A 60,948-nucleotide genomic window follows, 5' to 3' on the forward strand; every position below is an offset into this window, starting at 1 on the left:
GCATATTCTGGCCCAAATAGAATACCTTCTTCTCCTAGAACATGCACCTTAATCAGCAAATGCCTCTGCACGTAAATGTTCATCACTGAGTGTTTGTACACATCCTTCAAATCTTTTTTTTTTTTTCTTTTGATCATGCCCATGGCATGTGAAAGTTCCCAGGCCAGGGATCGAACCCACACCACAGCAGCAACCCAAGCTGATGCAGTGAGAACACCAGATCCTTACCCCACTGTGCCACAAGGGAAGTCCAACATTCTTCAAAAAAAAAAAAAAGTTTTTGTTTTATTGAGATATAGTTAATTTACAAGGTTGTGGAAATGGTTGCTGTACAACAAAGTGACATATATGTATACACACACACACACACACACACACACACACACACATACACACACACATCCATTCCCTCTCAGATTCTTTTCCCAGATAGATTATCACAGATTATTGGGCAGGGTTCTCTGTGCTCTGCAGCAGGTCTTGGTTGGCCAGTTGTTCAACATACCTCAGTGTGCATATGCCAGTCCCAAATTAATTCATGTATCTCCTACTTTACAAGACCATTCTCCACTCCCCCAGGCAGAGACACATAGCCTACTTCCTTCATGTGCCCTGAGTCTATAGCCACCATTGCACTTGTTATAATAGTGTGCTTATTTTTCTCTTCTTTCAGAATGAGTTTCTCAAGCGCAGGGGTGGCTTGTTTAGTCTAGCTGAAGAAAATAATTTATTGGAGTTCGCATCGTGGCTCAGTGGTTAACAAATCCGACAAGGAACCATGAGGTTGTGGGTTCAATCCCTGGCCTTGCTCAGTGGGTTAAGGATCCGGCGTTGCTGTGAGCTGTGGTGTAGTTTGCAAACGCTGCTCGGATCTGGCATTGCTGTGGCTCTGGTGTAGGCCGGCGGCTACAGCTCTGATTAGACCCCTAGCCTGGGAACCTCCATATGCCGCAGAAGCGGCCCTAGAAATGCCAAAAAGACCAAAGAAAGAAAGAAAGAAAGAAAGAAAGAAAGAAAGAAAGAAAGAAAGAAAGAAAGAAAATAATTTATTAAATGAGCTAATCTGGGAGTTCCCGTCGTGGCTCAGCAGTAACGAACCCAACTAGTATCCGTGGGGATGCGGGTTCGATCCCACTGTTCTCGTTCAGTGGATTAAGGATCCAGCATTGCAGATGTGGCTTGGATGTTGCATTGCTATGGCTGTGGTGTAAGCTGGTAGCTATAGCTCTGATTCAACCCCTAGCCTGGGAACTTCTATATGCCACGGCTGCAGCCCTAAAAAGCTAAATACATACATCCATACATACATATATACATGCATACAGACATAAATAAGCCAATCTGTCTTCTGGATCTTTTCTCCCCTAATACCTCACACCAGTACCATATATGCATTTTATCAATCTTCAGACACAGAGCAGTATTTACACTTTAAAAGTTAAATAGTAAGGTGACCAGTGGAAGTCAGTAATAAAACCAACTAGTGATTTGAGAAACAATGACAACAAAAACCTGAGGATAAAAAGTAGTAGAGTGGACAAAAAGGAAGTGATCTGGAAATGTTCCCAAAATGGAGCAAGGATGGCTCTGGTAGCCAAACCCAAGGCAGGTTTGTAGGTCAGGAGCATCTGCCAGAGCCTAAGAGGAACAGAAAGGTTATTCATCCTTCCTATCAGAAAATGTGAACAGTGTATGCGAGAAATAAAGCCGCCTTTTTATTTCAGTTTCCATGTGTTAGCTTAAGCCTACTTGGTCTGTCTACAGGGTCCTTAGAAACAAATCTCTTCTTATAGCAGATGCAAGCCTATCTGAAAAGAAACATTTGGAGAATCAAAGTTTTTTTCTCTGCCCCAGTAAGGATGTGTTGATAGAGGAAACAAACTTTTGAGAAAGTAAAACCTAATTTTTTTTAAAGATAGTGTAAATCAGATAAGGTGATAATTAAAAATTACACTGCTTTAAACTTACTTTGTTTGTTCATTTTTGGTCACACCTGCCTCATATGGAAGTTCCCAGGCCAGGGATCTAACACGCACCACAGCAGTGAACTTGCACCATGGGATAAGAGAACTCCTATACTCACTTTTAATGCTCTTGAATTTAAGCATAAAATGTTATGTTTTGAACCCAGAATCAATATATTTAAATCAAGTAGAAAAGTACAAAAGTAATTTTTGCTTACTGCAATTAAATCAAATAAGCAAGCTTTAATTTTAAGACATTAAATGTAGAAAAACATTTCCAACAGACGCATTTTAGAGTAGCTCAAGATATCAATAGCCCTTGCATTCTAAATCTCCAGTTCTGTAGAGAGCTCTCTTCCTTGAATCTTGAATTCTTTGGATTAGGGTAACAGGTACTGGCCAGATTCTATAGTCCTACCTCCAATTTTTCCTTCCTTAATCTAGCCAGCCCCACTTCTACAAAGATATTTTTATACACATATGTGGTCAGCTTATCTTTTTCCATATTATTTATCTTAATCTTCCCACATACTTTCTTCATCCTAGCAGAAGGTTTCTGGGGAAAAAATTAAAAAGAAAGGATGAAAAGATACATGTGTAATTCTAGCTAACTTCTCTCTAGTTAAAAGGGTGAGTAGAAACTACTTATTTTTAGAGGGCTTATGATATGTAATTAGAAATGTGGGCTGTGAACATATCAGGTTTGAATTCCACCCCTATGACTTACTAGCTGGTGACATCTGATAAGTCAGGTAAGCAGATTTAGATTTATGCCTTTTCAGATTTATGGCTAATAGTAATACCCACCTCTTCAGACTACTTTGAGGATTTAAGAAGCTAAGGAATGTAACACTGTTCAGCTCTGAAGAAGAGCCGAATAAATGTTAATGGTTATTATTATTATTACTAGAAGTGATAGGTTGGTAACAAGAAAATAAGCTGTTCTTTGTTTTAATTCTCTTTACCTTAATCTATCACTCTTCTGTTCACAGTAATGGGGGCTCATGAAATGGTTTTGGTTAGATAATCATAACCAAATTGATAATTAAAGAGGTAGTTTTTGCTCAGTGAGACAAGGTTCAACAAGTCATGATTATTTAATATTGTTATGCTAAAATATCATGAAAAAACTAATTAGAGAGAACGTAACTTTTGTTGCTTAACAAATTCGGAATCTTGGAAAAGTGTTTTAAAACTTTTAATAAATGATGAACTAGCTGGCTCTATTCTTTTTAATTTTTAATTAAGTAATTAAGTAATTTTAATACAGTAATATATGAACCACAACATTTATCACTTTGAATGATTTTTACTTCATTCTGTTTTGTGTAAATAATGAAATTAATTTTTCTTCTAATAATTTAACCTATTTTTGTTGTTATTTCATGCTAGACTTTAAGCATGAGTAAAAACCAAAGATAAAATGATAGTGTTCCAGGGCTGCTCCAAGAGGACTGGATGAAACTGGAAAGTATTGTGGAACAAACTGGGAGGCGAATGGCTTTGCTCACACACGGAGCTTTCATTGTCAGCTCTCTGCAGAGTCAAACTCCAACTTTACATTCAACTTCACTCCCATTTATAATTAGTTGGAAGGGTAACATATACATTTTTTATGAAAGGTATATAGTCTGCTTCATTTTGGCAGGTCATTGGTTTCTAATACCTTGGAGAACAAGTGAGTAAGAGTTTATTTCAGGTAATGAGCAAGATCAATGCAAATGCTGAAGCAAAGGCTCATTATGAAGAATAAGAAGTGGTGTTTTTTATATTATAAGAAATAGAAAGGAACAAGGCTAAGCACCTGTGATTTCTGTTCAAAGAAGCAGTTCATGGTGATAATTGCAGGTCAGATCATTTTAATACTAGACCTAAATTAATAGCTTCAGTTTTTTTTTACATCTGTGGAAGCTGAAAGATAATGTGAATCTTAAATACTAAAAAAAGTTACCTTTGTTCATTTATGATTATAACACCATGGACCTCAGCCTTGGCCTGTGGATAGTAAGATGCATCTGTATTCAAAAAACATGTGTGCACATATTTCATGTTAGGGTGAGATCTGTCAGCCACTCCTCAGGCACCCTGGCCACTGAAATAATAAGACAGAAGGTAAACCTCTCAAACCATATTTAAAGTAAGCTTCCATAAAACTTTTTTTATACTATTTGTATAGCACCAATCACACTGAAATGTCCTCTTTGTTTAATTAACCCTCTCCTCTGGAAAACCTTAAGTGATTTGACAACATGGGCTACCCCTTACTAACTCTTTATCCTACATCTTGACTTTCTCAGCACCTGGTAAACGAAAGACTCTCAGGAAATACTTGTGGAAATGCAACACTCAGTAGTGTAGTCAATGTTGACACAGTCACAAATAAGCAGTTACCAGACTTAGGCAAAGACATTTGAAAATTGGAAAAAGCCTTGGGGATCACTTGAATAAGCTCCTTATTTTACAGATGAGGGACTGGAAGCTTAGAAAATGTAAGACTCATCCAGAACCTACAGAGGACAGAGGAAAGCCAGGCTCATTTCTGGATCCCAATTATGCCAGTCCATGAGGGATAAATGGCAGCAGGGGGGTTGTTGTTATAGTGAGTATCTTACATCTAATATGCAAAGGGAAAATCTGTGAGATACTCCTAAACTAAATCAGGCTGGCATCCAAAAGTCCAGTTTTGCAGAAAGCTGTGGGATGTGAAGATTTTACATGTAACTCACCTGCTGCTCCCAAATATCCACTCACCTCTAGTGCACAAAGTCATAAAAATTTTAAAAATTCTAGTGTGTATGTTTGTGTGTTTAAAAGAGAAAGAGAGTGAATGAGAGAGAACAAGATTTGGGTAAGAAAATATTCCCCCCAAATTTTATTAATTAATTATATGAAAATATAAAGATAAATATAATAGCATTTAGACATGAACATTAACTTTAAAAATAAAAATGAAAATAACAGCTTTACTAACCCAGACTATTTTTTATGACTAAAACCTATTACTATTCCAGCTAAAATTAACAGTTGTCACTCCCTTGGCCCAATGTACTTTCTCTGTTGATAAAGAGAAATGATCAGGAGTCTGGCCTTGGAACCAAACTGAATCTGTTGGCTAAACTGACTATACCTCAGTTTCCCATTTTTCAGAATGAGTATAATCAAATAATTAACCTTATAGGATTATTGTGATAATTTAAATAAACTGGACCATGTAAGCACCTTAAAGTAGTATGTGATTCATGGTGAGTGCTCAATACATGTTAAATACTTATTTTAAAATGTATTTTCAACTCCTTTTATTTAGTTAGTTAGTTATTTATTTGCTGTTTAGGGGTGCACCCATGATATATGAAATTTCCCAGGCTAGGGGTCATATCAGAGCTACAGCTGCCAGCCTATGCCACAGCCACAGCAACTCGGGATCCAAGCCTCAATTGCAACCTACACCAGAGCTCATGGCAACCCTGGATCCTTAACCCACTGATCGAGGCCAGGGATCAAACCCGAATCCTCATGGATCCTAGTTGGGCTGGTTAACCTCTGAACTGTGAAGGAAACTCCTATTTTCAATTTCTAAATATTGAATCATAAAGCCTTCAACACGTCTTCTAACCTAGAACCTGAAAGTAAGGGAAATTCAGAGTTTAAAGAACTTCCAAATCAGGAGTAAGTCATCCCCTCCTTCCTTTCTCAATTCGAGTTCATTATTAAAAACACAAACAGAAAACTAAGATTAAACATTTTTTTTTTGCTTGAGAAAACAATGAATTAAAAGGCAAAATAAAGGAAGTTCCTGTTGTGGCTCCGTGGGTTAAGAACCCAACTAGTATCCATGAGGATGTGGGTTCAATCCCTTGCCTCACTCAGTGGGTTAAGGATCTGGCATTGCTGAGGCTGTGGTGTAGGCTGGCAGCTGCTCCTCTGATTTGACCCCTAGCCCAGGAAGTTCCATATGCCACAGGTGCAGCCCTAAAAAGAAAAAAAAAAAAAAAAAAGGAGTTCCCACTATGGCACAGTGGGTTAAGAATCCGACTGCAGCAGCTCAGATTGCTTCAGAGATGAGGATCCAATCCCCGGAGGCGCTGACATTGCCACAGCCATGTAGGTCTCAGCTGTGGCTTGGATACATTCCCTGGCCCAGAATCTTCCATATGCTGCAGTGTAGCCATTAAATAAATAAATAATTAAATGGCAAAAAAGCACAAAACTCTAGAACCACTTTCCTGTGGTTTGAGTAAATCACTGCTATTTTTCTATATGGAGGTAATAATCAGAGAGATGAGTGAACTCTGCCAACAAATACTCCTGACTAGGACTTTTATTCATACATACACCTGTCTACTCTCATTTGGAATGAAAATATTTATAATTTTGAGAGCAAATATAATGTAGAAAGAGAACTAATTCTGAAGCAAAAGAGTAATGATTGTATCACAGATTACATGTATGTCTTATTCAACCAGTGTATTTGTTTAGATGTAAGTTGTAACAGATGTAAATTGACTATATGGTGAAGATGCACATTATCAATTGAAAATTTGTTTTTACTTGCCCAGTATGTCTGGCAACCACACTAGGGTATGCACTTTATGTTTTCAAACTTTAACATTGTAATAATTTTGTTCAATATATCACAGAACCACTCTTTATGTATTTAAATATGTTTTCATCTACTTTCTATTTTTGTTAATAGAATCACAAAGCTTAGAAATCACTAATTCTTTACTCTAACCTCCCTTTTTAAGTGACAGTCCTTTCTTCAACACCCCCAACAGATTCACTTTTTTGGAGGTACCTTTTAATGGGGGAGCTAACTGTTCTTTGAGAGAAATAATTCTCTTTTCAAAAGATCTAAAAAAAAATGTTAACCATCCTTTTGTTCCTGTTGAATTCAAATCTCTCTTCCTATTTTTTATGACCCAAGATAAGTATTAGGACCCTCTACAGGTTTTTTTTTTCTCTTTAGATTAAACATACCCATTCTTCAAAATGGTTGTTAGAGTAACTGTCTTCCAGATATCACCTTGAACTGGGTCCCCAGTTTGTCTGCATTTCTCTCAAAGTATGATGCAATCTGACAAGTGTACAGTAAAGTAGGACTATTACTTTCATCCTTTGGATATCATGTCTGTGTCAAAACCTTTTAGGTGAGAGTGAGGGAGATTTGACGGTAGAGACTAGAGCCATGTAAACAACTGAAGTAAAATGCTACCCTGCTGGCTTTGAAGATAGAGGAAGTGTCCAGGAACCAAGGAATGCAATGAATGTAGCTCTAGAAGCTGGAAATGGTGGTTGATATTGTCACATTATGGATCACTCTACCCACAGAGCCTTGAGGGGAAGAAAGAAATAAAGCACAGAGACCAGGATGCAAAAACCACTCAGGACACACACAGGACACTCAGCCACAAAAACAGAACCCACCACCCCACCTCATGCCCCCAGCAGAGAAGCCAGCAAAGGATATAAATCTATCTTGAGGTTTTGACAAAACAGCTAAGTAGGAAATCCATGTAGCCCCATTTTAAAAAAATAAGACTTTTTAGGCATCCATATCATAATTGATTCACACTGGGTGTTTTACTTAGAACAAAGCCTTATTTTATTCCCTTATTCTTAAAGAGAATTTAATAATCTTGTTGGTGGCATTTCCTACTTACTTGTGAGGTCCCACCTCACTTACCTTAGTTATCACAGTAATTAATTGAACAAAATTTATTTATTTTTTGATACCAGAGGCTATCCAAGTGTGAACTCATAGAGAGGAATTTAAGGAATGTATAATTCACAAAGACACGATTTCTCCACAATGATGTAAGTTGACGCCCTAATGGTTGCATCTCAGGAATGTCAGGTTTACCGACTGTCACATTGACTTCCCAGCATCATTGCTGTAGTACAGTGGAAAGTAGTGCTGGGGAAGTTTTAAAGGAAAGGGTTTGTAGTAATCATTCATGAACACAAATCCAAGCTCTCGCATTTATACCATACATATTCCACCCTTTGTTTCTCTATGATTTAATTATGGATAATTCCTACCTTGTAAAATGTTTCCAGGATTAGATGGAGAGACAATATATGTCAGAAATGTTTGATTTAAATCTTTGTTTTACCACTAACTATTTTATTGACTTTACCTAAGTTTTGTTTTCTTCTTTGGTAAAAGAAGGATAATAATTTCTTTTTTTTTTTAGGGCTGTACTCACAGCACGTGGAGGTTCCCAGGCTAGGGGTCGAATCAGAGCTGTAGCTGCTGGCCTACACCATAGCCTCAGCAATACGGGATCCAAGCCACATCTGTGACCCACACCACAGCTCATGGCAACGCTGGATCCATAACCCACTGAGCAAGGTCAGGGATGGAACCTGCATCCTCATGGATACTAGTCAGGTTTGTTAACTGCTGAGCCACAACGGGAACTCCAATTTCTCTGTCACTGTGTAGAAGTGATGATTTAACAATAATGCTGTCTGTCACATGGTAAATTCTCGATAAATTACATTGATTATTATTATTATGACTGTTTAAAAACCATACCACATCATCTGTCTCACAGAAATTCATTAAAAATGGTTATTCTTATTATATAGTGTCCACCCCTATAATTTACTATAACTTTAACAAACAAGTCCTAACACAACATGAGAGACAAACATACTTGAGTTTACAATTGTTAGAAAACATTCCAGAGTATCAGGTGATCCATTAGGAGGAGAAACCCTATAAAAATAATGCAAATGAGAGATAAATCAGGGATGACTTCCTCACAGGGAAGTACAGGGTTCATCCTGGAGTTATTTGCATTTCAGTTTTGCATTCCCTATTAGAAAATAGGTTCCTAAAACCTGGACCATGAAGTCCACAGACACAGCAGAATTCCTTGCACATCAAATGGGACAAAAATTACAATTCTTTAACATTTGATTTTTTTCACTTGTGTAGTGGTGTTAATAATAATTGCCCTATTTTCTAAGAGTACTTTTGTATCAAGAAAACAGTTACTATAATAGTGATATAAATTATAAACAGATTTGTAAATTTTGAAGGGTTATTTGTTAATATGTTGTTATTATTATATCAGAACATCATCATAGCAAGCAATTTTCTCCTGGAGGGGGGGCCTGGATCTGTGTGTATGTGTGTGCATGTGCATGTGTGTGTGTGTGTGCGCGCGTGCGTGCGTGTGTGCGTGCGTGTGTGTGTGTGGAGTGGTGGTGGTGTGTGTGTGTGTGTGTGTGTGTGTGTGTGAGAGTATATGATAAAATTGAGGAAACATATGGAAGTTTGTCTTCTACTGTGACTTTTGGTGTTCCCAGCATGTCGATATCTTTCAATTGATCAAATCAGTGACTTGAACTGTTAGAATATAGCAGAGAGAATCCTATATTTACTGTAATCAATAGGGGTGATCTTACTAAGGGAAGAGAGTAAAGGGTGCAGGTACCAAATGGCAAGGGCCTTCCATCAGGGTCAGAAAATGTTGTGGCTGTGAGAACAGTTCTTAGAATAAGGCCAAAGAACCTAGTTGAGGCATTGGCCCTATAAAATAAAGGTGAAAGCAATGAAGTTTGGCTCAAATGTGTTCTGCAAATTTCTAGCCTGTTTGTAAAAGCCCCTACCACTACAGCTACATAAGTGCAGTGTGCCCTAGACATGGAAAACATCAAAAATCAATGCAACGTAACATGAGTTCTATAGGCTTCAGAGGTAGAACAGTCTTCTGACATGGAAGTTCACTTCAAGATAAATACAAGGGAAAATATAAAGAGGCTTGTGAATGCAATTCTCACACCTCTGAATTCCATCATTAAAGGGATGTTGCTGTGGCTATGGCATAGGCCGGCAGGCAGCTGTAGCTACAATTTGACCCCTAGCCTGGGAACCTCTGTATGCCACGGGTGTGGCCCTACAAAACAAAACAAAACAAAAACTGCGCACACACACAAATACCAGAGGTTAGAGTAAGAATAGGAAACAGTAAATGAATCTGAAGTTGGTCAACAGGTAGAAAAGATTTTTTAAAAAATCAGCTCTTCCAAGAGGTGTGGGACAGCATCAAATGATCTAATACACATGTAGTTGGATAAACATAAGAAAAAAAAAAGAGAGAATGAGACAAATAGCATGTGAAGAGATAATGGCCATTTTTTTAACAAAATTAGTGAAAGAAAACAACCAAGAAACTCGGAAACCCTCAGGATAAATATAAGGAAAAATACAACTAAGCACATCATAGAAAAAGAGATGATAGCAGACTTCCCATCAGCTACCACACAGTGCAAACAAAAATGCTAAAAGAAGAAAAAGCTGAAGTGCTAAAAGAAGAAATGCTATCACCTCAGAATCTACCATGAGCAATAATAAAATTTTAAAATGAATCAAACAATTTCTTGGACAAAAAAAACACTATAAGAAATGTTAAGGAGTGTTCTTCAAGCAAAAAGAAAGTAGTACAACTTGGAAAAGTGAATCTAAATACACACAAATGCACAAAGAGCAGCATCAGCAATAGTAAGTATAGGTAAAATTGTAATTACTAAAAATTATTAACTGTAAGAAAAAACAGAAAAAAATGGATCTATAATGGGGAAAATTTAAATGTATGGCAATAATACTATAAAGAATGGGAAGGATAAAATGAAAATAAAGTATTGAAAGATAGTTACCCTATACATGAAGTGAAAAGATATGATTTGAAGAAAGGCTGTAGTGATATAATGATGCATACTGTAAACCTATAGCAAAAATAAAAGGGGTATAAATAATAATCCAAAGTAAAGCAGAATAAGAGGAACTAACCAACAGAGAATAGATAACATCAAAAAAAAAGTTTAAGATGGTAGCTTAAAAAATAAGTATATCAATAATTGTACTAAATATAAATGGTCAAAACACACTAATTGCAATTTAGAGATTGTCAGATTGGAAAAAATAGCAGACACTGATTCCATGCTCTCTTCTTTTACATGTAACGGCATAGATTGACTAAAAGGAAAAGGATGTGGGGAGAGATGTACTATGCCAGTAATTATCAAAATGAAGCTATGTGAACATATTAATATCAGACAAGGTAAACTTCTACAGAAGAATTTTATTAGGGATAAAAAGATAAATTATGTAGTGGTAAAGGAATATGTACCTAATAAAGAACTTAAGTTTTCACAAAGCAAAAGCTAATAGATCCAAAAACAGAAATACAGAAATTTAAAAATGTACTTGAAGGCATCAGGAAGTCTTCCTCAGGAATTGAAAGAACAAGTAGACAGAAATTTAAAATACAGCTTCAAACATTATCAGCCAACTTAGCTGAGATTTATAGAACACTCCATTCAATAATAATAAAATGCACATTCTTTTTAAAGTCCCCATGACAGTTCACAAAAATAGACAACTATATTGTCAGTCATAAAATAAATCTTGACAAATTTAAAAGAATTGAAATAGCACAAAGTATGTTTCCTGAATACAAAACAATTAAACTAGAAATCAATAACAGAAAAATATAATGGAAAATCATTAATATTTGGAAATTAAATGACAAATATCTAAATTAATAATAGTCACAATTTTAAAACATGAAAATAGAGCGCATTAAAATGTATAAAATATAGCTGGAGCAGTGCATAGAGGAAAATTTTATAGCACTAAATGCTTATACTAGAAGAAAAGAAACATCTATCATCAATAATCTAAACACCCATGTTATGAAAACTGAAACAGAAGAGGAAATTAACCCCAAATCAGGAAAAGAGTAGGAAGGAAACAATACATAACCAAAATCAGTGAAATAAAAGGGTGAAAATACCGGAGAGAATCAATGAAACCAAACTCAATTCTTTTAAAAGGTAAATAAAATGGTAAAATTTACAAAAACTGATTAAGAAAAATGACTGAAGAAAAAAAAATACAAGAATTAAGAATAAAGCAGAGGAAATCACCACAGATTGTACAAATACCAAAAGCAAAAACAGAATAATATATGTCACTTTAATAACTTAATGAAGTGAACATATGATTTGAAAGATGCAAGGTATAAGAGTATAGTCAGGGGAAAGAGAAAAAATTATTAGCCCTATACCTATTAAAAATTTGAAATTTTAGTCAAAAACCTTTGCACAAAGGCAGCTAATGCACAGATGACTTGGCAAATTCTATGAAACAGTTCAGGAGAAAATAACACAAATTCCAGATTGTACTCCTCCAGAAAATAGATGAGGATTGCTATGGGCTGAATGCTTGTCCTCCCCAAATTCATGTGTTGGTAGTCTAACCCCAATGTGAGATGTGGTAGTTTTAACAGATGAGGGTCTTTGAGAGGTAGAGCCCTCCTGAATGGAATTAGTACCCTCATATAGAGACCCCAGAGAGCGCTCTCACATGTCCGTGAACCAGCAAGTAGGCTCCCATAAGACACCAAATTTGCAGAGACCTTGATCTTGGACTTTCCAGCTTCCAGAACATGAGAAATAAATATTTGTTGTTGAGGTCTCCCAGTCCATGGTATTTTTGTTATAGCAGCCTGAACAGACTAAGACAAGGGTGTAATTCTCCCCATTGATTTTTTTATGAGATCATCATAACCCTGATACCAAAACCTGAAAAATATATTTTAAGGAAGTGAAAGGCCTATATCCCTCATGAATAAAGATCCTTTAAAAGTATTAGCACTCCAAATCCAGCAATGTAGAAAAGGGATAATATGTCACAATCAAGTGGAATTTATCTCAAAAAAGCAAGATTATAATTCACTTTAAGAAAACTAGTAACTGGAATTTATTCAACCTGGAACTTATTCAACCTGATAAAGGGTACTTATTCAACCCGATAAAGGGTAGCTATAAAAACCTACATTATCGTATTTAATGGTGAAAAGATGAATAACTTCCTCACCCCAAGATGAAGAACAAGGCAGTGATGCTCACTCTCTACTTCTATTCCGTATTGCAGTGGAGGAGCTGGCTGAGGCAATAGACAATAGACAATATAAAAGAGGTACAGATTGAAAGCGAATATACAAAATAGTTTTTCCTCCCAAACAGGAGAATTTTATATTCATAGAAAATCTTGTTTAATCTATAAAAGCCTACTAGAACTAATAAATAAGTTTACTGAGATCACAGAATAAAAGATCAAAATATAATAATCAATTGTATTTTTGTAAACTAAGAATGTCCACTTGGAAATTGAAATTTTAAAAACTACATTTATAGTAGCATAAAAACATCAAATAATTCATGATATATTTAACAAAATATATACAAGAGTGTATGCTTTTGAAATATAAAAACACTGTAAAGAAAAATCAAAGATCTAAATAAAAGAGAAACATACCATGTTCATACATCAGAATATTTTTAAGATGTGAGTTTTCCTTCAATTGATCTATAGAATCAATGAAATCCCAATAAAAATCCCAGGTAGCTCTTTGGTGTATATTGATAAGCTGATCTTAAAAAATCTACATGTAAGTGTAAAGGACCTAGAACTGCCAAAAAAGAGTTTTAAAAAATTCCAAAAGGAAACACAAGGAAAAATTATTCCAAACCTGAGTGAGGGAATGGTTTCTTAGAGCACATAAAGCACACTCTTTTTTTAAAAAATAGCTAATTGTACCTCATCAAAATTATAAATGTCTACTCTGTGAAATAAACTGCTATGAGAATGAAAAGACAAGCTGAAGAATGGAAAAAATGCAAAATAAATCATAAAAATTTTGTATCTAGAATATATAAAGAACTCTCACAGCTGAGTATTAACAAAAAGATTTGAACAGACAGGTCACCAAAGAAGACATACAAAAGGAAAGTCAGTATAGGAAAAGATTCTCAAAATCATTAGCCATTAGGGAAATACAAACTAAACACAGGGAGATATCAGTATACATTTATTAGAAGGACTGCATTTTTGAAAATGGCAATGAATGTCAAATGCTAGATAGGATGCTGAGTAACTGGAACTCTCATACATTTTGCTAAGAATGCCAAACTATAGAGCCACTTTGGGAATTAGTTTGGCTATTTCCTATTAAGTTAAACATATACTTTCCATGTGATCTAGGAATCCCATTTTGACATAATTGCCCAGGCGAAATGAAAACTTATATCCACTCAAATACCTTTACATTAATATTTATTGCAGCTTTATTCATGACCACCAAAAACTGGCAACAATTCAAATTTTCACCAACTGGTGAATGAATAAGCAAATGATGGCACAACTATCCAATAGAACACTCTCTTTATTAAAAAAAAAAAAACAAAAAAAACCAAAACAAAACAAAACAAAAAAAAAAAAAAACAAGTGCTGATACATTGAGCAACATGGGTACATCTCAGAAGCATTATTCTAAGAAGCGAGACACCAAAGACTACATAATGTATAATTTCCTACAGCCTTCTGGAAAAGGCAAAATTATAGGGACAGAAATCAGATTGGTGGTTACCAGGATCTGGAGTTGGAGAGGAGGATTGACTGCAAAGGGCAGGCAGGAGGGGAATTAGGGGGGTGTTGGTTACAGACATGGTCTTTATCTTGATTGTAGTGGAGGCTACATACTGTCTACATTTGTCAAAACTCATCAAACTTTGCACTTTAAAAGGGTGAATTTTGTGTATATAATTTATCCCTCAATAAACTTGACTTGCAAAAAAACATTAGAGAGAGTTCCCATTGTGGCTCAGCGGTAACGAACCTGACTAGTATCCATGAGGACTCAGGTTCGATCCCTGGCCCTGCTCAGTGGGTTAAGGATCCAGTGTTGCTGTGAGCTGTGGTGTAGGTTGCAGACTCAGCTCAGATCTGCTGTTGCGGTGGCCGTGGTGTTGGCCAGTGGCTATAGATTTGATTTGGCCCCTAACCTGGGAATTTTCATGTGCCATAGGTGCAGCCCTAAAAAAAAAAAAAAAAAAAAAAGACAAAAAAAAAGCATTGCTAAGTATGGCATAAGAGTGTGGATAAGGACAGCATCTGCAGCCATGTTGATCTTTACAAATGATCCTATTTGTATGTTTCTTAGCACAATTTTGAGATTAAACAATGTGCTGTGTCCTTTATTTCTTGGGTTTGACCAAAGGTAAACACAACAGGAGATCGTATCCAAGAAGCAGAGTGCAATCTCAGTGTTTACTTTCCAGGTTCCCTCTCCCCTATAGATTACTCCTGATGAAAGGTAAGACTTCTGCTGGGCAAATTTCTCTCCAAAGTTCCCTCTGTTCTGAGTCCTTGTAATCTCACTTTTAACCCTTCAAGCCTAGGAAGACTTGGCTATTACTGAGGGCTCAACACACTCACCATCTTTTCTACTTCTCCATACCCTGCCCACATTAAATTCTCAAATTACTCAGTTTATTTGAATGTGCCATCTCCTTCCTACCCAAATCTTGACTGATACAGAGAACAAGGTTCAACTCCTGGTCTCATCACTTTTAAGCCGTGAGCACTTGGGCTATCCTTTCACATATTTGGAACTTTAGTTTTCTCATCTATTACATATGAATAATAATACGTCCATAGCAACCACAACCACAAAAATATAAGTTTTTGCTAACATTTTCTCTCCCTTTCTCTTCCTAGTCTCTCAATCTGTCACTGAGTGCTTATTCTCTTTCTATTTCTTCATGTGCTTCTATTTCTACTCTCTCTTTTAGATAACAGAATTTCTCTATCATGTACAAATCCATCAGTTATTTACATAGAGGTATATAATGTGCAGAAGCCTATATAAATGGCTTAAATGTACCATGGTTATATTCCTGGAATAAGCTGTTGCTATTTCTACTCCTACAGAACAGAGTTAAGACAAACTGTTGAATTAGGTCAACGAAATCCACAAATAGGGTGGAATCTTTAAACTGTCTAAGCAGGGATAGATCTGGAATAAGTCAGCCACAGATATCACTTGTCAGCATGCTAGGGGAGGAATTTAAAATAAGGGTCAAAGGTGTGTCAAGAATACTGGTTTCTCATAGCATTGTGATGCATCCGTTAAATCTATATTGAGAGTTTTCCATCATGTGGATTCAAGTTAACGTAATGGTTTTACGGCAGTAATGTCTAAACAAGGATCCACAAATTAGGCTGTATTTTATCTTGACTTGCGAACTATCGCTGCCAACTACTCAAATTTCAAGCTTGTTAAGACATATGTTATCCCTGGAAACCCTTCATAAAAAAAAAAATAAAGCATTTTACTGCCCCACCAATTCAGTGTGCTCTGGTCAGTTCTCCATCTAGATCTAAATTAACCATGTAATAGTTACTACACTAGTGAGCAATATTTTAAACAGCTTTTAAAGCAAAACCCAAAGGAGCAAATTTATTTCTATTTGTGAAAACCATAATCCAGTTTGTATTCTCTTTGCCAGCTTTTTACATAGTGAGACAGAGTGAATTTGTGGGAAAAGAACTGCATATGGAATTAAGAAGATTTGTATTTGAAATCTGGCTCTGCTGCAACTTCTCAGCTGTGTGATCTCATAAAGTCACTTAATTTACGTAGCCTCAGTTTCTTTATCTGTCAAATGGGAATATACTTGTGAAATAAATGAGCTAATGATGATCTGACAATGTTACACGTTACCTTTGGGACTGAATAACTTACTTTTTATTATTCATGTATGTAAAGTTGCAAATGTAATTAGTAAGAAGTGGAAATGAAGGAAACTTTCAGAGACAGGAATATTTTGGTTAATAGGAAATTAAAATCCTGGAGAACAAGAGCAAGATTAAAATGATCACAAGGTCTGCATTTATACCCCACATGTCACAGTTCAGTATTTATAGATTTGTTAGTGACAGCCTCCCCAGTATAGCAATGTTAATTACCACGTAGCTGTCAGTTTCACTGACAGGGTTGTGCACCTGACTGAGGCCGAAACTACTCACTGTTTCTATACATGATCATTTAATTTAAGAGTGAAAACTATATACCAATAAATCATGTGGGTCTGATTTATTCTCCCTAAATCAGACTTTGAAACAACCTAGTGACATTCTTTTTACCAAACCTCAGTGTATTTTATTTCTCAAATGTGATTTGTGATGATCAGAGCTGGACTAAAACCTCAGGAAGAGGTGATGGGTCTAAGGCTGAACACAATGCTAAATGTACACTTAAATTTTCCAGAGCCCATGTTCCAGCTGCTATTTAAATTTCATGATCCAAGCAATAGAAAGCATAAATAGGGAAAAGAAGAACAGGAGAGGGAAAGAGAGAATGAGTATAGAGGCTGGGAGAGGGGAAAAAAAAGATATTGAAGAGAAGCTTGGGAAAATGTTCAGTGGAAAATCTGTAGAAATGATGTAAGAGAAAGCAAAGGCAGGGATTGGAGTAAGGGGTGTATAACTGAGACTATAAAAACTCAGAGAGAAAACTCACCATCAGAGCTGAGTTTGGGGGAAACTGCACAGACAGGACTTTAAAGTTAGAATCTCCTGATTTTTCACAAGGTAAGTTAAATAGAAAAGCCAAGAAAGAGTTAGGTTTTTTCCTTTTAACTTTAAAAAAAAAATCGCATACTTTTAAGATGTTTTGATTATATCTTGATTTTGTTAAAATTAGAAATTTTTTTTGGTAAATTTATTTTTTGGTAATAAAATTTACCAAAAATTTATTTTTTGGTAATTTTGGTAATAAAATTTACCAAAAATTTATTTTTTGGTAATATTTTCCTCTCTAAAAATGAGTAGAAAATCTAAGATATTTTTGTAATGCAAACTTAGGGTGGAGATAATGGTTTGCTCAGGCATTTTATATTAGATAATTTTGGCTTTTGTTGTTTTATATTAGATAATTTTGTTGTTTTATATTAGATAATTTTGGCTTTTGTTTTCCATTTTGAAACAAAGAGAAAGAAAACTCAAGATAATGATAATATGTATGTTAGATGTCTTAATTTTGCTTTCATCAGATATGTCCAGTGTTAGAAAAATTTTTAAATGTATAAAGTGGCCTAATTTTAAAAATTTAGATAGCAGAAAAAGTTTTTCTCATCTTTATTTCCATCAAAATCAGAATTTAAGAGCCCTCCCTAAGTTAATCAAATTCTAAATTTTATAGTCTTCAAACCCATACTCTTCAAACCCATACTATCCCTTATTTTTCTTCTTGTAAAATTCCCAAATAGGCAAATTTGATACTAATAACATGGTTTAGGGTAGATTTAGATCATGTCTATTCTGCAGTACTTGAAGTTCTCTTGCTTTATGTGGTTGAATTAAGGGTTAATCTGAAACATATATTTAAGTTCTGTTTAAGAGGAAATTTAAAATTTTGTTTTAGGTTTGGATCTGTGGAAATAGTGTGCACAATAAATTTAGTTCTGTCAATACAAAATATTGTTTCTTTGTATTATAGTTTTAATTTATAATATAGATGATATATAATTTATATACAATATATGGGTGTGCATTATATATTTTATATGTGTTATATATAATAATACATAATTTATAATTATATTTTCTGAGTTGTCTTTCTAGAAATTAGATAATTTTAACAATGATTTACAATGATTTTAATGCCCATATAAGCTATAGAATTGACTGCACTATATTTAATGCTCTTCCCACAAATACCACACGTGTCGTGTCTTCTCTTTTGTTCTATGCTTTAGCACTCTTATAGAACTTTTCTAAGGAGAACATCCTATAGCTATATATTCGAGCGTCCTCTCTATAAGTGAATTGCACTACAGCTTCATTCAATAAGTTATTTAAGGTTACCATTTGCTTTCTCCCTTTAATTTCTCAGAATTTTAAACTGATTCTTATACAATGAATCATGAGCAGGAAAGAAGCAGATATGTTTAGTAGACTAGGTTTGGGGACCTCAGGGCTATAATTTTCACTTCTTGTTCAAATACTTTCAATGATTTGAGCATTTGATTAATAAAATTAGGTTGACTGAGCTTTTCTCCAAGGAATAGAACTCAAAGTAAACAGGTCCAAAATACTACCTCAACTCTGTCACTGTGTAGTTGTGCAGCATCAGGCAAGCTTAAGCACAGAGTGGGGCTCAATAATATTTTGTTATTATGGAAAGAGATGCAAGAAACTAAAATCGCCAGTGATACTGAATGTAAGAATAACCTGGGGGTGCCTCCATTTCAATCCCTTTTCCCTGTATTAGAGAATCAGACTCAGTATCACAGAATCTTGGAGCCAATCCTTAGATATCATCTAATTTAACCTCTTTGTCCATATATCATCCACTGCGATCTCTACCCACCAGACAACGTTTGCTTAGATTCAATGGTGTCATCAGAGGAACACAAGCTTTGGAGTCAGGAAACCAAACTTCTAATCCCAGTCCTGACTTCAACAGCTTTTACCCAGCCTCCTAGGGGCTTCATTTTCCCCTCAGTAAAACTGGAGTCCATGTGGGTACAAAAGGTGAGTCACGAGTTCCCTCCTAACCCTGGACACTTCTCCACACAGGCCAACTCCCCTATGCCTAAAGAGCACTCTGATTAGAGATATTTTTATCGAAACTTTTATTTTCCTTTCTCCAGATAATTTTCAGGGTACCTCTCTGGAGTGGTTAGCATCACTGGCCAATAATTGCTGTTGCCTCAGTTGGCTTGAACTGGCTGTTGCTCAGTCTTGCCTCTTCCTTATTGATGCATCATCAGCTCCAGGCTCAGCACAGAGCATCTGCTCCTCCAGGAACAACTCCTCTGCCATGACTTCTCCTGCTCCTCCTCTTCTTCAGTCATTTCATATCTCCCCTTCATCTCCTCTCCCTCAGATGAATTAATCACCTCTGAGTCTGACTCCTTCCATCTGTTGAGGATGGTAAACTCCACAATTTTCTATTGAGCATCCCCTTCCTTTCTAAAATTCTACCTTCCTATGACACATAAGACTCTAAACATGTGGGGAGTTCCCTTCGTGGCTCAGCGGTTAACAAACCCAACTAGGATCCCTGAGGGCGGGGTTTTGGTCCCTGACCTCGCTCAGTGGGTTAAGGATCTGGCATTGCGGTGAGCTATGGTGTAGGTCACAGATGTGGCTCTGATGTAGTGTTGCTGTGGCTGTGGCGTAGGCCAACGGCTACAGCTCCAATTGGAACTGAAGCCTGGGAACTTTCATATGCCACAGGTGGGGCCCTAAAAAAAACAAAAATAATAATAATAATAATAATAATAATAATAATAATGGTGAAAAATGCACTTTTAAAATATCACCTGGGCCACCACACATAACTTTGCTTCTGACCCACCCACATTCCCTGGCTTCCCTATGGTCCCACTTTGGAGGTTGCATTTCCTTGCAAACTCTGACTTAGCCATCCGTGACATGACTTGAAGAGGATTAGAAAGTCACCTACTCTCTTTCTCTACTTGCTCCACAGTCCATCCCTCCCCAGCTGCTCCCATGCTTGTGCTGTGTAAGGTCTAGTTCATATAAAAAGGTCCTTAATGTCCATAACATTCATAGTGGCTCTGCTTCCATAACACGGCATGACTATGCTATACTCTCAATATTATAAAAACTAAGTGAAAACTATGACTTTACCAACATAATTAGTGACTTTAAAAAAAAATGAAATAGAGATATCTTATGAACTATAAAGCAAAATATGTATCATAAAACCTTATTAAAATCCAATTTAAAAATTCCTTTGTTAATATAATTAAAACTCGAAGAAAAATTATGTTTTGAGTTTAACTGAGATTTCTTCCCTTTGTTTTCCTCTCATTATGAAATTCTTTATAGGTGTATGCTAATATTTTCATAGGAATATTATGGCTGAAATTAATGATAATACATAATACCCTGTAACATTAAATGTTAGAGTAATTACCACTCAAAACACTCTTTAGTAAAATTTCCTACCCCCAATTGATATTACCATCTTTATTGTATTTTATTTTCTATCACTCTGCCATAATTCTAGATTCCAAGGGCTAATTTTACTCCTTAAAAATGAACAAGGGTAAAAATCAGTTTCCGGAAAAATTAAAAAGTAGCAAGAAATGTTTTGAAAAGTTGCTATTTTTAGAAGGCAATATCAGGGTGATGGTTGTTATTTCTTGAGTAACCACTTTGTGCCAATCCCTTTACCTTTATTATTTCTGATCCTTCTAATAAACTTACCAAGTAAGTCTTTGCCCAATTTTCTTGATGAAGATATTAAAACAAAAAGGCTAAGTAACAAGTTCAGTAAGGAGTCATATCCAGGTCTGTGTAACTAAAGGTCAACAAATCTCTTTCTACTAATTCACTTCTTTTGTATTAGAAAGTATTCATTCAATACCAGGAGCTAGGGGACAAAGGTTCTAAAGTAGTCCAGGTTGGGTCAGTTCATCTATTTAAAAAAATTGAATTATAATATTTTTGATATAGCTCCAACATGACTGTTGTGAGAATGAAAGGAGGTAGATGGATATCAGACTAATAAAGTACTATGCAAATAATTTTTAAAAAGATTATTTACAACAATTATACCTGAAGGAAATGAAAGCATTCCAGGAAGAGCCTGCTCTTGCAGGAGGAAATCTTGACCAGACAGGCAGGGCAACTGATGAAGGAGTTTCCATCTCCACCAGGATGTGAGCAGCAGGAAGACAGGGAGAGTGTCTTACTCATGTTTATATCCCTGGCACCTGATATACAGAGCATACCTTATAAATGCATCTTACCGAGTGTTATAAAATTTACACTTTCACTCTTTGACATTTTGGTGTATTTTTTTATTGACTATATTGACTAGTTTAATGGAATCAAAATATTATTTAATATTTCATTAAATAGTATATATAATACAAAGTGGGATAAAGGGTGAAGGAGGTGGTAATATTCCACATTATCCTGATGCTTATATATGTCATGTTTACCTGCATTTATCCAAATTTTCCTTTTGACACCCTTTTTATACCACATAAAAAATACTTAGTATCAAATGGCCAAGCAGCGTGTTTATGTGCACCTCTATAGCATTTCTCTATCTCTAGTTTTGAAGATTCTGGTTTCTCCCATTATCATTAGAATTAAACGAGCAAATTCCCTTACCAGAATTGTATACAATCATACACAAGGTTCTCTTCTATTTCTTGAGGACATGGTTTTATATGAAGAAACTAATAATGTTTCAAGGATCTAAGCACAAATTAATATCTGATAAGGAGAAATCTTAAACTTTACTGATTAGGGAATACTGATGCATGTTCCTTTCATTAGAAGGAGAATCTGTGATGTGAAACATGAATGGACATACTGGGATTCTGGCATGAACTTCATCACATTAATACTGTAGGCAAATCTCTTGGGCAAACATCTTCCCATCTCAAAGTCTTAGTTCCCATGTCAATAATCTGGGATGTTAATATCTGTCCCACATTTCTGTTTATCTACCACATAAGGCTACTTCATTCATTCATTCATTCAACACATAATGTTGACTCTATTCCAGGCACTATGTTGGGTGCTGAGATACAGTTGTGAAGATGACATAGTTCCTACCCTCAAGGAGTTTACAATAACAACAAAATACTTTGTTAAACATACATACCTAGGCTCTTTAATAATGAAATCTTTCTTTAAAGTGTTATTGTAGGTTTCTGCCTTCCTAAATTTTTACAAGAAAGATACTAGAAATATGATTAAAAATTCCAAATAGAAAAAAAAGGGAGGTATTTAACAACAAAATTATATGATTTTGGAAGGCAATAGAGTCTGAAAAAGAATGAAAATGGTCGGAGTTCCCGTCGTGGCGCAGTGGTTAACGAATCCGACTAGGAACCATGAGGTTGTAGGTTCGGTCCCTGCCCTTGCTCAGTGGGTTAACGATCCGGCGTTGCCGTGAGCTGTGGCGTAGGTTGCAGACTCGGCTCGGATCCCGCGTTGCTGTGGCTCTGGCGTAGGCCAGCGGCTACAGCTCTGATTAGACCCCTAGCCTGGGAACCTCCATATGCCGCGGGAGCGGCCCAAGAAATAGCAACAACAACAACAACAACAACAACAAAAAAAAAAAAAAAAAAAAAAAAAGAATGAAAATGGTGCCAAATGGAATAAAATCAGTTAATACATATATTATAGTAAATGATCATTCTTCCTGACTCGTAGTGTTCAGGGAAAGTCATTTTAAAATGCAAGTGTCTGCCACATTAAGAACACCTCATCCATAAACATTTTACTTTATAAGCATTTTGTTTTGGAAATGGGAAAAATGTTCTATACTTCTACAAATAAGTTATACTTGAAGGAGCATGAAACTGAGAGTCTGAAAGTGTATCTTGTTGTTCTTGTTCTTCTAATTGGCTTTGCAACTGTGGAAAATTTACTAGCGCTGATACAAGAGCAACGAGAAATGAGAAAGAACACATTCCTCACTTTTTAATCTTTTTAAAAAAAGGAAATGTTCAACTTCTGTCTCAATTTGCAACTTCCTTTCAAGTCATGCTCAAAATATAAAGCAAATATATTGAGTATGGCACAATCTACTAAAATAGCAAATTTCACAAAGAGAATTTTAAATAAGTAACTAAACATCGTAAGTATTTCTCAGAAGTATTTTTGGGAAAATTATGTAGATGCTATATATGTGACAGTTGCTACAAATTGTAATTCAATTGCCCTTGGGTGAAAATCCTATTGATTTTACATCTTACAGATGAGTTTATGAAGATCCAAAACTAATCCCCAAGTTCTAAGGTTCTAAGTACTACAGCCACACTTAGCTCTCGAGTTTCTGGAACTGATTGCACCAAAGGCTGTGGAATTGCAGCACCAATAAAGAGACTCCGGTGTCTGAGTCTGCTTTCCAGCAGACCTGAAAAAGCTTCCCCTGGTTGCTTCTTTCGTCAATGAAAACTAGAAACAAACTTAACATCCTGCTCAATTGTCCATCATTGAAATATCAAGATTATCTGTATAACACCAATCTGCTATATGTATCCTCTTGATTGCTTAACATAAACTTTGTTGATTGTCTCTATGAATGGCCCCAAATTCCCTAGGTGATTGTTGAGTACAAGTTCTACTTCCCCTGGAAGGACCTGACTTCAAATACCAGCTTTCAGCTCAGTAATAATTTATATACTGGGCATTCATCTTTCCACATTAGCTTATAGTTGTTCATCTTTCCACATTATCTTATAGTTTGCAAAATGTTTTCATGGAAAATTTAGAGTTCCCAAAGAAAAGTTTCACTCATGATAAAAAAAAATAAAAATTATGCAGAATTTTCTCACAGATAAATTTATATCTTTGTACATTTTCAATAAATAACATTAAATATAAAATGAAATGTTTCTATTGCTCTTATTTGGCAAACAAGGCAAATCCGTAATAATTTATGCTATTTGTAAATTAATTTAAAATTTTAAAATTAACTAAAGTTACAGTGTGAATTCATAAAATGTGGTTTTTTTAGACAACTTTGACAGTTTAAGTATCTTGCTCAAGATCATCTAACACAGCAAGGAGATTTTTTTTTATCCTTCAGGTCTAATTCTGAGTCTTTCCTCACCATCACAGAAATATTTTCTGATGCTGAGTAGCTATTTATTGACCAAAAGAATTTTATTTTTAAAATACTTGTTAGTTTATCTAAAGATTTTTGGAGAAAACTTATGTGAAAAATATGTGTACATATGTCAGTGTAGGTGTGAAGTTGGTGCTGTTTCAGATATCTGAAAATTTCTAATGTTAAAATTTCCTATTTTTGTATCCGAAATAGGAATTTTTAATAATAGCATTTTATATCCACTAATACTAAAATTTGCCATTCAAATGATTATTTTACCTTGTTAGACAAATTGTTAACTACAAATGAGAGGAATCAAATCTTTAAATATTTTAATATTATGTGATTTTTTTTTAAATTTATATCTGGGAGTTCCTATTGTAGCTCAGCAGGTTAAGAACCCAACACAATGTTCCTGAGAATGCGGGTTTGATCCCAGGCCTGGCTCAGTGGGTTAGAGATCTAGCATTGCTATTTGGTGTGGCATAGGTCGTAAATGTGGCTTTGATCTAGTATTGCTATGGCTGTGGCATAGGCTGGTAGCTGCAGCTCCAATTCAACCCCTAACCCAGGAACCTACATATGCTGCAGGTATGACTATAAAAAGAAAAAAAAATGATATACGATAATGAGTTAACCTTTTCTTTCTCTGACCCCAAAAGAGCAGCTGTAACTCTAACAGTTCTTGTTATGAAAGTGTAGGAGAATTGAGTATACTCTCTTAAATTAAGCATGATGGAAAAAAAAAAAACAAACATTTGAAAGTAAATAGATATACCGTATTTCATCCATTCTAATGCACATTTAACATCTCTGAAATTGTAATGTCTTAAACTTGATAGGGTGTCATAATTTAATTGGTAACATATTTTTCTTTCTTACCATAATGACATCTAAAAATCAAAGATTTGAAGGCCATCTCTTTTCAGCCATAAGTACTTACAATTCAAGAGGAGTATATTTATGTGAAAACCTAGATGTCAAATCTTATGACATATCAGCTGACGAGGAACAACAGAAAGCTTTTCCCAACCAAAGCTGCACCAATTATTATTACCTACATACGGAGTCTGCACTTCCACCAGAAAAGAACCAGACGTGGCAATGGACTTTAAAAAACCTAGAAGCAACTCTAGAGGTTGAGGAAACTAAGCTAATTTCATTCAGTCTACAGAGGTAAGGGTTTGCCCAAAATCATACAGTGAAATAGCAGCCGAGCCAAGGCAGGACCTGAGTATCAGAACCCCTAGATCAAGTTGTTTTTCTATCACAATGAGCCATATACTGTGTTAACCATTGTTCTTTTCAGGCCCTCTTTTATTATTATTATTACTTTTTTAATTGTTATTTCCCCAATACAATTTTTTTTCTACTGTACAGCATGGTGACCCAGCTACACATACATGTACACATTCTTTTTTCTCCCATTGTCACGCTCCATCATAAGTGACTAGACATAGTTCCCAGGGCTACACAGCAGGATCTCATTGCTAATCCATTCCAAAGGCAATAGTTTGTATCCATTAACCACAAGCTCCCCAGGCCCTCTTTTAAAACAAAAAAAGAAAAGATAGTTACTCTGTTATCTACTATTCTGGAAGCTTCCCTCTTTTATCAAAGACTTTGACTTTTACTTCATGGACCAGGGTAAAATGTACACTGAAGAAGAACATGCTCTGTTTTACAGATTTTACTGTGGGCCAAGCTGACTCACCACTTGCATAGCAGACCACCTCTGTTTTCAGAGAAAGAAGACTGTGGGCAGTACTATGTGCAGGCACACACAGTCACTTCCCAGTGTCAGAAATAGGGACCCTTCGTAACATGTCCTGTTAAATCTCACTTACACATCTGCAAGGTCAAAGTAGGAGAGTATTAAAAAATGTTTTTAATTACTTTTTAAGTCTTTTAGCTTTAATTAAAACTTTATTTTTAATTCCTGTTAAAAAATAAGGTAGGAAGAGTCTGTTTCAAATATTTCCAATCAATAAATTAGGGTAAATAAAAACTCCCCAGAAGTTATCGAGATTTAGCCCCCAAACTCCATCCCCTTATGAGTTTCTAACAGTTAGTCTGCTATCCCTAAGTCAGATGCTATTTAAGAGAAATTACCACAGTCACCTGTGTGATTTGTTTTTCTTCAACACCAGCCCTCAAAGATAGATAGTTTGCATCAGTGATTGTCAATCTTTTCTTTTTCTGCCCCAGCTCACTGTAAAAATGACTCAGTGTGGCATTGATTCTCAATAATGTGAACATCATTCTTTGTTTTAACAGAGTTCTCACTTAATCCCAGTTTAAATATAATTAAGCCACTTACTTTACTTCTAGACTTGTAGAGCCTTTAGTATGTCAGTATGCACTGTCAATGTTCTAAAGGAATATACAATCTGTGTATGTTCAAGTCCTAAACTTCAAGGACAACCTTGCTCCCTTTGCCACCCCTCTAGCCATGAAGTGGAGGATATCTTCAGAATATAATGAGTTCTTACATGTGATAACCTTTGAAACAAAGGTTAAGATATTACGCCATGTAAGATGTTTGTTTATTCATCAATATCATTAGTGAAAATCTGTGCACATAGTAGACCAGTTGGCTGAAAATGAATGAAGTACACATGGAAATTTCTTATAAGACAGATCCCATGCCCACTGTTTCCTTTGAAGCTTCTCACATTAGAGGAATATTATTCAAAAATTACTCAATGAAAATTATTGCTGTACTGAAAAAAATTGCAAACACCTTCACTACGGCATAGTCATACAATGACTACCCTTTGAGTGTTCTTTCTGTGATCTGGAGTGTACATGGGGCTGAGGAGATTTTTAAGTCATGGGCTATATTTATCCACTATCAACAAAATAGGGAAATGGAGCTGAACCTAGTCTTTTCCTTCCCTCCCTATAATTTCCTCTGTTTCTAATTTTGTAGCAATCAAGTTTCAACTAGTTAATCAAATGTCTTTTGTGTGGCAGGTGCCAGGGTGTTTGTTTTCATTAGTGTACCAAATGCCATATTTAGGAACTTGGCCTTTTGGTTAACTGGCTGCAAGCATGGCTTTAAACCATTAAATGTGTGTATTTAAACTCAGCATTTATTTTTACATCTCCCTATCCAAATAATCAGGATGTGGTTATCTGTAAGATGATACATTATGACTTTTTTCCTATATACACCCAAGCACAAAAATATACACCTCAGACATAATCATCATTATTATAAACACCCATCATCCTGTGCCATTTATAAGACTGCAGAGATGAAGAGAGACCTAGTTAGTAAAATGTGCATAAAAATAGTTGAAGGAAATCCACATGGAAAGACTTATAAAATGAGCAGTTTCACACTTTGTAAACTGTTTTTTAGCATGATAAAAAACAAGGAAGGAAAACATCGCAATTGTAGTCTATCTTTGACTGAATGAGAGAGCTACTAAAAAAAAAAAAAAAAAAAAAAGACATGCCGGAAATATGAAATCATTTTTAAAATACAGCTATGTTTTTAATAAATTTTCCCTTTTGTTGAGGAAAGTCAAAGACATCAGCAAAATCAGAAGGAAAAATGATTCAACAGCTGATTTTCTAAAGGAATAAATAATGCAGTTTTGGGTTGCTATTTTCACCAGATAACTGTTACATTTGTACTTGTTATTTTTCTTGTCTCAATTTAGAGAGCTCATCATGATTAGCTATTTCTTGATACTCACCACAGAACACAAATATTAAATGTCAATTTGTAGAAAGAGAACAGAGAGAATTTACTGCTTCCTTCCAGAAAGTGCTTCCACTACAGAGAAGCAGTCAGTGACTATCATTGTGACTAGATTCCAAAATAGAGTAATCACTGACATAAGTAAGTAGTTTAAATTACATTTCATGAAAATTAAGATTATATTTGATAAATGAATGTTATAGACTATGCTAAAATATTTTATCTCCATTTTAAGTCTTAATAAGCATGGTTAGTACAGATGCTGCTCTGTCTATATAAAACATTTATTTGTCTATATTATGACAGATACATTTATTTGCTAAAATCTACACTCACATTTCATAGTAAAAATACTTTAAGGAAGTGTCATAAAGAAAATCTTTAGTCACACCAAAGATAATATAGTTATTCAAGAAATATTTAGTAAGATCTCATAACTGTTCTTTCACTTACAAATTATAAATACTATAGGGCATGCAGAGGATATACATGAATCAATCCAATCCTTTCAAAGCTGTTTTGAAGTGAAAATTACTCCTCACTTCACAGATATGACACCTAAAGCTCAAGTAGTTTAAATGACACCCAAGGTCACACAATTACTAAAGCAAAAATGTCTCAAATCCTGTTCTTCAGATGGTTCCTAGCATTGTAGGGGTGTGGAAAAGGGAATAGGGAGCTTGGCAAGAGCAAAGCCATCGTGCTGCCACCGTCCATCTTGGGGAACTTAAGGTGACTCATGAGGGGTCTGAGAAAAACAAAGTCATCAGGACTTGAGAAACTTGAGACTTGAGAAACTCTGGGCCCCAATTGTTCTAAAGAATTTCAAAAATAGCTAGATTGTACTTAACATTAATCATTAAAGTAACAATATAAGGCATTCTGTACAGCTGTACATCTTTCTGTATCCTGCATGTAACTTAAGGTTAATGTAGCATGTTAGACACGTAAGCAAGCACTATAAATGTACCTCCCCCCTTTTGCTTGGGGTCCATGATTGAGAATCGATTCCCCGTGGACCCGCCGATGTAATAAAGCTGTTCTCCATCTTCCTCGAGTGTCCTCTGAGGTGATTTCTAGGAATTCTACAACATATTCCTAGAATACCCAGAGAAACTGGCCCATTGAGCTACTGTCATCATTGGCCGGTGGTTTGTGGCAGCGGGGGCCAGCTGCTGCTGGGTATAGGTGTGCCTCCCTGATTTCAGGGAACTCAGGACTGGTGGCCCCTGCAGCCTCAGGTCGAGCGGACTGACCAGACAGACCTGGTGAGGATCAGCCAGGTAAGGAACGGGGGACAGGTCCTGCCCATAGGGCAGAAGAAGGGGTGTGATTAACCCCTTGGGGATGAGTGCACCGAGAGAAAGGTGCATGAGTCACAGGTGGACTCTCCCGGTTGGAAGTTGTACCTGACCGGAGTCCTGCTGGGCTCCTGATCGGAAGCTGTACCTGATCAGAGCATTACCTGTTCCCCACTGGAAGTTGTGCCTGACTGGAGCAGTGGTTCAGAACTCCTGGGAGCGGAGTCCTGCTGGGCTCCTAATCAGAAGCTGTGCCTGATCGGAGCACAACTTGCTCCCTGTTGGAAGTTGTGCCTGACCAGAGCAGTAGCCAGGAACCCCTGGGGAGTGGGGGAACTGTGATAACCTCTGAGTGCATGTGTGTGTGAGTGTGAATGTGTGTTTGACCTGACTCGCTTGCACTTCTGGTACGAGTTTGTGGCTCCATGGCTGTGGTGGCTACAGAGTCCGAGTGGGTCCTAACCTGCAGTTCCATGGTGACCTCATAAGGCTTTAAGTTTGTGCCAGGCTCTGAGCGATTCCCCTCCCTGCGAGTCTGGCCCAGGTCCAGGGTTTATATGGACCAGCCATATGCCAAGAGGAGGGCGGTCAGGCAGACATCTGAATGGCCACCTTCTGAAAAGGAGGCACCCTCCCTTTTCTCATCTGTGACACCAACACAGGGCAGCCACACAGGGTGGGATTTAGCTTAGAGTTGGACCTCCAAGTGCATTGCTTAGGAAAAGAGATGTAAGAGTCAGAGAAAGTTGTGCCTGTGGAAATTGGGAGGGGCACTCTTTGAGAAGTTAAGCTAGGAAATATTGACTTTACCAGTTCAGAAACCATGCACTAAGGTTTTGGGGACTCTCTTGCCTGTCTCCTCTGCTGTGACACTCCTCCTTTTGATCTGAGTTGGGAGGTGCTCCCTAAGCAATAGCAATATCTAGGGGACGGCTGGCATATTCAGCTGTTAGTGCAGGAACTCTCACTCTCCTGTGATCCCAAGGATGTGGTATCAGAAAGAACAAAGAGAAAAGCAGGTATACTGGTCAAATGTCAGTCTCCATTGAACACGCCATCCTCCCTGTCAAGAAGGAGGGAGGGAAAGATTACCAACCAGTGCGGGATTTGTGGGCTGTTAATGAGGCTGTTGTGACTCTTCATCCCACTGTCCCCAACCAGTACACCTTGCTCAGTTTAATGCCTGCAAAGGCAGCTTGGTTCACCTGCCTAGACTTAAAGGATGCCTTCTTTTGTTTCCATCATTATGGACTACAGACATCATGATGAGGGTAGAAACTTTAACTTTACCAAGCAAGCTTTAATAGATGAAAAATAAAGCTATAAAGGCATTAAATACTGAAGCAGTGCTAATGAGAAAGGCGGTCATTCAGAATAGAATGGCACTAGATATCCTGACAGCTACCCAAGGGGTGACATGTGCCATCATAAAAACAGAATGTTGTGTATATATTCCTGATCTCTCTGGTAATGTAACTGCTACGTTAGATGATATGAGGAATCAGATTAGGGCAATGTCTAACAATAATCTTCCTTTCTGGACTTCAGTTTTGTCTTGGATAAAAGGGGACTAGTGAAAAAATGTAATACTAATCATAGTTATTACACTGCTATTAATAATCTTTGGACATTGTATTTTTAATTGTGTTACTCAGCTTGTTGCACTCCGCTTAGGAACCATGTTCCAAGCCCACACCCTTCAAGTACAGTATTTGCCAATGACTGATGCACATCAGAAAGGATGCGCATCAAGAGGGGGGAATGTAGGGGTGTGGAAAAGGGAATAGGGAGCTTGGCAAGAGCAAAGCCATCGTGCTGCCACCGTCCATCTTGGGGAACTTAAGGTGACTCATATGAGGGCTCTGAGAAAAAAACAAAGTCACTAGGACTTGAGAAACTCTGGGCCTCGACTGTTCTAAAGAAACTCAAAAAAAGCTAGATTGTACTTGACATTAATCATTAAAGTAACAATATAAGGCATTCTGTACAGCTATACATCTTTCTGTATCCTGCATGTAACTTAAGGTTAATGTGGCATGTTAGACACTTAAGCAAGCACTATAAATGTACCTCCCCCCTTTTGCTTGGGGTCCATGATTGGGAATCGATTCCCATGGACCCGCCAGCGTAATAAAGTTGTTCCATCTTCCTCGAGTGTCCTCTGAGGTGATTTCTGGGAATTCTACAACAGCATCCCTTTCTTTTTGCTCCCTGCAGGTTTCCATATGATTTTTTTTTAAGAAAATACAAGTTTACTGAACCTTCTCATTCATGAAAGATAGACTGGGGGGCTTCCCAATGCCATTTGATAAGTGAAGTCAAACCCATTCTGTTGCAGCTCATAGCCCATGACCTTCTTCTAGTGGGGCCATACCTCCCACTTGAACCAGGGGCCAGAATGGCAGCCAGCATGCCTGATCTAGATCATAGATAAGCTTTAATTGGATCTATAGTGTCTTTTTAATGTAAAAATTCATAAGTGTATAAATGACACAACTTTGTGCCTGCTATATAGAATTAACAAATGGAATTTTTGACGTGTTCACTTTACTATATATAGAGAGATAAAAACTGATTCCCTTATGTTTTCTCCATAATCTTATTTACTTCCAACTCTCCCCAGAAGCAATTATGGTCATGAATCAAATTCCACTGGTTTATACTTTAATCATATGTACAGATTTCAAAATACATGAAATTGCTTTGTGTATTTCCAATTTGGTGAGAGTAGCATCCCGTATACACTATTCTAGAACTTCTAATTTCCCCACAAATCTGTTTTTTTAATCCATGCATATATTTACACATAACATTTAGGTCATTTGTTTTAACAGTAGATAATACATATATTTAAATTCTTTGCTTTTAGTCCAAATAGTATGAATATACTCCAATTGATAAATCCATTTCCTCTTGAGTAGCATACTTGGATTGCTTCAAATTCTTTACTACTATAAAAAATGACAGTATGAACTTTCAAACATGTCTCCTCATAAACTTTGGCCCATTTTTACTTGTGTGCCACTTTTCAAAATTTTATTTATCAGTTATTTAAATGTTCCAAATGCTAATCTTTCTTTTTTATGTCTACTGAAAATATATGCCATTTGTAATTTGTTTTTATTGTAATTTATCATGTAGAATTTTTCAGTTTTGATACAGTATAATTTAAGTTCTTCTATGAGGTCCACTTTTCAAATCTTGCTCCAGGAATCCTTACATGTCACAAGGACGTAAAGATAGTCTCCTAGTGGATTGTGGTGTTTTTGAAATTTTGAATTTAATTACTTTTAGACACAGGACATTCTGTCTTTTCTACCACAAACTCCACCAGGCCTCAATCTCTCATACATAGCCAAGTTAACACATTTCCCCTTAGGCACATGAGGTTGTCATCCGTGGATTAGACAGTCAAAGAATAAAGTTACACAAACTAGATTTCTCAGATTTGGGTTACTTTGAATTAAATTATGATTATAGGAGTTCCCTTGTGGTGCAACAGAAATGAATCCTACTAGGGACCATGAGGTTGCATGTTTGATCCCTGGCCTCGCTCAGTGGGTTAAGGATCTGGCATTGCTGTGGCTGTGGTGTAGCTCAGATTCAACCCCTAGCCTGGGAATCTCCAAATGCTGCATGGGCATGGCCCTAAAAATCTAAATAAATAAATAAATAATGATTATAGTTGTACAACTCCAGTCTGGGTTTCCATGGAAATGAAGACTTAGTAGAATTCATTCTGAGAGACTGGCAGCTTCTATTAAGTGTAATTTAGGTTTTGCAGAGGTGCACTCCAAGGCATAGAAGTAGAATAATTTGGTTTATTACGTGCCCATAACAAGCTTTATAGGAATTTTTATTTTCTGCCTTTATATGCCAAACTAATAAATGTTAACTCTGATATGTGTGCCCCTTAGATGATGGACTGGAGACTGGCAAGTGTGCATTTTATCCTGGCTGTGACGCTGATGCTCTGGAGCTCAGGAAAAGTGCTTTCAATGGATGTCACGACAAAGGTAATGGAAACTAGCTTAAAGGACCATATTTTTTATGAACATAAGCCATTTTTACTATTGTCAGAACTAGGTGCTGGTTGACAAATAGGGAGATGCCTTAATAACACAAAAAATTAAGTAAGCAGGCATTTCTTTCCATGCCTTGTCTTCACTGTGGATTCAGAAAAAGCCAGGTATCTAAATGTTAAAAAAAAAAAAAAAACTGTAGGTCATAACACAGATTTGTATTCTATAAACCTAAAACTATAGGATAAATTCATTTCCATTTCAGTCATATTTATTATTGAATCAATTACATAAAGATGAAAGTGCATTTATTTGAAATTTGAAGTTGTTTACATTTTAAAATTTGAGTAGTCTGCCTAAAACTTTATCATTATACCAATGTTTTCTTACTTCCTAGGCTGTAAAGGCAAAGAAATGTGAGGACATCTCCACACAGAGAAAAGTTAATGTGGCTCATTTAATCTTAACAGAAACATAGCATTATTCATTGTACTTCTTAAATAACATAAAGAGTCTGAAATGGCTTTTATTAAAGGACAAGTTTTATATGTTTTGTGATTATTTTTCCTGAGACTAAGAATATCTTTGAAAAGAAATAAAAATCTACTTTGTGTGTATGTCATTAGAAGAATGAACACATTTTTAGGAAGAAATTCTTAGAGATAATAAAAGATGTCTTATCTTTGCCCTTTGAAAGGCTGTCTCCTGTTCTTTAGAGTTTCTTTCTCTTGATTATAGATCATCCTCTCTTTAGTTTCTATGTGGTCAAGTTTATATTGATGGAACATGATGGAGGATAATATGAGAAAAAGAGTGCATTTCTCTTTGCTGTACAGCAGAAATTAACAGAACATTGTAAATCAACTATAATAATTTTTTTTTAAAAAAAAAGCTTAGGAAGTAACAGAAGCTGAGATTTTAAAAGAAGAGTTGTGAATTTTGCACTATAAGTAACAAAGAGCTATAGAGATTTTTAATTTTTTATATGATGAAAATAGTGTTTGGGGATAACTAACTTATGGCAATATTTAGGACAGAATAGAAAAGAGAGAGATGAGACAAATAAATTATGAAGTGATTGAGAGTGTACACTAAGCAGTCAAAAACACCTGATATTAATCACCACTAATAGGAAGAAAGGTTTTCCAGGAAGCACTGGCCAGGTTTAGAGCAGATTTGACTGGTTTAGGAAAGAAGCAGTTCAGTGGCTTTAAGTCTCAAGAACTCTGAAGCAGATGATAAGTATTCCAAAAGAGAATTGTTTGAGTTGATGATGAAAAGGTTTGGAAAGTGCTATTCTTTCATTTTATTGGGGGAAAAATAGAGGGAATAGAAAGAGAATAAGCTAAATATTCCATAAAGGATAACAGGAAGTGAAGAAAAAGTGTCTTGCAAAGACTAAGAGTCTGGCAAGGATGTGACTAAAGGTGGGAAGGAAACAGAACCTGTAGTTAACGTTTCTTCCACAGGGGAATAGTCTTGGGCTCTTGCAAAAGAAAAAGCTTCTCCTGGACTATGCAATGATTCTAGATTGTTGATAGGAGCATTTTTTAAATACTGTGATTGGGCCTAAGAAAGGAAAAGACAGACTTCATAAACTGGACACTCATACTTTTTTAACTTGGATGACTTGCCAAGTAGTATTATGAATAAACAAATAAATAAGAAATTTGGGTGTTCCCATTGTGGCGCAGTGGAAATGAATCCGAGGAACCATGAGGTTGCAGGTTCCATCCCTGTTCTCGCTCAGTGGGTTAAGGATCCGGCGTTGCCGTGAGCTGTGGTGTAGGTAGCAGATGCGGCTCGAATCTGGCGTTGCTGTGGCTCTGGCATAGGCCAGTGGTTACAGCTCTGATTGGACCCCTAGCCTGGGAACCTCCATATGCCTCGGGTGTTGCCATAGAAAAGACAAAAAAGACAAAAAAAAAAAAAAAAAAGAAAGAAAGAAAGAAAGAAAGAAAAGAAAAAATAAATTTGACAGGGAACAGTAAAGTTTTTGGAATAGCTCTGACCTCATCATGGACACTCAACATTTGTTATCAAATCACATGAGTGAATTGGTAAGCTCTTTCAGGGTATAGACTGAATTTCGTTCATTTTTTGGATCTCTTGGGTCTAATACAGAACTTGCTTAGTGGCTTTTTAATGGTTTGAATCAATAAGGAATGAATGACTGGTGAAAACGAAATAGCATGAGGTTAAGAGTTTTTTCAGAACTCATTCAATAAATATTCATCAGAAATGTATTGAGTACTCCTAACTCTGAGTAAAATACTGGGATAGGCATTGAATAGAGCAAATAAAAGATTAACTAGATATAGTCCTTGCTCTCAAGTTACTCGCAATCTAATATTGAATACAAATATATTGCAACTAATCTAATACAGGGGAAAACGTAATGATTGAAGGGATAAAAGAATTACAGATAATGAGCTATGGGAGTGATAAGGAAGGATGCAGTTGTTACTGGGAAAGAATCTAAAAGGATGATCAGTTAATACACTAAATTTTAGAAGCAGGCTTGGAATTTATCCCTTTTTTTATTTTTGTGTATGTGTGTATGTGTTTTATTTTCTTTTAATTTCTTTTGGATATACCTCATCTCTATGTTTTTGTCCCCCAAAATGTTTCTCTCTGGATCATAACTCCATGAGAAATCACGTTTCATGACAGACATGACAGCTAAAAACAGCAAAAGTCAAATGTGGATGATCGTCCCTGTTTTATTTTCCTTCATGAATGGACTCACCTTTCCCACCCTGTAGGCCTTTGATTCTGAACTCATAGATGTTGAACCACCACCCACAATGACAGAAGAGAAATCAGCTACTGATCTGGCAGCTAAACTCTTACTTCTTGATGAACTTGTGTCTCTGGAGAATGATGTGATTGAAACAAAGAAGAAAAGAAGCTTCTCTGGTTTTGGTTCTCCCCTGGACAGACTCTCAGCAGGCTCTCCAGATCATAAAGGTAAACAGAGGTAAGTGAACTCTTGGAGAAGGAACTTTTCATTTTCTAATTCTTCCACTTTGGATTCAGAAACAGAATTTCACATAAAAATACAATGAAAATCTTGTAGGTAAACACATTTAAAATTATATTAGCTAATGTCTGAGTTTAATGGTGTTGTTTTGGAAATAACTGTTTAAAGAATGAAACAATTGATACAATATGCATTATTATTTTCATCATAATGTTTTCTAAGGAAGATTCTGTTGTATGCAGATGTAAAATAATTATTATAAGACATAACAGTATTTGAGAGGTAAGGGGGAAAATGTGCCATGAGACAAATGTTCTGGTCAGTTATGTTTTCTATTTAGTAGAGGTAACCAGAATACCGTTTTTATGTTTACCCATGATACAAAGCTTTCCAAATCATGTGAATAAGTCCACTCTCCTATACCAAGAGGTAGTGAAGAGTTCTCAGGACCTGGAGTCAGAACACATGTGTCTAAGTCGAATTTCTGATCATTTCTAGCCATGAGAGTTGTGTAAGAATCTTATCATCTGTGATCAGCTTATTTATCTGGAAAATGGGATAATTACTTACCTCCATTAAAAAAAAAAAAAACAGTAAGAGAAAAAAAAAAAAGGAAGAGAAGGCTAGTATGCTAAGGAGGACAATCCAGTGAAGAGGAAAATAATGATGGAGGAACTGGACTGGAAATGAAGGCAGCTGCAGAAGCAATGCCCCTGAGAAGATACAAGGAGGTAGGATAAAATGTGCAAGGCAGCCAAATTTAGAAGCCTGGGGATTAAAAAACAGGAAAGAGGAGGGAGTAGAAGGGGACAGACAAAGCGGGAGACTGGGGATGGTGGGTGCTGATACCCCTTCTCTCTTTTTTACTTTTTTAATTCATTTCATTTCATTTTGTCTTTTTAGGGCCACACTCAGGGCATATGGAGGTTCCCAGGCTAGGGGTCTAATTGGAGCTGTAGCCGCCGGCCTACACCACAGCCACAGCAACACCAGATCCCAGCAGCGTCTGTGACCTACACCACAGCTCACGGAAATGTGGGATCCTGAACCCACTGAGTGAGGCCAGGGATCGAACCTGCATCCTCATGGACGCTAGTCCGATTCTTTCCACTGAGCCACAATGGGAACTCCCAGGTTCTCTTCTAGTGGCTTCCGCTGTCTCAGAAGTAGGAAGGAGGATCTTAAGGGTCGCAGGTTTTAGTGGAGAGCCAGATGGATACCCCACCTCCCCTACCCATCACCACACCTGGTCCCGATTCAGGAAGCGGCTTGCAGGGCAGATACCACTTATTCAACGAGCAGATCCATCCCTGCAAGCAGAGGCGAGGGTCCCTGCGCCCTCACAAACCAGAGTGGCCACCAAACAGCAGAAGCCTACAGGCCACCAACTCCTGGCTGAGCGTCTCTTCTCAGACTTGCTCATCAAACTGTACAAGCATCTCTGGCCAAACACAGAGAGGAAGATGCTTGGGCCCTCACAGCACCAAGTGTTCTAGAACGATCCTCCCAGGCAACCTGCATGCCTCAGACCTGTCTGCCTCAGAAGACAAGGGCTCTCCCTGCGGAGACCCGCCGACTCACCTCCACTCGGCTCCTGGGCCGTTCGGACATCGTGAAGCCAGTGCTCACTCCAGGCTGGTCCACCTCCTCCCCAGGGTCCTGCCCTCCTCTGACCTGAAAGGAGACGTGCACCTGCTACAAGACCCGCGAGACCTGCGAGACCCTTGCCCATGGGGACCTGCACCCGCCCTTACCCCCACCTCGCCCGGCTGTCACCTGGGCGGCAGCTTCCCTGAGGGGCCCTCCTGAGGGCGGCCAAAGTCGTGGACACCGCGGGTGGTGGTCACGCCCCTGTCTCCCCGTGGAAACAGCAGAACAGAAGTCCTTTCTTAGGTAGTGAAAGTCGCTTCAGTGTACACGCTTCAGCAAACCTGAGCCAGGCATCCCCGTAACCCTTCCGTGAGTACAAACCGAGGGCACTGTGGGCAATGGACGTTACTACAGCAAGCCTCCTGTGGAGGAATGCTCAGGAATAGCTGTGGAATTGGTCAAAGACGCAGCTTGGGTGGGAGGAAAACCTCGTAATTTAACTTGCCTACAGGAGCAAAGTGAGAAGCCCTGGGAAGTTTCTTTATGTGGACTCACTAGGGCTAATGCAGCAGGTCTCAGTGTGAATGCGCCCCCCACCACCACCGCGACCCCTCCCCCACCTTCCCACCCCCTCCAGACGACACAGCAGTTGCGTGCGCTCGCCATCCTCAGTAGCAAAATGGATCCAACAGCAGTCATAGTTTTTGATGTGCGGGTCCAGAAATATCATCGTATCCTCCTTAGACCTGGTAAAAGAGTAAATACATTCACCAGATGACAATAAGAAAATGACTCAGAATAAATCAGAAAGATATGGGGAATAAAATGAGAAAATATATGTATAATTAAATCTAAATAGAGTATAACTGGGACAAGTAGAAAAAAACCACTATTTAAAGATATTATGAGTATTTTTTCAATGATTTTCTAGAAATGGTGAAATAAGACGATTTGTCAAATTTGGCAATAACAGCAAATATTGACTCAAAATAACTAGTGCCGCTTTTGAAAGGTTAATCGAATTAAGAACAATTATTCTGTCAAAAGGATATCATGTAAGAGATGGCTTAGAGGCTTAAACATTCAAGGCATGTTCTTGGGAGGACTAAATAGCATGGTGTGGGCTCAAAATTAGGTATTAAGAAGCAAGATCAGAAATGAAATTGAGAAGGAGAGTTGGGACCACATAGGGATGCTGTTTTTAGCATTTTCATTCATACTGTTGCCGCGTGGACTGTGCAGTACAAAACCTGTACAACCTTAGTCCACGTCTCTGGAACCAGATTGTGACAGTCCTATCCAATGCTGTGTCCAGAAAGAAAGGATTTTAGTAGAGTGATTGATGATTGTCAGGGGTCAAAAATGATCCATTTTCATTCCCTTTTACCTCTACCTTTCCCTTCACTTCCAACAACTTCCAGAAGGTTGGAAGTATTAAGGAGAACTAATGCATTTGCACAGAAGTTTACTCATGAGCTTCAGAAATTGAGGATTTCCCCTAATCTAGACTTTATTTTGCTTCACGACTGCAATTAGACTACAGAGATTCTGTTCCTTTGAACTCTGTGGCTTACAACAAAGGTGACCTCCAATGTCAGGATTGTTTTACTTAGAATTTATTTAGAATAATATATACAAATTAATCTTTTTTTACGTATAATTTATTTCTAAGACTTTTATATTTTTGTTCTTGATAGTTGATCTTTTACTCCTTCAAATTAGATTCCAAGGACACTTTCTGGGAAATTTTCCTTCAAAGATTCATATTTTATTCAACAACTCCTGTTCTTGGTCTTAAAGCAAATATTAAATTTGTGTATTAGAGAGTTGGAAAATAATGGGAATACATAGTAGATACTGCATAAAATATTTCTATGCATGCTCTTGACTTTTAACTGAAAAATAAGTTTAGATTTCTTTCAAAACATGATACTAACTCAAGCAAAATTAAACTTTCAATTTTTCTATCATCTGCTACAAAGGTATTTGCATATTGGTCAAATATAAATAATACATTTACAGGACTAAAAGGAAGGTTTTTGTATATGTAGTAGCAAGAATACACAGTTTAGAGTTTTGCAATGATTTTATTAAAAATTTCATAAAAATTGAAGTAATTTTGCATGGGAGAGCTGTATATAATGTTATTTACTGTTCTTTGATTACAGTATATGAGAGAATAGCTTGAGTCCTTTAGTGCAGATAACTTTACTCCTTCCTTACTTGTTTTCGAATCCTTCACAAGGCCAGAAATTATGTTGTTACCTTATTATGCATGAATGTATACAAAACACTCTCTTTGTTGCTTATAGCATCTGTGATGTTCATGTATATGGCCTCAATTTTTCTCCTTCTTAGACATGCGTGTTCTATCTTCTCATACTCACCAAGAGAAAGTTATAGGTCTGAGATCCATTTTCCACACTCTAGCCCAAAGAACTAACTCATCATTTAATCCCAAAATTCATAAGCTTTTTTTGTGTCATGGGCCACTATGGCACTTTGGTGAAACCTATGGACCCCCTCTCAGGATATTGTTTTTAAATGAACAAATTTCATGAATTCAAAGGTTACGAATATAGAGAAACAAAATTATCAATATATTTAAAAATTAATTTGTAGTATGACAATACATATGCTTTATTAAAGCATAAAATAAGATCTAAGAGATGTATCTGAAAAAATAATTTCAAGTAATGCTGAACATAAAAAAAACAATTTCAAAGTATCTTTAAGGACAAAAATGTGCTTTGAATCTATCTGTGATTTCTACTTGTTACAAGGGTCTACTAACTAACAAAACTATTCTGATTTGTCCTCTACAATCATAACTGAAGCCAATGCTCTATTTCACATAGAGGATAGTGAAGCCAAAGGTGTAACATTTCCCATTCATATTTATGGATTCCTGAATTATATGGTACATGATTCCAAGCTTTAAAATTCTATCTTAAGCATATCAAATACATTATCTTATTTTCAATGACTATAAAATATTCAGAAAATAAAATTTTCTAACTGCTCTTGAAAACATCTGTAAAAGATGGAAAAATGAATGAACAGCTTGGGGAAAAGAAAAAACAAACAAATATTAAAAAAAACAGGGTTAAGGTCTATGGAAGATCATATTAAAATGAAGCAAAGGCCCCTCTATTATTTCCTATTTTATATCATATTTAACATTTTTCACCTGAATATGACACTAGCTTCATTTTCAATTGGATGTGCAAGTTACTTTAATTCTCAGAACAGTTACCTCAACTACACATTGAAGTTCAAAATATTTTCTTCATTCAGTTTACGTGTTTAAAACCTGAAGTTAATGAATGGTCATTCAGTTCATGAAACTAAAAGGAAGCAGCTATGACCATATCTCTGGCAAAATAGTATCTTCTATTTGAACCACTCTTTACTATTAGAAGATACAAGAATCTTTCTAAACGGTGGTTTCTCTCACTTCTTCCCACCATACTGAAAATGCCTTGTAAAATATTAATAATAATAATATGGTATATATTTTAACTACAATAAACATTCTCATAATTATTACTGTTCTAATTCAACCATTAATGTTTTGAGGTCAGAAAAGCAATTAATATCATTGTGTCAGTTGGGTTTCCTGCAGGAAACAGGCAAGCATGTTTGAAATAAGAAAATTTGTAAAGAATTTAGACATAGCACAGCTATTTACAAAAGGCTGGGTAGAGGCAAATCATACTGGATGGTGCAATCTGACCCTTGTTTGTAGAGTCAGATGCCTTGGGAGAAGCCATGACCTTTGGTTAAGAGGATGTGACCTTGCAAGGAGGGTACGAGGGGAAAATTATCCTGACCTCAATTCCTCTCTCCTTCCAATCTCTCCTGCCAAGTCTGCCCATCACCTGCCCCAAACCAAAGCCAGAGCATTGGATCTTTTCTAGCATCCAGTGGGGTTTGTTTCCTATACTGAAATTAGGGTGAGAAAAGGCAGTGTATCTGCAGAACAGACAGAAGATACCCAGCACAGTTGCACACATTCTGTAGACTCAGGTCAATAAACAATTTGCTCCATAACGTTGTATCATCACCACTTAATTGAAAGAGAAGGACTCCATAGAACATAATTACAGAAGCAACTTTATCCCCAACCACACACATTCAAATCCATTCTGTTGATGTTTCCTAGCTCTTGGATGAAAACAAAGGCAAGAATTATGACTCTACAGTCTCACTGAAATAATAAATATTCGTCTGGCTGCTTTTACTAGAAAGATAGTCACATGTCAGTAATTAAAATAACCATTGATATGCCTTAGCCCAAACTATGAATATTATTAAAAATTTCTCCTTTTTCAAGCTGGAAAGCTGCAGTGGGAAAGGGTTAGTGGTCAGTTTATCCTCACCCCTTCCCCCACTACAGTGGGCTGATTTCTATCTCCTCCAGTATTGGGGATGGAGATACAGAGAGGTAAAGAAAAGTCTTATTTGACAGATACTATCATGACCTGACTTCTGTGCTCTCTGGCCTCAGTAAATACTCCGAGTTGACTCCTCACCATGAGCTGTCTTTGTGTGGGGTCATTGCATAACCCCCACTGGGAATGTGGACATAAACATCCTTGCCTCCAGTAATGCTTCTCTTCCAGCAGGTCAGCTTTGCTCTTCATATTCATCCTACTCCCTTAGCTTCTTCTTTTGACACCACCACCAGCATCCTGCTGAGGTCACCTCACCCATAACTCCTGTCCGTAAGCCCTTCGGGGAAGTTTCTTTTTAGAATTAACCTAGGCCAACTCTACCCACATGCTCTTTCTACATCTGCTCCTCAGAAAACCCACATCCTTGATTCTGGTCACTGAAAGTACAGTTGTTCCTTATGTAACCATCTCTTCAGCCAATTCTCACAGCTTCCTGCCCTTTAAATTTCATAGTCTGTTCTATGAGGTCCACCCTGCTTCAATGAGTCTATGTCAAGCTTTTTTTGAAGGCTTTTCTCTGTATGAAAGAACAGGGAAAATGTCACTGGTCTCCAATAACCTGCTCCAGAGAAATCCTCCTTCTTTACCTATTAAATATCAATCTTTTTACTGGATTAAAGTTGAAATATCAGTTTGTAGACACCTTCTTTACAAATATTGTTTAATTCTAGCACCTTTATTTTGAATGCAAGAGGAAATACTTACCAATTTTTTTTTCTCCCCTTTACCTTTTCTGGGCCACAGTTAAAATTGAAATGGAAAGATTCCCATTTTAATATTCTGGTACACTAATTTTGAATTCCTAAACTCCAGAAGATATTATCCCCTTTTGATTTGTATATTTTCATAGATATAAAATGATTTCTCTGTTACAACCTAGCCAGAACATCAGGTTATTTAACCCCAAGTCCAATGATTTTCCACTTCAATAAGCTGATAAAGAAATTAAAGGAATGTGTGAATAAGGGACTTGTCCAAGGCCAGGAACAGTGAGATTCACTTAGAATGCTTGCGTAAAATAGGTCATTTTGGAAAAGGTATTCCAATGATGTATATGTTTTCTATCCTAAGTCAGACATAAAATTCAGGCTAAAATTGAGAATATCAATTCCAGCTTCCATTTGTCAGATGTGATTGCCCTTCTTGATGACAGTGCCAAAGATTAAAGATAAAAATCCTTTCATTTCACCTTTTCTAATTCACTGTAAAGTAATTCCACAGACCAAGGCCAAACTAGATATCTCATAATTTTTGCTATTTTTTTTTAGTTCTTAATTCTTAAAGCCCAAAAGAGGTAGTTCAAAATGGGCTCCATTCCATAATGAAGAACAGAGAAAAAGGATTCAGAGTGTGATGCCCTATATGTTTCCTTCCTCATATTTGAAAAGACTGGCTGTACTATAAGAATTGCCCTTAAACCCTGATCTCGGGCCATTTTCCCCAAACTGTTCTTTATCACTTGGCTCATACCACCCCTGCTCAACTCCAACAGAAAGAGACAGTCCCTTTGCCTTTTATCCTTACCCTGATTCACATGTGAGGTTTAAAACTTTCTCCCCAAATGGCTAATACTTGATTCCATATATGGGCTTTAAAGTGTATATTACCCCAAAAAAGAAAATTCTAGAAAACATTTTGTGTAAATTTCCATTTACTGGATAGACTTTTCAAGTGTCATTAGACCCTCAGAGAGGTTCATGAGCCAAGCAGATGAAAATCCTTTCTGCCTAATCCTACAGCCCTGCAGTGATTTTTCAAATCAAGAATACCTGGGTTACTTTACAGTATACCCTTGATTTTTTTTTAATTTTATTGAAGTACATTTGACTTATAATGTTGTATTAGTTTCAAGTGTACAGCTGAGTCACATATATATATATGTATATATGTATATATATATGTATATATATATATATATATATATATATATATATATATATATATATTCTTTTTTCCCAAATAGATTATTACAAACTATTGAATAGATTTCCCTGAGCAATACAGGAGGTTCCTGTTAATCATCTGTTCTATACAGTAGTGTGTATGTATTACTCCCATCCTCCCAGTTCCTCCCTTCCCTCCACAGGTTCCCCTATGGTAACCTTAAGATTGCATTTGAAATCTGTGAGTTGACAATAAACCCTTTAAACCTCATTATTCGATTCCAGTTCTCCTAGCTTGTTTCTGAATGCCTGTTCATATGACCCATTTCTTAGGATAATATTTCAGAAGCTGACATTATGCCTAGTCAGCACCATCATCATAAACTTAATAGGATCTGTTTAAAATTGAATTACCATTTTTGAGATAGAACTTCCAAAGTCATAAATCAACTGTGTGCCAATGAATTAGCAATTCCTCTCATCATTCTAAACATATCCCATATACTAAGTTGTACTTCCCAGCCTCATGATTCCACATAGAGGAACTCCAGTGAGAAAACTGGCCCCATTCCTCATGCCTTATTCACGCCTTCCCAAAGGAAAAGGAGTCATGTACCTGATAGTTTGAGAGGAGTAGTTGAACATGTTGCCCTTTCTTCCTGCCTTTTTTATTATTTTTTTTTTTTGGTGGGGTTGGGAATATAATTATGACTAATTGTGTAAATCCATCTAATCCTGGGAGAAAATGTGAGGAAGAACTTTTACATGCAAATTAAATCCATATTCTAAATTCAACTGATCAAAATGACATTTTCACTTCTATGCATTTATCATTCATATCTTATTTCTGTATTGTTTCTGAGTGCAGGCTCAGGGGAAAAAAAGAGCATTGTGTATTGGCACCTAAAAAACTACATTATCACTCAGATTTAATGTGGTTCTTCACCTAACATTCTAGAATTAAATTTGAAAGCCTAATTTGTCTCTTTTATTTTTTTAAATTTTTTTATTGTTATTTCCTCCAAACAATTTTTTTCTACTGTACAGCATGGTGACCTAGTTACACATACATGTATACATTCTTTTTTCTCCCATTATCTTGCTCCGTCATAAGTGACTAGACATAGTTCTCAGTGCTACACAGCAGGATCTCATTGCTAATCCATTCCAAAGGCAATCGTTTGCATCTATTAACCCCAAGCTCCCAAATGGTCCCACTCCCTCCCCCTCCCCCTTGACAACCACAAGTCTATTTTCCAAGTCCATGAGTTTCTTTTCTATGGAAAGGTTCATTTGTGCTCTATGTTAGATTGCAGATATAAGTGATATCATACAGTATTTGTCTCTCTCTTTCTGATTTACTTCATCCAGTATGAGAGTCTCTAGTTCTGTCCATGTTACTGCAAATGGCATTATTTTGTTCTTTTTTATGGCTGAGTAGTATTCCATGGTGTACATATACCACATATTCCTATCCAATCATCTGTCAATGGACATTTGGGTTATTTCCATGTCTTGCCTACTGTGAATGGTGCTGCAGGGAACATGCGGGTGCATGTGTCTTTTTTAAGGAAAGTTTTGTCTGGATATGTGCCCAAGAGTGGGGTTCCTGGGTCATATGGTAGTTCTATGAATAGTTTTCTAAGCTGCCTCCATACTGTTCTCCATAGTGGCTGTACCAGCTTATATTCCCACCAACAGTGCTGGAGGGTTACCTACCTGTTCTCCACACCCCCTCTAGCATTTGTTATTTGTGGACTTATTAATGATGGACATTCTGACTGGTGTGAGGTGGTATCTCATGGTGGTTTTGATTTGCATTTCTCTAATAATCAGGGATGTTGAGCATTTTTTCATGTGCTTGTTGGCCATCTGTATATCTTCCTTGGAGAAATGTCTATTCATGTCTTTTGCCCATTTTTCCATTGGGTTGTGGGCTTTTTTGCTGTAGAGTTGTGTAAGTTGTTTGAATATTTTAGAGATTAAGCCCTTGTCAGTTGCATCATTTGAAACTATTTTCTCCCATTCTGTAAGTTATCTTTTTGTTTTCTTTTTGGTTTCCTTTGTTGTGCAAAAGCTTGTCAGTTAGATTAGGTCCCATTGGTTTGTTTTGTTTTGTTTTTGGTCTTTTTGCCTTTTCTAGGTCAACTTCTGTGGCATATGGAGGTTCCCAGGCTAGGGATCTAATCGCACCTGTAGCCTCTGGCCTACGCCATAGCCACGGCAATGGGGGATCTGAGCCGCATCTGCGACCTACATCAGAGCTCACGGCAATGCCAACTCCTTAACCCACTGAGCAAGGGCAGGGATCTAACCCACAACCTCATGGTTACTAGTTGGATTCATTAACTACTGAGCCACGATGGGAACTCCAGTTCCCACTGTTTTATTTTTGCTTTTATTTCTGTTGCTTTGGGAGACTGATCTGAGAAAACATTTGTAAAGTTGATGTCAGAGAATGTTTTGCATATGTTCTCTTTCAGGAGCTTGGTGGTGTCTTGTCTTATATTTAAGTCTTTCAGCCATTTTGAATTTATTTTCATGCATGGTGTGAGGGTGTGTTCTAGTTTCATTGATTTATATGCAGCTGTCCAGGTTTCCCAGCAATACTTGCTGAAAAGACTCTCTTTTTCCCATTTTATGTTCTTGCCTCCTTTGTCAAAGATTAATTGACCATAGGTGCCTGGGTTTATTTCTGGGTTCTATATTCTGTTCCATTGGTCTGTATGTCTGTTTTGGTACCAGTACCACACTGTCTTGATGACTATGGCTTTGTGATATTTATCCTGAAGTCTGGGAGAGTGATGCCTCCTGCTTGGTTTTTGTTCCTCAGGATTGCTTTGGCAATTCTGGGTCTTTTGTGGTTCCATATAAATTTTTGGATTGTTTGTTCTAGTTCTGTGAAAAATGTCATGGGTAATTTGATAGGTATTGCACTGAATGTGTAGATTGCTTTGGGTAGTATGGCCATTTTTACAATATTAATTTTTCCAACCCAGGAGCATGGAATATCTTTCCATTTCTTTACATCTCCTTTAATATCCTTGATTAATGTTTTATAGCTCTCAGCATATAAGTCTTTTACCTCCTTGGTCAGGTACATTCCCAGGTATTTGATTTTTTTGGGGTGCAATTTTAAAAGGTATTGTATTTTTGTATTCCTTTTCTACTATTTCATTGTTAATATACAGAAATGAGATTGATTTCTGAATGTTAATCTTATATCCTGCTACCTTGCTGAATTTGTTGACCAGTTGAAGTAGTTTTTGTGTTGAGTCCTTAGGGTTTTCTATATATAGTATCATGTCATCTGCATACAGTAACAGTTTTACCTCTTCTCTTCCTATTTGGATCCTTTTATTTCTTTTGTTTGTTTGATTGCTGTGGTTAGGACTTCCAGTACTATGTTGAATAACAGTGGTGAAAGTGGGCATCCTTGTCTTGGTCCAGATTTTAATGGGAAGGCTTTCAGCTTTTCTCCATTAACAGGGCCTTGCTGGATTCTCCTTCATTTTGCTCTTTCTCATACCTTAATTTTTCCAAGCTCATTATAGTCCTAATTTCCTATAATCTTTTCTTATTTCTATAATTTTAAATTGGGAAAACCAAGATTGTGAGACTCAGGGATCCCTCTTGTTTGATTGTTTTCATATGCTCTTCCTGGAACCTCCAACTTGGTTGTGATCTCTTGCCCTGTAGAGTCCCAAAGTATTTTGAATCTCACTGTATTAGATATCTGTTGCTATGGGAAACAGATTGCCCAAAATGTAGCAGCAGAAGACAATAATAAACATTTATGTCTTCACACAGCTTCTGTGCCTCAGAAATACAAGAATACTTTGCCTGGGTGATTCTAGCTCAGCGTCTCTCCCAAAGTTACAGTGAAGAAGTTGACAGTCATCTGAAGGCTATATGAGGCCTGGAGATAACCATTTCCAAAATGACCCACTTGCCTGGTTGATGGCAGGAAGTCTCAGTCCCTTACTGGCTATTGGCAGGAGGCTTTAGTTCATTGCCATGTAAACCCCTCTATAGGGTTGTGAGATGTCCTTAAGAAATGGCAACTGACTTGCCAGAGTGAATGACCAACAAAGCAAGGCAGAAGCTGCAATATTTTTCATTACTTACCTTCGAAGTCATTTCCACAATATACCATTAGTTACAGAGTTCAGGCCTATTCGATGTGGAAGGAGACTATGTTATAGTAGAATCACTGAAGTTTATCTTGGAGCCTGGCTTATATACTCACCCAAGCTTTTAAAGTATACTTATTTAATTTCATGTTTTACTAACCTACATTACTGAACTACTCAAATGAACATCTTCTGTTAACCTTTACTATACTTGCATTATTTGCTGTTACTTAATGTTGGTGGATCTGCCTGGTCTTCTTGAAAGTGGCCAAGCAGTTTATCATCCCTTTAAGATGTAGCAGCAAATCTATCACTTTTAGAGAACATTCTCCATACCCTAATCCCTAAGTTTCTTTTCTTGGAATTCAAAAGCATAAGCAGAATCAATAACGGCTTTTGTGTATCCTATTGAGGGAAAAATATTTAAGTTCACGTGAAACAACTATTAAAATTAATGAAGTAAGTATGTGTTCACAAAATAAACCTTAAATTTTTTAAAGGCTTGGTTATCATACAGAACATATTCTCAGACCATTATGTAATTGAATAAATAACAACAGGATAACTTAAAAAGAAGATGCAATTCTCAACTCATTTTATGAGAATAACATTTTCTGGACATCAGCATCAAGTGTAGAGAGAACAAGACAAGAAAATTATAAGACATCTTCATTAAGGACTATAGATTCAAATTCCTTCGCAAAAAAAAAAAAAAAAAAAATCAGCAAAACAATTCCAGTAATGTACCAAAAAGATTATACACCAGAGTTCCCATCATGGCTCAGTGGTTAATAAACCCGACTGGCATCCATGAGTATGCGGGTTCGATCCCTGGCCTTGCTCAGTGGGTTAAGGAGCCGGCGTTGCTGTGAGCTGTGGTGTAAGTCACAGACTCGGCTTGGATCCTGCATTGCTGTGGCTGTGGCGAAGGCTAGCAGCTGCAGCTCTGATTTGACCCCTAGCCTGGGAACCTCCATATGCCACAGGACAAAAGACAAAAAAAAAAAAAGATTATACCCCGTTATTATATTAGGTTTATTACAAAAATACAGTATAAAGTTGATTTACTTTACAAAGTCAACTAATTGAATTGACAAATTGAAGAAATAAAACCATATCATCTCAATGGGTGCAGAAAAAGCATTCAGTAAATCCAATATATATTCATCATCTAAATCATCAATGGATTAATAATGGAAAGTAACTTTTTGGAAACAAGTAAGGGATGCCTATTTAAAAACCTACAAAAAATAAAATAATAAAATAAAAACCTACAAAACATATTCTTAAATGACATCACTTAAAACAACAACAAATCTAATAAACTATGGGAAGTCTTAATGGAAAATATTATAAAAATATATGGGAAGGCATTAAAAATAAATAGCTGATCTTGGATAGTAAGATTCAACATTATAAAGATTTCAATTTCTCTAAATGATTTATACCTTAGATTCAATACAATTCCAGGTAAAGCTGCAAAATGATCTCCCATTAAACTTGACAAACTGCATTTAAAATTTATAAATAATTAGGTGTGGAAATGGGGGGGGGAAGGAGAATCATGACCCCTATGTCACCCCATAAATGAAAACTAGTTTCAAAATTTAAAAATTTAAATACATAAGGCAAAACTCCAGAAAGATTTTAAGACACTGTAGGAGAATATTTTCATAACATTAAGGGTGATTTCATAAACAAAATGTAAAAGTATTGACAAATTTTAAGACAACATTAAAGATTTTCATAAAAGACACAATAAAGATGATTAACTACAAGTGGGAAAGGATATTTACTTATAACTGATAAGTCTAATATTTAGAATATAAGAAACACTCCTACAAATCAATATTTAAAAGAGAAAAACAGGCAACAGACTTAACCAAGTACTTCCAAAGGATGAAATCCAAGTGGCCAATATGCAAAGTGAAAGGAGAGCAACTGTATTAGTATTCATGGAAAGCAAACTAAGACCAAAACGAAATATGATAGCAAATGCAACTAACTGGCAAAATTAAAAGTCCACAATACAAGGGTTAGTATATATTTGAAACAATAGGAACTATCATACACTGCTCTTGGGTGGTTAAATTGGTATAGCAACTTTGGAAAACAGCCTGTTCCTATGTAATAAAATTAAGGATAGGCATAGCTAGCAATTCTACTTCTAAAAATATACTAGAGAAATCCTTAAATGTGCATTACAAGCCTGTATAAGAAAATGTTTAGCTGAATAGTACATGACAATAATAACAAAAAAGGAAATACCTCATGATAAAGTGTATTAATAAGTGTTGTAGAGTTGTATGATAAAATATTATACAACAGTAAACATGAAAGAGCTCCATTTACACAAGTCAACATGGGCAAATCTCAGAATACATAATATTTGCTGAAAGAAGTCAAGAGGAATTCACATGTAATTTCTTTCAGATAAAATTCTAGAACCATCTAAACTAACCAGGAGAGTTTTGAAGAATACATATAGATTATAAAGAAAATCAAGTGATATATTAGATCAAAATTCATCCTACAGATGACCTCTGGGACTAAGTCATGAGAGGGATTCAGTGTGAGAGAAAGAGAAACAGGAACTTCTTAAGTACTGATATTTTATTTCTTAACTAGATGCTACCAATAGGGGTGTTCACGTTTTCTTTTTCTTTTTTCTTTAGGGCCACACCTGCAGCATATGGACTTTCCTAAACTAGCGGTCAAATTGGAGCTCCAGCTGCCAGCCCATACCACAGCCACAGGAACACAGGATCCTAGCCATGACCAGGACCTACACCGAAGCTCAGAGCAACACCAGATCCTTAACCCACTGAGAGAGGCCAGGGATAGAACCCATATCCTCATGGACACTATGTCAGGTTCTTAACCTGCTGAACCACAAGGGAAACTCCTAAATACAAGTTTTCTAACAGTTGTTTTAGAATGGTGAACATCTTTAGAGATTGAATTATCAAATAATATAAATATTAAAGAAAATCCTATTTGGCTCAAGAAGTCTATTTTAGTGAGAAATTTAAAGTTATATTTTAAAAAATCCACCCTTTTTATATTACTTTGATAGTCTGTATCCTTAAACTACTTTCAGAATATTTTAGAATGGAAAAGGTGGATTGTTTTAAATGGATATATAACATTATCCATGTCATACCATTATTTTGTCACAAGAGGGACTAGATAGTCAGAAAGTAGTTTTCCCGTTTGGTCTTAATATCTTTTTATGTTAACATTTATGTTTTATACACTGCATATGCCTGTCAGTGTATACTTCACAGAGTGTAGTATTGTTATATACATTTCATATCAGCAAAATGTTAAATATTAGTTTGCCATTGTACTTCTGAATAGATGGAAGTTGTATAGACATTATTTAATTTACTGAGTTATTATTGTTTTTTGTTAAGTAGAAGAAATAAATAAAACCCAAGTCAACCATCCCCTGGTTCCTAATACTTTTAGGACCAAATTTAGGGGAAAGAAGAGAAAGAAAGAAGAGGAAATGAAGGAATAAGGAAGGAGAAAAAGATTTTATTTTTGCTTTTTAGCATACCACAGCTCCCTCTCATTTATTTGAGCAGGGAAAGTAGATTAACCATAGCAAAGAAAGAAAAATACTGTTTTCATTTATTTTACATTCAGTTTTGAAAAAGTACATTGGTAGTATGAACCAGTAAGTGTTCAACTCTAATTTATAATGACACAGGAGACCATCATACTTTTAAAGAAGTATGGGGGAAATAAGTATGAAAAAATACTCTTTGAACAAGTGAAAGGATTGTTTTTTGCGACACCATCCATTCTGCGCAAGTTTTAGGTCAGTTCGCAGGAAAACCAGCTGCCCTTTCCTTCCTCTTCTCATCAGTCCTTTAAACATCTGGAAGGGGCTGGTTTCTCACTTCCTCTTCCTATTTGTCTGAGACTTCCCCTAAGCATTCTTCTCCATTCTAAGGTGGCTTCCACCTTCCCCTTCCCCTGGAGTTATAATGGGAGTAGTCCATGTAGGAGCTTAAGTGTTCAAGGAATTAAAAATCACATCTGTTTAATTTTTTAATGTATCAACTGTATTATTCTCAAACATCAGTCCTAAATCATCCAGACAAATTCATTCAGTTTTTATTTCTATGGCAATATATTACCACAAACTACTGAACTTAACACAAATCTGGAGTTCCCTTGTGCCTCAGCAGATTAAGAATCTGGCATTGTCACTGCCATGGCTCTGTTTTACAGCTGTAGCACAGGTTCTATCCCTGACTCGAGAATTTCTGCTTGCCGCAGCACCCCCCCCCAAAAAAAGACAACACAAATTTATTATCTTTATTATCTTACAGCTATGTATGTCAGAGGTCTGGTATGTGATCACCAGTCAGCAAATATCATTCTAGACAACTTTGATATGACTGATTGCTCGCCAGTGGGTGGCCTCTGAAATTCCTTCTATGTGCTGCTGTGGGCTCTCTCTTTCCACGGGTCTACCAGCAGAATACAGAGGCAGTCAAGGATTGGTGTTCCTTCTTGGAGGCTCTAGGGAAAATTCACTTCCTGTTCATTTAAGTTGTTGGCAGAATACAGTTCCTTTTGGTTGTAGGACTCAGGTCCTCCCCCCCCCCACCTTTTTTCAAGAATGTCTAGAGGACACAGCATTCCTTGCTTCCTGTCACTTTCCTCCACCTTCCAGACCAGCAATGACAGGTTAATCTTTCTCAGAGCATCTCTCTGACCCACTTTTCTTCAATTATCTTCTATTTTTAAGGACTCTTCTAATTAGATCAGCCCCTTCCAGGTAATCTAGGATAATCTCATCTCAAGGTTTTTACTAATCCCATCTGCAAAGTCCCTTTTTGCTATGTAAGGTGACATATTTTCAGATTCTGCAGATTATGACATGGACATCCTTTACAGCGGCAGAGGGGAGTCAGCATTATTTTGACCACAAGAAAAATAACTGCTTAAGTGAGGAGTCTATAGATCTACTTATATAAATAAAAATAATTTAAAAATATAAAGACATTTTTCATTTTTTAACAGTCCTATTTATAATTACATCAGAAAACCTAAAGCACAACTTTTATGCAGTCTTCTGTGACTTGACCATAAATTTTATGCTAATTATATAGACAAAGAATTGATTATCAAGTTGATTATCTAGTTGAGAATATGCAGCCAATTTACTATCATGAAATCCAGAAGTGCAAACAATAGGCACCACATAAGAGGGTGTGTTTTTCAGAAAATTGAAGAATGGGTTAAAGATGTGGCCTTGCCCCAAGCAACCTGGATCTGACTTTGCTGTGGCTATGGTGTAGGCTTCAGCTGCAGCTCCGATTTGACCCCTAGCTAGGGAACTTCCATATGCCCCATGTGTGGCCCTAAAAAAAAAAAAAAAATTCTTTTTAAAGATTAGCAAAAAAAAAAAATACTCCGGAGTTCCCATCTGTGGCGCAGTGGTTAACGAATCCGACAAGGAACCATGATGTTGCGGGTTCAGTCCCTGCCCTTGCTCAGTGGTTAAAGATCTGGCGTTGCCCTGAGCTGTGGTATAGGTTGCAGACGCGGCTCGGATCCCGTGTTGCTGTGGCTCTGGCGTAGGCTGGCGGCTATGGCTCCGATTCGACCCCTAGCCTGGGAACCTCCATATGCCGCCAAAGCAGCCCAAGAAACAACAACAACAAAAAAAAGACAATAAAGAGTTAATTTTTGAATATACAAACTGTAAGGCCTCCTGAAGGATTTTTTAAGACTTCATTTTAATATTAATATTAAATATTAATGTTTGTTTTTAATAATTTTTAATTAATTAATTTTAAAAATTAAGTATTTCTTCCCCTATTGATCAAACTGTTGTCTAGGAGACAGTTCTATAAGATCATACATAAATGTTATCTGCGTTGACTAGCAAAACTAAGGACCAACCTAGGAGAGAAAATAGGTGTGAATCAGCAGAAAAGAAAGGAATTATGTTAAAAAAAAATACGTATATTCCTACAATATTATTTGAGGATAAGCTCCCCATCTGGTTCACCGCCTATTTTTATCATCCTTGCATACACAGCACTAAGCACAGTACCTAGCATATTAAACACATTAAATAAATATCAGTTATCTCCAAATGAATTGTTGTAATTAAGATTAAACTAAGCATATAAAATTTTGTATTTACAAAATAAATAATCAAAATCGCTCATTTCCATTGTTCTGTACATTTTACAGAGATTATTAAATTGAATTATTTACCTAATAGTGATATGAGGAATAATGATAAGATCTGGTAGTTAAGACAAAAACTTGGCATCAAGATAAATGAGAAAAACTTTTCCTCTACTATTTGTATTAAGACATTGTCAGTCTGACAGTACTTAATTACGGGTATTTGAAAGCAAAGATTATTTCTGATTTACTGATCCCAAGACACCCACAAAAGGAATCTTATACCTAGTAGGTACATGGTAAGTGATAAAGAAAAAAATCGTAGATATTGTATTTTTTTTCTTTTTTTCTTTTTTTTTTTTGTCTTTTTGCCTTTTCTTGAGCCGCTCCCGCAACTTATGGAAGTTCCCAGGTTAGGGGTCGAATCAGAGCTGTAGCCACCGGCCTACGCCACAGCCACAGCAACAGGGGATCCGAGCTGCGTCTGTGACCCATACCACAGCTTATGGCAACGCTGGATCCTTAACCCACTGACTAAGGCCAGGGATCAAATCCGCAACCTCATGGCTCCCAGTCAGATTCGTTAATCACTGCGCCACGACGGGAACTCCAATGTTGTATTTTTCATTCATTTTTAGTACTTAAATTATGTAGTATAATATTGACAATGTAATGCAAATAATTAGAACTAAAGAAGCTATTGGAAATGTTCTGAAAAAATTTGCTTAATTCTTTAAGCTGTTGAGTTGGCTTGTGAGGTAATTAGTCCTTCATCATTGAGATTTTCAAGTGAAGAGCTATATCATTGCTAGTCAAAAACTGAAGCAGAAACTTTTTTATGTTTGGTGGGAGAATAACCTTTATCTTTCCTGTTCCAAAAGTATTTGACTGCTGGCAATGTTTTCTCTTGATCTCAGTACTCATCGTGCTCATAATCTATCTATGTCTAACGTTGCTCTCTTATTTAGTACTTGTGGTGGCAATAACAAATTTAGTTAAAATGCTTCTTTTTAGAAGTTCCTGTTGTGGCTCAACATGTTAAGGACTTGACATGGTGTCCAAGAGGATGCGGGTTTGATCCCTGGCCTTGCTCAATTGGTTAATGATCTGGCGTTGCCACAAGTGACCTGGATCTGGCCTTGCTGTGGCTGTGGTGTAGGCTGCAGCTGCAGCTCCAATTTGACCCCTAGCCTGGAAACTTCCATGTGCCCCAGGTGTGGTCCTCAAAAGGGAAAAAGAAAAGTTTCTTTTTAAAGAGTTAATTTTTTGAATATACAAACTGTAAGGCCTCCTGCAGGATTTTTTAAGGCTTCATTTTAATATTGATATTAAATATTAATGTTTGTTTTTAATAAATTTTTAATTAATTAATTTAAAAAATTAATCCCAATACTTCTTTTGTGAAGTATTTTTCCCAAACAATATTTGACATAGAGCATGTATAACAAGCATAGTCCATCATATACAAAGCTTCTTCAGGTAAAATCTGAGTGAATACCTGAGAAACACATCTACTCCACCTTCAGTCTTGGCACCAGCACCCTTTCTTCTCCCACCATCATCCTGCCCCAGAAGAATCATTCCAAAGGAGAGGCTGGGGAAAACCACTGACCTGGCGCAACCTTCCTCAGTCAACAGAGGAATACTCCAAAGCATGAATGGGGAGAGGGACTTACCAAACTAAACACTCAGCAGATTGGTATGCTAATAAGACATGGCTTATTATCGAGGCTATTTGATTTTGATAAGTTATTTAATTTCTCAGTCAGTCTCCTCAGATGTAAAATGGAGGTAGTCATACCTACTTCAACAGATGTTGAACGGATAAAAGATAGTGTGTGACCCATCATGGGTGCTGAAGAATGAGAACTATCACAGCTATTGCAACTCCGGAAGAAAAACCCTAGATCTCCCTGAAATAAAAGAGTAAAAGTAATGATTGGTAACTTGGACCTTAGCTTGAAAACGTTCTTTTTCGGTTTGTTTCAGGAAAGTAGTAGATCATCCAAAAAAGCGATTCGGCATCCCCGTGGATCGGATTGGTAGAAACCGGCTTCCAAATTCCAGAGGCTAATTAATCCTAATTGTGAGTACAAGTTGAAGAAGTAACAATACCGGCAGGTTTTGATAAACATTTCCCAATGGGGTATTGATCCACCCTGGATTGTAAATCCCCTTTTTGATTCCTTAGCTTATAAATTCACTTTTTCAAACATTTCTACACTTGATTAGTATATTAATGTTAAATAATTTAAATGATATTAAAAAACAATGTCCTAGGTCTCTTCACTCTAAAAAAAGATTTATTCTCACAGACTCATATATAATTATTGAATATTAATATGGAAACAAATACTAAAATTCTAATTAATAATAAATCACCATGAAGAAGACATAGTCTAGTGACACACACCATTTTGTTACTGATAACTGCTTTACCAGAATCGTTGTAACACAAGACAAAGGAGAATAGCGTAGCAAAAAGAGCATTAGCCATAGAATCAGGACATATAATCCAAATCCTGGTTGTCAATTACTATCTTGTTTCCAAAAAGATATTTTATTTCTCCACAGCTTGTACATTTAGCCAATAACACGAGGGTATTGTGAGGATGAAATTAGATGCTTATAGGAGTCCTAGAATGTAAGAGACAAGTGATATATACATGCAAGTGATAACCACTTATATTACCGTTCTGAAAACTTACTCTGTGCTGAGCCCTATATTTAGTGCTATACCTGATTGCTTCATGTAATCATTATATTCTATAAACACTATTATTGTCACCAGGATCTTGAGAAGTAGTACAGTGTAAAGGGTCAAAGGGCCAGCTAGGGCAGTCAGCCTTTGTGGGTTGAATCCCAGATCATCCATCTATTGCTTAAATTCTGAAATTTCCCCATCATAAACTGAAAATAATAATGATTTCTGCCACATTACATTGTCCTGAGGACTAAATGAATTCATATACATTAAGCCCTTAGAATAGTGCCAGACATGTGTTAGGTAAGCAATAATTATTTTTATTGTACAGATAAGTGGAAAGTTTAGATATATTAACTCACAATGCCCATAGCTAGTAAGTGGTACAAGTAGAATTCAACCCCAGAAAGCTTAAGTCCTTAGCTTATATTTTAAACAATATATTTAATCAAACATGTTATATGTTTTAAACATTAAATATCTGTTGAATATAAAATATACGTAATGTATTCTCTATCAATAGGGCTTACAGAGGCTGCATCCTTTCTCCCAAAGAGATAAGACAACCTAGAGCTGCTTTGACAATTTTAGGCTGCAGAGAGAAAAATCTGCTTTCTGTTTTTCTCACTATAACCCTCAGACAATTGATGTAGAGGCCTAGAAGCATCACATTAACCTTGACCCTCTTTTCACTTGTCAGCCGTTTTTCGCTCTTCAAACAATCTCAACCACAATGAAAAGTCAGTATTTTACCTCAGCCTTCTCATTCTCAGAATGACTTAGTTACAATAACTTTTTGTTCTGTGGAGTTGTTGATCAATGAAATTATGAAGTTACTGAATTTCTATAAATACAGGAGGACTTATTGAATATAGTCAATAACATTGCCTTTTGAGCAGCACCATCTTCAAAACTCAGACTGAACTTTATTTCTAGAGATATACCAACTAGGGTCAACTCTTCAGGGTTGTTAAAAATCACCGCATTATATTTGAGCAGAAACTAATTGCTACTAAAAATCAACTAACTCCTTGAAATCAAAGCCACAAGCCTGCAGTTTCTTGATGTCTTGTGAACACTATGACACTGAGGTTAAAATAATTAAAATCACTTGATTTCCACATGTATCCTAGCCCCTTCACAACCCTTGATATCACCCATTTGAGTATTTCTGAGTTCAACCAAAATAGAATTTGATGAAAAAATTATATAAGAAACTCATTTTTGTATAAATTTTAATATGAAGTTTTAGACCCTAAAAACTCCAGGGAGCTACCAAACTGTGAAAAGGGAGTTGAATTAATATGTTTCCTGAATCACTGTTGAGTGAAATCCAAATTATTACATTATGTCCTGCACTTAATAGATGTTTCAGAGTATCATGAAAATCACTGTCCTTATAAAATCTCAATATAGTAATATCACAAAAGAATAGGTTTAGAAAAGAACTTAACATCCCATATTTTCTCTTTCCCCTTTGTTAATCATTCTGGGGTTCACCTGCTCAACCATTGTTTCTATTATTCCTCCTACTTCGCCAAGATTTTTCAGATGTTTTTTTACTTCCTCATGTGAAGTTTCATGTTTTGTATTTTATGAATAACAAAGGCCATCAAAATATATTTCTAATTTCCATTCAACTCTTCAAAATTAGTTTTTGGTATATTATTTCTTATTGTCAAAAAATTCCTTTGAATTAAATAGGCAATGTAATATTTGTATCATTTAATAGATAGATAACTTGAGTCATTTAATAATGTTCACATATCATGCAGGTAAACCATTAGAGAGTCAAGAATATAAAGTCTCACTTAAACTAAAATTTTTTTTAACAAATGAGAACCCTGAGACTGTGAGAGGAAATTGATGTGCCCCCATTTTTACAGACTTTGGGACAGAGAACTATCCAGGACTTACTCTTTGGATTTTCTAAGCCAGCATTCTCTTCATGACCTTTTAGGTCTGTGTGCTATATTGTCAGAGCTGGCTGCTAACTTCACTGCATATCCATTTCTTAAACAGAAATAGTATCTCAGACTTTATGAAAATCTTTGTTTCACTTCTGTAGGAGTTGATTACACTCTTCTGGAGCAGTTTTATTTGTGGGTTTTCACCTTTTGGGTTTCACTGTAAGTTTTCACCCTGAAAGTGAAACTAGTTCTAATCATGGAAGTTTTTCTTGGTTTGAGGTCAAGTCTAGATACAGCTGCTGGGTGCTTCTTAGTTTCCAGAATAAATGCTAATCTCTTCCCTGATAAGCATTTTGTAAAAGAATATAATCTGATTTTTACACAATGTCCTCCTTAAATTATTAATATTATGAGATCAAAGTTTTGCATTTTAATAAACTTCAGTTCCTAGCAACTCAGATTCAGAGAGGTAAGGTTTCACAGCTTCTCTAGATACAATTAGCAAGTTCTTGCTTGTTCTCTGTGGTTGAAATCAGGATGCCCACTTGATGGAATTTGGTAGAAATAGGACCTGTAATTGTGCTGCTCCTTGCTGCCACATGCCTTAAAACTTCATGATAAGAGACTTGTTAGAGGATTGTACTGACGATTTTTATTTTTGGAGAATATTGACACACTATCATTCAAATAAATTGACATAACTCTAAAATAACAGAAATATTATGTTTAAATACCGGTGTATGGTTGGACGCTTTAAAAAGAATAAAAATACAATTATCAACATGTTAACAGTAAATGGAAAGTAGTAATCATATTGTCTTTCGATTGTCATTGCAACATCCTTTGAACTAAGGTTGAAAACTCAAAAGAAATAGAGGTACCCACAAAAGGTAGTGTGGTTTTCAACATAAACACCTACCTGTTACATTAAATATACATTTTTAAAGGAATTTTGATCTGAAATTATCATTTTGCATTATTGTCTCTGCAATAAAAATATGCCACATAAAAAAAGCTATAATGAAAGCTAATGTAGTTAGAGTTTTAGTTCTTCTCAACTGAAGTTGACGGGTTTCCCCTTATCTACAGAATTCTCATTAGCGTTAACATTTTCAACTTTCATTTTTGCAGACACAACTTCCTTAAGTGAAATGTCACAGAAACATGGAAGATGCTTCAGTGAAGTTCTTCACACTCCTTAATGATTAAACTTCTAAGGAACATTCTGTAATCCTTTCCTGAGCTTGAACTTCAGTTCATCACATCACAGTATTGTTACAACTTCAATTAAATTATGCAGTTAATTTCAATGCATGGATATTTTTAAAATATATATTTTAGTTATTCATAAATGGTTACTTGATCACAAACATTACTTTGCTAAGAAATAATCAAAAAAACACAATTCAATGAAATGTTTCTATATGCATTTACCATTTATATATATTCAGTTGAAGAATAATAACTAAGACTGATGTCTTTCTGTAAAATTTACATACAATCCATTCATTCTTCATTGAGAAACAAGCAAATGCAATGTTCTATATTTTACCTTGTATAGTTTTACTTCTCTCTTATCCTTTGTCTGTGAGTCTCTTGGGTAATGATTATGCAATTAGGCTTCTCTTACATTTAAATTTCAATCAGGTTCAACCAAATAA

The 60,948-nt window shown here is 36.3% G+C and overlaps 1 protein-coding gene across 1 annotated transcript; it reads left to right on the forward strand.

The window, feature by feature from the left end:
* OSTN (osteocrin) lies at positions 17,360-60,605 on the forward strand. The gene is made up of 5 exons (NM_001098597.1): positions 17,360-17,412; positions 33,364-33,462; positions 36,234-36,448; positions 56,663-56,759; positions 60,419-60,605. The coding sequence occupies exons 2-4, from the start codon at positions 33,364-33,366 to the stop codon at positions 56,745-56,747; spliced, it is 399 nt and encodes a 132-aa protein (NP_001092067.1). The 5' UTR covers positions 17,360-17,412; the 3' UTR covers positions 56,748-56,759; positions 60,419-60,605.

Source organism: Sus scrofa, chromosome 13 (genome assembly GCF_000003025.6).
Source record: "Sus scrofa isolate TJ Tabasco breed Duroc chromosome 13, Sscrofa11.1, whole genome shotgun sequence".
Taxonomy (NCBI): domain Eukaryota; kingdom Metazoa; phylum Chordata; class Mammalia; order Artiodactyla; family Suidae; genus Sus; species Sus scrofa.

Excerpts from the sequence above, each read along its gene's own strand:
- OSTN (NM_001098597.1), top strand. The coding sequence starts at position 33,364 with ATGATGGACTGGAGACTGGCAAGTGTGCATTTTATCCTGGCTGTGACG. Across the intron at positions 33,463-36,233 it reads CAATGGATGTCACGACAAAG|GCCTTTGATTCTGAACTCAT; the intron begins GTAATGGAAACT and ends CCCACCCTGTAG. Across the intron at positions 36,449-56,662 it reads GATCATAAAGGTAAACAGAG|GAAAGTAGTAGATCATCCAA; the intron begins GTAAGTGAACTC and ends GGTTTGTTTCAG.